At 42.4% G+C, this 72,089-nt stretch overlaps 3 protein-coding genes and 1 non-coding gene across 4 annotated transcripts; 2 read left to right on the forward strand and 2 right to left on the reverse strand.

The window, feature by feature from the left end:
* The first annotated feature begins 28,039 nt into the window (after positions 1 to 28,039).
* On the forward strand, positions 28,040 to 29,705 carry LOC123189349 (aspartyl protease 37). The gene has a single exon (XM_044601743.1). It carries the CDS (start codon positions 28,074 to 28,076, stop codon positions 29,541 to 29,543), a length of 1,470 nt encoding a protein of 489 aa, XP_044457678.1. The 5' UTR covers positions 28,040 to 28,073; the 3' UTR covers positions 29,544 to 29,705.
* A 234-nt stretch (positions 29,706 to 29,939) lies between these two features.
* LOC123189350 (gamma-glutamylcyclotransferase 2-3) lies at positions 29,940 to 32,209 on the reverse strand. Its single transcript, XM_044601744.1, has 8 exons — positions 31,949 to 32,209; positions 31,759 to 31,835; positions 31,206 to 31,259; positions 30,688 to 30,744; positions 30,560 to 30,600; positions 30,409 to 30,480; positions 30,246 to 30,325; positions 29,940 to 30,167 (listed from the first exon to the last, which is right to left on the reverse strand). Exons 1-8 carry the CDS (start codon positions 32,055 to 32,057, stop codon positions 30,103 to 30,105), a joined length of 555 nt encoding a protein of 184 aa, XP_044457679.1. The 5' UTR covers positions 32,058 to 32,209; the 3' UTR covers positions 29,940 to 30,102.
* A 199-nt stretch (positions 32,210 to 32,408) lies between these two features.
* On the forward strand, positions 32,409 to 32,569 carry LOC123038350 (U1 spliceosomal RNA). Its single transcript, XR_006417812.1, has one exon. It is a non-coding gene; the product is annotated as a U1 spliceosomal RNA (small nuclear RNA).
* A 446-nt stretch (positions 32,570 to 33,015) lies between these two features.
* Positions 33,016 to 36,138, reverse strand: LOC123189352 (F-box protein FBW2). Its single transcript, XM_044601745.1, has 2 exons — positions 35,002 to 36,138; positions 33,016 to 33,791 (listed from the first exon to the last, which is right to left on the reverse strand). Exons 1-2 carry the CDS (start codon positions 35,727 to 35,729, stop codon positions 33,287 to 33,289), a joined length of 1,233 nt encoding a protein of 410 aa, XP_044457680.1. The 5' UTR covers positions 35,730 to 36,138; the 3' UTR covers positions 33,016 to 33,286.
* Positions 36,139 to 72,089: the final 35,951 nt, after the last annotated feature.

A 72,089-nucleotide genomic window follows, 5' to 3' on the forward strand; every position in this document is an offset into this window, starting at 1 on the left:
CAACATTATATCCGGTCTAGATGCACAAAGGTAAAGCAAGGAGCCAATCATGGAGCGATATACCTTTTGATCCACCACTTTACCATTGGGATCTATGTCAAGTTGGCATTTGATGGGCATTGGAGTGGAAGCCGGCTTGACGTCACTTAGCTTGAATCTCTTGAGCATGTCTTGAGTGTATTTGGCTTGGTTGATGAAGGTTCCTTCTCTTCTTTGCTTGATTTAAAACGCAAGAAAGAACTTCAACTCTCCCATCATGGACATCTTGAACTTTGAGGTCATGAGAGTGGCAAACTCCTCATTGAACACTTTGTTAGGGGAACCAAAGATAATATCATCAACATATAGTTGGCATACAAACAACTCCCCTTTGACATTCTTGGTAAAAAGAGTGGGGTCGATTTTCCCAATTTCAAACCCACGATCTTGCAACAACTTGGTAAGATGGTCATACCACACACGTGGGGCTTGCTAAGGCCATAGAGTGCCTTATCAAGTTGGTACACATGATCAGGGAAATAGGGATCCTCGAACTCGGGGGGTTGTTTGACATACAACAACTCATTAATGGGGCCATTAAGAAAAGCACTCTTCACATCCATTTGTTGCAACTTAAAGTTATGATGAGAAGCATAAGCAATCAACAAACGAATGGATTCAAGGCGAGCAATGGGAGCGAAGGTTTCACCGTAGTCGATACCCTCGACTTGGGAGTAGCCTTGTGCTACCAACCAAGCCTTGTTGCGAACGACAATCCAATGAGCATCTTACTTGTTCTTGAATATCCACTTGGTTCCAATGACATTATGATTCCCTGTTGGCCTTGGCACCAATCTCCACACCTTGTTGTGCTCGAAGTTGTTGAGTTCTTCATGCATGGCATTAAGCCAATCTGGATCCTTGAGTGCCTCATAGACCTTTTGGGGTTCAACACAAGAAACAAACGCGTGATGTTCACAATAGTTTGCCAATTGTCTATGAGTGCTTACCACCTTTCTTATGCTTCCAAGCACATTTCTCATGAGATGACCCTTGGTAGTGAGCTTGGATGCAATCTTGGCGGCACAACGCTCCAATTCTTCCTCAGAAGTGAGTTGAGGAGCGATAACTTGATCATCTTGAGCATCGTCTTGAGCTTGTTCTTGATCTTGAGCTTGCTCTTGATCTTGAACTTTCTCGGAGGGGAGAACTTGACCTTGGGCATCCCTTGGTGGTTCAACACCATCTTGAGGTTGATCTTGCCCTTGATCTAGTTCATGAGGTTGAGGGCCTTCACTTTGTTCTTCGGAAGCGTATGGGTCTTGGGTTGGTGATGGTTCCCCTTGAGTGGAACATTGTCCTTCTCCTTCGGCCACAAGGGGTTCCTCAATGGGAAGGATAAAACCAACACCCATTCTTCTTATGGCTTGGGGAGGAATTTCATCACCTATATCACAAGTACCACTTTGCTCCACATGGGAGCTGTTATTCTCATCAAACTCCACGTTACACGTCTCCTCAATAAGTCCCGTGGATTTATTGAGGACACGGTAAGCATGAGAGTTTGTAGCATAACCAACAAATATGCCCTCATAAGATCTAGCCTCAAATTTAGACAAACGAATACCTTTCTTGAGAATGAAACACTTACACCCGAATACCCGAAAGTATTTGAGGTTGGGCTTGTTACTAGTGAGTATCTCATATGGAGTTTTGTTCAAGCCTTTGCGGTGATAGAGCTGATTGGGTGCATGACATGCAGTGTTGATGGCTTCAACCCAAAAGTTGTATGGAGACTTGAACTCTGCCATCATGGTCCTTGCCGCATCCATCAACGTCCGGTTCTTCCTCTCTGCCACACCATTTTTTTGAGGGGTGTAAGGTGCGGAATATTGATGCTTGATCCCCTCATCACTAAGAAACTCATCCAAGGTGTAGTTCTTGAACTCAGTGCCATTGTCAGTTCTTATCGTCAAGTTCTTTGCATTGCGTTGGCGTTGAGCTTCATTTGCAAAGTCAATGACAGTCTGTTGCGTCTCACTCTTTCTCTTGAAGAAGTATACCCAAGTGTATCTTGAATAATCATCCACAATCACCAAGCAATACTTTCTACCCCCAAGACAATCAAAGGATGGAGGCCCAGAGAGATCCAAGTGAAAGAACTCCAAAGGCCTCTTCGAGTAAATGATAGTCGTGGGAGGGTGAGCCTTCTCATGTGGCTTTCCTTCGATACAAGCACTGCAAGCACAATCTTTGGCAAAACTAACATTGGTTAGTCCATAGACATGGTCCCCCTTGAGAAGACTTTGCAAAGATCTCATGTTGACATGGGCTAACCGGTGATGCCAAAGCCATCCCACGCCAAATTTAGCCATTAGGCATGTCGTGGTCTTAGTGGGTCGCTCTGAAAAGTTAATCACATAGAGACCGTTCTCGACATGCCCAACAAAGGCTACTTTAAGAGTCTTGCTCCACAAGAGGGCCACGGTGTCAATATCAAATAAAGTAGCAAAGCCCACGAGTGCAAGTTGACGTACGGAAAGTAAATTGTATATAAGGGACTCAACAAGCATGACTTTATCGATCATGAGATCATGAGAAATGACTACCTTGCCAAGACCCAATACCTTATAAGAGAGGCATCACCCCAATCGACATTGGTAGGAATATATGGAATCTTGTGCACGTCCACCACCAAGTCTTTGCTTCCGATCATATGATTTGTGGCTCCACTATCAAGCAACCATGATCCCCCACTAGAAGCAAACACCTACAAGAGATCAATGCTTGGATTTAGGTACCCATTTTGTAATGGGTCCTTTGATGTTAGTAACAAGTGTCTTAGGAACCCAAATAGACCATTCAATGTACTCATAAGGAGAACCAACAAATTTAGCATAGACATGCCCATCACTAGCACGGCACAACACATAAGAAGGGTTAAAGTCACCGACTTTGTTGGAAGGAGTGGCATTGCCCTTCTTGACACCACCACCCTTCACATTGTTCTTCTTCTCCTTGAAAGCACGCTCTCCCTCCTTCACAAAGGTTTGCTTGAGAGGGGGAGGTCGTTTGACTTTGGCATTCTTCTTCTTGTTCTTGGACTTGGGTGCAAACCCAATTCCCTCCTTGGCCACAACTTCCTTTTGATTGCTCAAGAAGTCATTGAGGTTCTTCTCACCTTGTATGCAAGACACAAGGCCTCTCTCAAGTTGCTCCTTCAACTTTGCATTTTCCTCCACAAGATGCACATGCTCACAACTTGGGTTAGTAGCATTTGCATTATCAATTAAAACCATATGAGGAAAAGTGGCTTTCTCCTTGGTTAGCTTTACTTGGAGTTGATCATGAGACTCTTTAAGGCTAGCATGAGTACCCTTCAAAGCCTTGTGATCCTTGTCTAGTATATCAAACTCCTCCTTGAGTCTAGCAAGATCAACCCCAAGTTCGGCCTTCTCGGAATTGAGCACACGAGATACAACAAATGCATGATCAAGATCTTTCTTTAATTTAGCATGATCATCGTTGTGTGACTCCTCAAGAGCCAAACGATGACCATGCTCTTCCTCAAGAGCATTAGAGAGATCCGCTATCTCATTGGCACAGTCACGACTATGTCCCTCCATCTTAGAGATGGTGTCTTCGTGAGCCTCGATCATGTCATTGGCTTTACCAAGTTGTTCCAAGAGAGCAACAAAGTGCTTCTTGGATTTACCCTTGAGCTTACTCATAAAAGACTCAAATTCATTTTCCTCCTCATTAGACCCCTCACTTCATCAATGCAATCCGTCAAGGAAGGATTAGTAATTATGGTTTTTGATGTTAGGGGTTACCTTGTTGGTGGCTTTAGCCATGAGGCACTTGGCGGTGATGTTCTCATTGGGTGAGTCGAAGAGGGACACCCGTGGAGTTGTCGCAATGGCAACGGAGGCCATGGAAACCGACTCACCATCTTCATCATCATCATCATCATCCTCATTGTACTCTTCTTGTGCCACCAACCCCTTGGGAGGAGTCTTCTTGGTGAAGTTGATCTTGTTGGGGAAGGACTTGGCCTTGTCTTTTCGGATGAGCTTGCCACCATTGTCTTCCCTCTTCTCATATGGGCACTCCGCAACAAAGTAGCTCACATTGCCACAATTATAGCAAGTCCTCACACGTTGCTTGCCCTTTGCGCCACTTGAGTTGTTCTTGTAGAAGTTGGGCCGTGTGTTCTTCTTGCTCAAAAATTGCCTTGAAGCGAGAGCCATGTGCTCATGATAAGCATATTTCGTATCTTCGGGGTTGCTCTCCTCTTCTTCCTCTTCGTCCTCTTCTTCCATGCTAGCCTTGGCCTTCAAGGCAAGGTTGGGCTTCTTTGCTCTTTGAGAATGCAACGCCGCATTGTTGGTGGTCTTGTCTAAGATACTCATTACCACAAAGTCATCCAACACTATGGACAAGGTGTGGAAGTCCGGCCTTTGATGGATGACGGAGGACATGGCCTTATGGTAAGGCATCATGGCTTTGAGAAACTTGCGCTTGATCCAATTGTCATTTGTGTCCTTGCTCCCATGGTCTCGGGGTGAGACCGCGAGAGTGGTTAGTCTCCGGTAAAGCTCACGAGGTTCTTCACCTTCATTCATTGCAAATTCATCGGCTTCATCTTGCACCACTTCATAGTTGGAGCGTTGAATACTTGCGCTTCCCTTGTAAAGGGAAACAGCATGGTCCCATGCTTCCTTTGCCAGGGCGAAAGGTCGGAGATGCGCAATATCTTCGGTGGAATTGCATCTTGGATGATGAATAGAGCATTGTCGTTGAATTGATGATCTGCGGCTTCTCGTGGGGTGAAGTTGCTTGGGTCATGCGGATAGAAACCTTGCTCAATTATTCTCCAGAGATTAGTATTGACATGATTTAAATGACGTTTAAAGCGATACACCCAAGAGTCAAAATCCTCATTTTTCACAATCTTAGGGGAGAACCGGCATGATTCAAATGAGTGGAGGGAACCGATCCTCCATAAGTAAGTGGAGGTTCAACATGAGCATAGATGCCATTTACACTTCTACCACTATAAGTAGGAACTCTGTCACTCATAGCTTCCTGCTACCTCTTGAGCATGCGTTAGTTTTCCCTTGAAGAGAAAAGGGTGATGCAGCAAAGTAGCGTAAGTATTTCCCTCAGTTTTTGAGAACCAAGGTATCAATCCAGTAGGAGATAACACGCAAGTCACCTAGTACCTGCACAAACAATCAAGAACCTCGCAACCAACGCGATAAAGGGGTTGTCAATCCCTTCACGGTCACTTGCGAAAGTGAGATCTGATAAAGATAGTAAGGTAAGTATTTTTGGTATTTTTGTTGTATAGATTGCAAAATAGTAAATGAGATGCGATGTAAATAAAAGAGATGCAATAATAAGAAAGAGACCCGGGGGCCATAGGTTTCACTAGTGGCTTCTCTCATGATAGCAAGTATTACGGTGGGTGAACAAATTACTGCCGAGCAATTGATAGAAGAGCTCATAGTTATGAGAATATCTAAGCAATGATTATGAAATATAGTCATCACGTCCGTGTTAAGTAGACCGGAATGATTTTGCATCTACTACTATTACTCCACACATCGACCACTATCCAGCATGCATCTAGAGTATTAAGTTCATAAGAACAGAGTAATGCATTAAGCAAGATGACATGATGTAGAGGGATAAACTCAAGCAATATGATATAAACCCCATATTTTTTATCCTCGATGGCAACAATACAATACGTGCCTTGCTGCCCCTATTGTCACTGGGAAAGGACACCGCAAGATTGAAACCAAAGCTAAACACTTCTCCCATTGCAAGAAAGATCAATCTAGTAGGCCAAACTAAACCGATAATTCGAAGAGACTTGCAAAGATATCAAATCATGCATATAAGAATTCAGAGAAGAACCAAATATTTTTCATAGATAAACTTGATCTTAAATCCACAATTCATCAGATCTCGGCAAACACACCGCAAAAAGTATTACATCGAATAGATCTCCAAGAACATTGAGGAGAACTTTGTATTGAGAACCAAAGAGAGAGAAGAAGCTATCTAGCTAATAACTATGGACCCGAAGGTCTGTGGTAAACTACTCACACATCATCGAAGAGGCTATGGTGTTGATGTAGAAGCCCTCCATGACTGAATCCCCCTCCGGCAGATCATCGGAAAAGGCCCCAGGTGGGATCTTACGGGTGCAGAAGGTTGTGGCGGTGGAAAAGTGGTTTCGTGGTTCCCCCTAAAGTTTTTAGGGTATAAGAGTATATATAGGCAAAAGAAGTACATCGGTGGAGCTCCGTGGGGCCCACGAGGGTGGGGGCGGGCCTACCCCCCTAGGTGCGCCCTCCTGCCCCGTGGAAGCTTCGCAGAGTTCCAGACTTCAACTCCAAGTCTCCTGGTTTGCGTTTGTTCCAAGAAAGATCCTCGCGAAGGTTTCATTCCGTTTGGATTCCGTTTGATATTCCTTTTCTGCGAAACACTAAAATAGGCGAAAAAACAGAAACTGGCACTGGGCCTTCGGATAATAGGTTAGTCCCAAAAATAATATAAAAGTGCATATTAAAGCCCATTAAACATCCAAAACAGTTAATATAATAGCATGGAACAATCAAAAATTATAGATACGTTGTAGACGTATCAAGCATCCCCAAGCTTAATTCCTGCTTGTCCTCGAGTAGGTAAATGATAAAAACAGAATTTTTGATGTGGAATGCTACCTAACATAATTTTCAATGTAATTTCCTTTATTATGGCATGAATGTTCAGATCCAAAAGATTCAATAAAAAAGTTTAGTATTGACATAAAAATAATAATACTTCGAGCATACTGTCTTCTCAAAATAACATAGCCAAAGAAAGCTTATCCCTACAAAATCATATTGTTTGTCCATGCTTCATCTCCATCACACAAAATGCTCCCATCATGCAAAACCCCGATGACAAGCCAAGCAATTGTTTCATACTTAGCCTTTTCAAACTTTTTCAACTTTTACACAATATATGAGCGTGAGCCATGGACATAGCACTATGGGTGGAATAGAATGATGGTAGCGGAGAAGACAAAAAGGAGGAAGATAGTCTCACATCAACTAGGCGTATCAATGGGCTATGGAGATGCCCATCGATAGATATCAATGTGAGTGAGTAGGGATTGCCATGCAACGGATGCACTAGAGCTATAAGTGTATGAAAGTTCAACAAAAGAAACTAAGTGGGTGTGCATCCAACTTGCTTGCTCACGAAGACCTAGGGCAATTTGAGGAAGCCCATCATTGGAATATACAAGCCAAGTTCTATAATATAAAATTCCCACTAGTATATGAAAGTGACAACATAAGAGACTCTCTATCATGAAGATCATGGTGCTACTTTGAAGCACAAGTGTGGAAAAAGGATAGTAACATTGCCCCTTCTCTCTTTTTCTCTCATTTAATTTTTTTATTTGGGCCTTCTCTTTTTTTATGGACTCTTTTATTTATTTATTTTTCGTCCAGAGTCTCATCCCGACTTGTGGGGGAATCATAGTCTCCATCATCCTTTCCTCACATGGGACAATGCTCTAATAATGAAGATCATAACACTTTTGTTTAGTTACAACTCAAGAATTACAACTCGATACTTAGAACAAAATATGAATCTATGTGAATGCCTCAGGCGGTGTACAGGGATGTGCAATGAATCAAGAGTGACATATATAAAAAATTTATGAATGGTGGCCATGCCACAAATACGATGTCAACTACATGATCATGCAAAGCAATATGACTATGATGAAGCATGTCATAATAAATGGAATGGTGGAAAGTTGCATGGCAATATATTTCGGAATGGATATGGAAATTCCATAATAGATAGGTATGGTGGCTGTTTTGAGGAAGGTAAATGATGTGTTTATGGTACCGGCGAAAGTTGCGCGGCACAAGAGAGGCTAACAATGGTGGAAGGGTAATCCATGAACTCAACATTAGTCATAAAGAACTGACATACTTATTGCAAAAATATACAAGTCATCAAAACTAAGCACTACGCGCATGCTCCTAGAGGGATAGATTGGTACGAAAGACCATCGCTCGTCCCCGACCGCCACTCATAAGGAAGGCACTCAAAGAACACCTCATGCTACAAATTTGTCACACAACGGTTACCATACGTGCATGCTACGAGACTTGCAAACCTCAACACAAGTATTTCTCAATTTCACAATTACTCAACTAGCACGACTCTAATATCCACATCTTTATATCTCAAAACAATTATCAAGTATCAAACTTCTCATAGTTTTAATGCACTCTATATGAAAGTGTTTATTATACCCATCTTGGATGCCCATCATATTAGGACTAATTTTATAGCCAAAGCAAATTACCATGCTGTTCTAAAAGACTCTCAAAATAATATAAGTGAAGCATGAGAGATCAATAATTTCTATAAAATAAAATCACCACCGTGCTCTAAAAAGATATAAGCGAAGCACTAGAGCAAAATTTATCTGGCTCAAAAGATATAAGTGAAGCACATAGAGTATTCTAATAAATTCCGATTCATGTGTGTCTCTCCCAAAAGGTGTGTACAGCAAGGATGATTGTGGTAAAGTAAAAAAGCAAAGACTCAAATCATACAAGACGCTCCAAGCAAAACACATATCATGTGGTGAATAAAAATATAGCCTCAAGTAAAGTTACCGATAGACCAAGACGAAAGAGGGGATGCCTTCCGGGGCATCCCCAAGCTTAGGCTTTTGGTTGTCCTTGAATTTTACCTTGGGGTGCCATGGACATCCCCAAGCTTAGGATCTTGCCACTCCTTGTTCCAAAATCCATCAAATCTTTACCCAAAAACTTGAAAACTTCACAACACAAAACTCAACAGAAAATCTCATGAGCTCCGTTAGTATTAGAAAACAAAGCACCACTTTAATGTATTGTAATTAACTCATTCTTTATTTATATTGGTGTTAAACCTACTGTATTCCAACTTCTCTATGGTTCATACCCCCCGATACTAGCCATAGTTTCATCAAAATAAGCAAACAACGCACGAAAAACAGAATCTGTCAAAACAGAACAGTCTGTAGAAATCTGGAGGTTTCGAATACTTCTGTAACTCCAAAAATTATAAACAATTAGTATGACTAGGAAAATTTGTATATTGGTCTACTGAAGTTGGAACTGGTATTTTATCGCTCTCTGGTAAAAAATGAAAATTACTTTCATGAGCGCATACTTTCTGTTTTAATCAGCAAGATCAAACAACAATCACCCAAGAAGATCCTAAAGGCTTTACTTGGCACAAACACTAATTAAAACATAAAAAACAAAATCATAACAGAGGCTAGATAAATTATTTATTACTAAACAGGAACAAAAAGTAAAGAACAAAAATAAAATTGTGTTGCCTCCCAACAAGCGCTATCGTTTAACGCCCCTAGCTAGGCATAAAAGCAAGAATAGATCTAGCTATTGTCATCTTTGGTATGCAATCCATAAGTGGCTCTCATAATTGATTCATAAAGAAATTTAATTTTCTTTCTAGGAAAGTGTTCCATGCCTTTCCTTAATGGAAATTGAAATCTAATGTTTCCTTCTTTCATGTAAATAATTGCACCAATCGTTCTAAGGAAAGGTCTACCAAGAATAATAGGACATGCAGGATTGCAATCTATATCAAGAACAATGAAATCTACGGGCACATAATTCATATTTGCAACAATAAGAACATCATTAATCCTTCCCATAGGTTTCTTAATGGTGGAATCCCCAAGGTGCAAATTTAAAGAACAATCATCAAATTTGCCGAAACCTAACACATCACATAAAGTTTTTGGAATCGTGGAAACACTAGCACCCAAATCACACAAAGCATAGCATTCATAATCTTTAATCTTAATTTTAATAGTAGGTTCCCACTCATCATAAAGTTTTCTAGGGATAGAAAACTTCTAGTTCAAGTTTTTCTTCATAGGATTGCATTAAAGCATCAACAATATGTTTAGTAAAAGTTTATTTTGATTATAAGCATGTGGAGAATTTAACACGGATTGCAACAAGGAAATACAATCTATCAAAGAGCAATTATCATAATTAAATTCCTTGAAATCCAAAATAGTGGGTTCATCGCTATGTATAGTTTTGACCTCTCCAATCCCACTTTTATTATCAAGATCTAAAAACCCCGAATCATTGGGACGCCTTTTAACTAAAGTTGACTCATCTCCAGTCCCATCTTTATCAAGATTCATATTGGAAAGCAAATATTTAATAGGAGACACATCAATCACTTTTAGGTCTTCATCATTATTATCATGAAAACTAGAAGAACACGCTTTCACAAAGCAATCTTTTTAGCACGCATCCTAGCGGTTCTTTCTTTGCATTCATCAATGTAAATTCTTATGGATGTGAGAGAATCATTGATATCATGCTTAGGTGGAATAGATCTAAGTTTCAAAGAATCAACATCAAGAGAAATTCTATCCACGTTCCTAGCCAACTCACCAATCTTAAGCAATTTTTCTTCAACCAAAGCATTGAAATTCTTTTGCGAATTCATAAATTCTTTAACACTAGTCTCAAAATCAGAGGGCATCTTATTAAAATTTCCATAAGAGTTGTTGTAGGAATTACCATAATTATTAGAGGAATTATTAGGAAACGGCCTAGAATTAAAATTTCCTCTACACGCTTTGTTACCAAAATTGTTCCTACCAACAAATTTCACATCCATAGATTCATTATTATTCTCAATCAAAGTGGACAAAGGCATATCATTAGGATAAGAAGAAACACTCTCATTGGCAAACAATTTCATAAGTTCATCCATCTTTCCACTCAAAACATTAATCTCAACCTTTTTACTAGTGGATCTTTCGGTGTGCCATTGAGAATAATTAACCATAATATTATCTAGGAGTTTAGTAGCTTCTCCTAAAGTGATCTCCATAAAAGTACCTCCTGCGGCCGAATCTAAAAGATTTCTAGAAGCAAAATTCAATCCGACATATTTTTTTGTATAATCATCCATAAATTCAAACCATGTGTAGGGAAATTACATATCATTAATTTCATGCTCTCCCAAGCTTGTGCAACATGCTCATGATCAAGTTGCTTAAAATTCATAATATCGTTTCTAAGAGAGATGATCTTAGCGGGGGGGGGGGGGATACTTAGAGATAAAAGCATCTTTGCACTTATTTCATGAATCAATACTATTTTTAGGCAAAGAAGAGAACCAAGTTTTAGCACGATCTCTAAGGGAAAACGAAAATAGCTTCAATTTAACAATATCATTATCCACATCTTTTTTCTTTTGCATATCACACAAATCAACAAAGTTTTTTAGATGGGTAGAGGCATCTTCACTAGGAAGGCTAGAAAATTGATCTTTCATGACAAGATTCAACAAAGCAGCATTAATTTTGCAAGATTTAGCATCGGTAATAGGAGCAATCGGAGTGCTAATAAAATCATTGTTGTTGGTATTGGAGAAGTCACATAATTTAGTATTATCTTGAGCCATCGTGACAAACAATCAATCCAACACACAATCACACAAGAAGCGAGCGAAAAGAGCCGAACGGAAAAGGGGCGAATAAAATGGCAAAGGTTCAGTGGGGGAGAGGAAAACAAGAGGCAAATGGCAAATAATGTAATGCGAGGGAGAAGAGTTTATGATGGGTACTTGGTATGTCTTGACTTGAGCGTAGATCTTCCCGGCAACGGCGCCAGAAATCCTTCTTGCTACCTCTTGAGCATGCGTTGGTTTTCCCTTGAAGAGGAAAGGGTGACGCAGCAAAGTAGCGTAAGTATTTCCCTCCATTTTTGAGAACCAAGGTATCAATCCAGTAGGAGATAACACGCAAGTCACCTAGTACCTGCACAAACAATCAAGAACCTCGCAACCAACACGATAAAGGGGTTGTCAATCCCTTCATGGTCACTTGCGAAAGTGAGATCTGATAAAGATAGTAAGGTAAATATTTTTGGTATTTTTGTTGTATAGATTGCAAAATAGTAAACGAGATGCGATGTAAATAAAAGAGATGCAATATAATAAGAAAGAGACCCGGGGACCATAGGTTTCACTAGTGGTTTCTCTCATGATAACAAATATTACGGTGGGTGAACAAATTACTGCCGAGCAATTGATAGAAGAGCGCGTAGTTATGAGAATATATAAGCAATGATTATGAAATATAGGCATCACGTCTATGTTAAGTAGATCGAAATGATTCTACATCTACTACTATTACCCCACACATCGACCGCTATCTAGCATGCATCTAGAGTATTAAGTTCGTAAGAACAGAGTAATGCATTAAGCAAGATGACATGACGTAGAGGGATAAACTCAAGCAATATGATATAAACCCCATCTTTTTATCCTTGATGGCAACAATACAATACGTGCCTTGCTGCCCCTACTGTCACTAGGAAAGGACACCGCAAGATTGAACCCAAAGCTAAACACTTCTCCCATTGCAAGAAAGATCAATCTAGTAGGCCAAACTAAACCGATAATTCGAAGAGACTTGCAAAGATATCAAATCATGCACATAAGAATTCAGAGAAGAACCAAATATTGTTCATAGATAAACTTGATCATAAATCCACAATTCATTGTATCTCGGCAAACACACCGCAAAAAGGATTACATCGAATAGATCTCCAAGAACATCGAGGAGAACTTTGTATTGAGAACCAAAAAGAGAGAAGAAGCCATCTAGCTAATAACTATGGACCTGAAGGTCTGTGGTAAACTACTCACACATCAATGGAGAGGCTACGGTGTTGATGTAGAAGCCCCCCGTGATCGAATCCCCCTCCGGTAGATCACCGGAAAAGGCCCCAGATGGGATCTCACGGGTATAGAAGGTTGCAGCAGTGGAAAAGTGGTTTTGTGGCTCCCCTGATGTTTTTAGGGTGTAAGAGTATATATAGGCGAAAGAAGTACATCGGTGGAGCTCCGTGGGGCCCATGAGGGTGGGGCCGCGCCTACCCCCCTGGGCGCGCCCTCCTGCCTCGTGGAAGCTTCGCGGAGTTCCAGACTTAAACTCCAAGTCTCCTTGTTTGCGTTTGTTCCAAGAAAGATCCTCGCGAAGGTTTCATTCCATTTGGATTCCATTTGATATTCCTTTTCTACGAAAAACTAAAAATAGGCAAAAATACAGAAACTGGCACTGGGCCTCTGGTTAATAGGTTAGTCCCCAAAATAATATAAAAGTGCACACTAAAGCCCATTAAACATCCAAAACAGATAATATAATAACATAGAACAATAAAAAATTATAGATACGTTGGAGACGTATCACTTCCCCCTTGTAGGAGTTAGCGTCCGTCACTTTGTTAGTGGGATCAACCACTTCCAACGGTGCGGTGGATAATTTAAGACCATCAAGAAAGTTCTTAAGCATGCCTTTGACCTCAGCCGTCATGGAGGTTTTCAATGTGTCCAAGGCCACATTGAACTCCTCACGGGAGATCGAGGTTCCCCCATCGGCCGTAGAAGAGGACGGAATCACACCGGGGTGCTCCTCCTCACCGTCTACGGTGTCAACCATACTCTTCGGACGGCAAAGTCCTTAATAAAGAGACGAGGCTCTGATACCAATTGAAAGGATCGATATAGTTGACTAGAGGGGGGTGGGGGTGAATAGGCAACTAACACTTTTTAGTTTTTCTTTACCAATTTAAACTTTGCATCAAAGTAGGTTGTCTAGATATGCAACTAGGTGAGCAACCTATATGACGCAACAACAACAAGCACACAAGCAAGCAAGGGATACAACACAATAAGCTTGCACAAGTAAAGGTAAGAGATAACCAAGAGTGGAACCGGTGAAGACGAGGATGTGTTACCAAAGTTCCTTCCCTTTGAGAGGAAGTATGTCTCTGTTGGAGCGGTGTTGAGGCACAATGCTCCCCAAGAAGCCACTAGGGCCACCGTATTCTCCTCACGCCCTCACACAATGCAAAATGTCGTGATTCCACTATTGGTGCCCTTGAAGGCGGCAACCGAACCTTTACAAACAAAGTTGGGGTTCTCTCCACAACTGAATTGGAGGCTCCCAAAGAAACCATGGAGCTTCACCACAATGGAATGTGGCTCTGAGGTGACCTCAATCGTCTAGGGTGCTCAAACACCCAAGAGTAACAAAATCCACACAAGAAAGTATGGGGGAAGCAAATATCCTTTGGTGGAAGTGTAGATCTAGGTCTCCTGCTTCAATCCCTAACAAATCAACAAGCTTGAGTGGATAGGGAGAGAGATCGGGCAAGAAGGCTTGAATGGCATTAATGGTGGAGTGAGAGAGGTAAGAGGTAGATGTGGTAGGTGGAAGAACCACCCTTATATACCAAACCCTAAAATCTAACCGTTACTGCGAAAACAGCCCTGCAGCGGTACAACCGCTCCTCGTCCTGGTACAACCGGGACTCACGGGTAAGCTGCAGAAACCCTATCAAGCGGTACAACCGGGCAGACGGGTGATAGTAACGGTTGTGGAGAACAACCGGAACAACCGCCCAGCCACCGCTTTGAAACAGTAGGGTGTCACCCCTGTGTGCGGTGATCGAGCAGTATAGCACCGGAGCAACCGCCTGGCCTTGGTCACTTGGGTGGCAAAGTCCCAAGCGGTAGAACCGCTTGGGGCACTGGTGGTACCGGTGTGCAGGGCACAACCGGAACAACCGGGCCACCACCGCCCAAGTACCGCATCAAAATAGAAACTGGACCGGTTGTTGAGCGGTACTTGGCCGGTACAACCGCCAGAGAGACGCCACGATCAATTTTAAGCACGGTGGCGGTACCACCGCCCGGGAGCAGCGGTACAACTGCTTGGTCATGACTGGTCAGTTCAACCCCAGGGTATCACCCCTGGGGTGGTGGTTGTCTAGAGCCAGTGGCCAACTGTACAACCGCTCGAGTGAGTGGTACAATCGCTGGGAGAACACAGCAAGCAGCTGAAACAGAAGGGGAGCTCTCTCTCTCACACACACAAAGTAAGGAAGGCAAAAGAGGGTGTGGCAGAAGTGTTGTGCAATGATTCCCCAACTCCTTCCAATGTGGATTTCCTCTTAATAGTGCGGGTTCCCTACCACCAAAGAGATAAACACGTAGACAAACTCCGTATTCGATCTTTTCCATAGAGAGAATAGCTAACTGATGTAAGCCTAATCACCGAGAACCTGAAGCACTTAGCATAAGATTAGACCAACAAAGGGTTGTCATCATCATCCAAAACACAAAGTAGGGAAATGCCCTTACATCTGGCAGGAAGATGAAGATAAGAAAAAGTACCACCCGGTCAACTGGAAAACATGTTGTAAACCCAAAGACTTGGGTGGTCCGGGCATTCTAGATATAGAGGTTGTGAACAAAACTTTATTAGCTAAGATTTTGGTAACTTGAAACAGAAGGTGGTCTTTGGCAAGCTGTCCTATTGAAGAAATATGTGTCTAACAGATGTATATCTAGAGTGAAGCACAAAATTGGTGACTCGTAATTTTGTACTAGCATTTTGAAAGTGAAAGATATTTTTTATCAATTGTAGATGGAAATTAGGAGATGGGCATAGTACATTAGATTCTGGGAGGATGTTTGGGTCGATAATAAACCTCTAAAAGATGTTGATCCTGAGTTTTATCTGCTCAACTTTGACCATAATATTACCATGGCTGAAGCATTACAGGAAGGGTGGGGTAGGACCTTGAATTCTTAATCTCTGGAATTATGGAGAAGCCTTAAACTGAGGTGTGAGGAAATTGAAATGAGATCTGGTACAGATCATACTGAATGGGTTCTAACTAGGATAGGAAATTTCCAGTTAAATATTTGTATAGGAAATTGATTGAAGTGGATTGTAACTTCCCACAAAATACTTGTGAAAGGTCAAGGTCCCTGCTAAGATTAAGGTTTTCCTATGGCTAATAGTCAGGAAGAGTATCCTTACGAAATGTTTTTTTGAAGAGAGTCTGGAAAGGGGACAAAAATGTGTCTTCTGTGGGAAATATGAGACAATTGATCATCTCTTCTTCACTTGTTCTGCTGCTATTTTGGTGTGATGTTTATTGAAATGTCCGTTTGGTTTAAATTTTGTTCCCTCTTAAGTTGAAAATTGTTTTGGGATGTGGATTAAGACCTTTCCCAAGAATGAGAAAAGGTTGGTCCTGGTTGCTATTTATGTTGTGTTTTTGGACATTATGGAAGTGCGGAAATAGAACCGTCTTTGATAATAAGTTATACAATGATCCAATGATTCTTATAAAGCTAATTTGCTTTTGGATCCTTGGCTGGTCCATTTTGCATATAAGGGTGGAAAACAAAGAGGTGTTGATGCTGGGAGCAAAGTTAGCAGAGCTAGTAGCAAATGAAGTTTATAGATCTTCTCAAGGTTGGAGACATGGGGTCCTATGCTTAGGTGGCTGAAGATGATGGCAGAAACCTTTGCAAGGGCTTTGAGCTTCTTCTGTTCGACTTCAAACTGTTGTTATCCGACAAATTTGGCTTCTTTAGCTCTGTTACCTCTTCTTTTGATGGCTTTTCTGTCTATGCTCCAGGACTATTAATGTGGGTTAAGTTTTGCCGATGTATGATATTTGGCTGCATGTTGTCAGGTGTGGGCTGTGTTGCTCGCATGTTGAATATTTCACCAATGGCTGCTTTGTTGGTGGCTATTTTTTTTACATTCTTGTACTTACTCACTCGATCAAACAAGCAACCAGACAATCTTTGTAGCTTGATTCCTTGCTAATTTTCGTTGACCAATTCCTTCTGCTCCATTGGGTTTGACGTTCTTACTTATCAGAAAGATCTACAATGGATTCCTACAAGTATGGGTTATTGGTGGGCAACAAATAAACTTTTAAAGTCCATGTCACACGAACAGGGTGAAGATTTCACCTGTTGAAGACTTCACCTATGGTTGCTTGCCATTTTTTCTCCTTGGTATATAAACACGCCTAATTATATATTTTTTGCCATGATCTAGATAAACTTTTTTTCTATTAAAGTACCATTGTATCATTTTGTTTCAATATATCTTCGTAAATTTTTGAATTAGAGGATGACAACTTTTCTAAAGCATAACATCATATTTTTGTATACATAGAGGATGGCATTTTTGTAACATGACAAACTGTAATTTCATGTCTTTGTTCCATTTTCTTAATAAAGAACAAATATTTTCTTGTTCATGGAATTTTCTCCACAAATAACAATTTAACTGGGCCTATGGGCCAACTAGAGCGGTCATGTTGGGCCTTCGAATGCTTCAATAGGATTTTTATTTTTAGTTATTTTTAAGAGTACGCCAAAGACATCATATCTTTATAGAAGGCAGAGACATAATTACAAGGTCATGCCCCAATGCATACATCCTAACAGGGGTGCACGAACGCACACCAGTACCAACACCCTAATACAAGCTTGTCATTCTCTCGCGAAATGATCTAAGCCTCCAACGCCACCCATGCCAGCTTTGCTCCAATCATTGATCTCTTTTAGGATTTGAGAAGCAAGCAAACTAGGAGTTCTTTGTTGATGCAATCTATTAAACACCCTAGCATTCCTTTGCTTCCAAAGAGACCACGAAATCCCGATGATGAGAGAGTCAAAACCTTGCTTAACCAATCCGTGAAAATGGTTTCTTTGTTGTAGCAACCATTGAGTGAATGTCAAGTTCACGGTTGGGCTTTAAATGTTGATTTTTGGTGAATCAAAGTGCAAATGTCAAACCTCCCTCGCGTAGACACACTGGACAAGGATGTGGTCCACATTGTCTCCATATTGTAGGTAGGTGAAGCATGGGGAGGCCTCATCTTGCAGACCATGCCTAGGTCCTCTATCAAAAGTCCATAGCCAATATTGCACCTCCTATTGGAAAAAAAATTGCATTTGTGGAGTCCAACTTCTCCAGATGCATGTGGCAGTAGGATATCGGACTAACCCAATGCAAAGCATCTTGTAGACAGAACTAGCTCTGTAGTTGCCTAATGTATCACAAAGGCCAAGCAAACAAATCTGGATCCTGGGTGTTACGCTGCACCGACACAATGGCCGGACAGAGATGAGCAATCCGAATGTGCGAGAGAAAGGAAATCTCTCCTTGAACGTCCAACACCCATGCATTGTTGATCAGGGCCTCCTAGACAGACCATCTGTTCAGATCGCACGTGCTAACCATGGCGACCGGATGGGCCGGGCGGGCCCGCAATGGGCTTCGGCGGGCCCGCGACGAAGTGCGGCGGCGCGGCGCTGAGGTGGCGGGTGTAGGTTGGTTGCGGCGGCGGCGATGCTGAGGTGGCGCACTCCCATTGGACGGGGAGATGTGGCGGCAGGGTGGACGCGTCCGCCGGCGAGGCGGACATGTCCGGCGGCGCGGAGGGAGTTGGATCTAGGGTTTGCCTGCGCGAGAAATTCGAAGGGAGACACATATTTATAGGTAGAGAGAGCTAGGAGGCTCCAAATGAGGTGCGGTTTTCGGCCACGCGATCATGATCGAACGACTGAGGTGATGGAGGGGGTTTAGGTGGGTTTTGGGCCACTTTGGAGGGGTGTTGGGCTGCAACACACACGACGCCTTTATGGTTCCTCGGTTAACCGTTGGAGTATCAAACGAAGTCCAAATGACACGAAACTTGACAGGCGGTCTACCGGTAGTATACCAAGGACGCTTGGCAAGTCTCGGTCCAATCCGAGAACGTTTAACACCCGCACACGAAAAGAGGCAAAAGGGGACACCCGGTGACATAGGCGCGCCGGATTGCAAAACGGACAACGGGGAAAATGCTCGAATGCATGAGACGAACATGTATGCAAATGCGATGCACATGATGACATGATATGAAATGCATGACACACAAGCAAATGACAAGGCAACAACAGCGAATAACTGGAAGACACATGGCACAACGGACTCGGGGCGTTACAACACTCCACCACTATGAGAGGATCTCGTCCCGAGATCTAGAATGGCACCGGAGGGAAAAACGGAAGAGAAAGAGCAGCGGTAAAACTAAGTTGCTTCTTTGACAAACGAGTGAAACCAAAGAACCTTGCGAGGTTGAGCAAATTGAAAGAAAGAAAGCAATGGCGATGAACGAAGTTGAAAGCACTCCGTTAGAAAAGAGAAAGAAGGAAGAACAAATTCGTATAGCACTCCGGTTAAATGGATAAGAATGAAAAGAACATGATCCTGACAAAACAAGAAGATGGGTTGAATAGAGCAACATCACAATGCCTCCGGAAGAAATAATAGAAGACAGATAATTGAAAGAAAATAATGGAGAAGAAAATGCCAGCTTCTGCCACAAAAGAGCTTGAAAAGGCATCCTTAGGAGAAGGGTCGAACGGAGTAGTTGGAAAACCAACAACGAAAAGAATAAGCTTGATATGGTCTTATGAAATACATCTCAAAATATGAGGTGACAACCTGCCACTCACTGGAAAAAGAATTGGACTGATATGAATAAGGGGACGAGAAACTTATCTCCCCGGAAGGATAAATGAAGAACTTGGGTCATTTATAAGCTCCATAATTAGCAACAATCCTTAGGGAAGACTTTAGGTGAAATATAACCCAAGATAACTCCAAAGAAGAGATTGATGAATTTAAAATACCTCATTCTTGATAACTTGTGAATCATGAAACCCGAAGGAAAATTATCAAGAAATGACATAATACCACCTCCAATTATACGGAAGAAAGAATTGCACTCCGGATTGCAAGATGAAGAATGCTTGAGCTCCTTAAAAGAATCTCGATGAAAACTTGGAGAAGGAAATAAATCCTTTATGAACCATCATGTAGAATCTTCATGAAGAACTCCGGTAACAAAAGGATGATCATACGAAAGGAAAGAGAAGTTGAAAACGCTAGGTGAATCCTTGCAATGATTTAGATGAATCTCCATGGTGATATAATTGCAAGAGCTTGGAACTCCGGAAAAGAAAAAAAGAAACACTGGAAACTGAGAATTGATATCACAAACAACCTCCAGAAAGAAGAAAGATAAACAAATGAAATGAAGAATTTGATGAGCCTCCAGAATAAGGAATTAATCATTTGGGTGAAACACGAATAAGAATTATGTTATGCTTATCCTTCACTAATTAAATTGATGACAAACAATGGATTTGGCACACTACTTATTCTCATAGAAAGGATTAAGATAGATATAGCGCCAACTTGGGCAAGTCTTCAACGAATTCACCGGTAGGATGAAACAACGAATGAATTAATATGATAATCATGGAAGAGAATCTTGAGCAACCACCGTAAGAATTAAAAAAATGAAAGAAGAAAATATATAGAAACACCGGGAAGAATTAGCAAATGAACGAAAATACATGAGAGAGTTTAGATACAAGAGAACAGAGAGATCAAGAACTGATTAGAGGATACCTGAATGATGCACCGGTAAGATTTAGTGAAAGTGAGCTGAAAGCTGAGAATGAATTAGTCTTCTGAAATGACGGACTCCGGAGAATCAAACTGAAAAGACTCCTGAATTGCACCGGATGGTTAAAAAGAATTCTCACAATCAAAACAATTATGAGAGGATGGCAGCAAGCTAGAACCATGAATCTTTGAAAGGACAGATAAGATTTGGAGGAAAACAAACTCTTCTTCGGTCTTCAAAAGCAGAGAATGATGATTAGAAGCACCACCATGAATCGTTGAGATACTCCGGGATGACAATTAGAAAGGTTGAACCAACAGCGAAAAGAATTTGACCGATCTTGGAGAAAGCATTTGACTGATGAAAAATTCATTCTTATGTCAAACTTTGAAAAGAATTTAGGATAGCTCCGGGAAAATAGAAGAGTCAGGTAAGATCCTGGGAAAAGACTTGTGGGTTAGGGCCCACTCAAAAGAAACACCTTTGGAATGATTTTGAAGAGACATCGCACCGGTAGAATTAAACGGCTTGAATGAGATAACATCCTTGAAGGAGCTTGAATGAAAGCGGAGTGGAAACACGAATCTTCGAGATATCTTCAGCACTCCGGAACAAATGAATAGTGAGAACTGAATGATAAAGAGGTGCACCAGCAAGAGAAGACATTTGAAACGAGAAAAGGATATGATCAACAGAGCTTGACTTGAATCCACCGGAGAAGAAAATGAGTGAAGAGTGACGAACTTGAAGCTCCATAGAATCTTCCTGAGAAACACCGGATAAGAACATTGACGGAAAGGAATGGAAAGACTTCACATCAATAAGATGGATTCTTGATTAAGGAATCTGAGTCCTTGAAGAAACAAAAGGGTGGGAGGGCGGGAAAACAAAGGCAGTTTGGGACGGATGAAACAAATAACATGGAGAAGACGAGTTGATCTTGCGGATGTTGAAAAAGAACGGATCCACTCGAAGAGAAAACACACCGGTTGAAAAAAGGATTGACATGACAATCTCGATTATCATGAAGGATTTGTATTCACATAGAAGTATGAGAACACCATTTAGGAAAAGGTATGGAATCAACGTTTGACTTCGAAGCAACTCGAATACCACACTCAAAAACAGAACAAAGGATTGGCTTGCAGAATAAGCCAAAACAAACATATGATAGAGATTTCGTCCGAAGTTTTCGTGGTGGGGCCCACACGGGCTCGATCATACAACACCATCATGTACAAGGCAGTGCACATGACATATGAAGCATCCCCGAGTCAGCATAGCCAAGGACTCTTTAAGACACAACGAGACCACTGTAAAACCAACCCTGGATGGGCGGACCACTAGACGTCGAACCCCAATTTCATATCATACATCTGTCAGAAAGATATAGGAGCTACTTGAATTCCCACTTATAAACTCCCGAAAATTTTCTGGTTATGCAATCAGGTGTTGGGGATACAGGGGAAGCATAATATCTCAACCAAAACTAGCAAATCCTACATCCAGCTGTATCCATCCTTCAACACATAACCAATAAACCTTCGGAAATCATTTACCTCAACCTTCGAAAAGCATCCGTTATACGAGTTATGGCAATACTCCCGAACTCTTGCCCTAGTACTGGGTGGTGTCGAGGTTATCTCACCAACAACTGCATAAAAGAGATTTTCGATGTCGGCGAAACTCAGGTATTCTAGAATTGCAACGATAAAATTGTGACGACAACACCTCAGAGCTCAACTCCCCGGGACACTGCCACAACCCCTAAATGTCAGGAGGCACCAAGAACAATGTTCTTGTCACAAAACCATCGGAACGATTCCAAGATACCCGCGTGATCCTAATTTTTTTAGTGCAATTTGAGAAGAGAAGAGTCAAAACTCTACGTTATGATGCCTCACCAGAGCGACGAAGGGACTGAGGAGTAAAAAGAATCCTACTCTCTGATATATATAATCCTAAATGACTCAAAACATTTTTCTAGACTCAACAACGCCAACGATTCAATCAAGTAGGGGGCTCCTAAGTCGGGGAAGGCTCTGAATACCAACTTGTAACACTCTCGATGCGGCTATATCTCCCACGTGTCGAAGCACGACTTAGAGGCATAACCGCATTGAAGGCAATGTCGCAAGAGAGGTAATCTTCACACAACCCATGTAATGAATAAGGAAAGGGATACATAGTTGGCTTACAATCGCCACTTCACACAATACATGAATAAAGCATTACATCAACCAGATACAATCAAGGTCCGACTACGGAACCAAAATAAAAGAAGACTACCCCTAATGCTACAGATCCCCGATCGTCCCAACTGGGCTCCACTACTGATCAATTGAAAACGGAACATAACGAACACGATCGTCATTGAGCTTCTCCGTGAGCTCAGATGCATCACTTGCACGGTAACATCGGCACCTGCAACTGGTTTGGAAAGTAAACTGTGAGTCACGGGGACTCAGCAATCTCACACCCTCGCGATCAAGACTATTTAAGCTTATAGGTAGGGAAAAGATATGAGGTGGAGCTGCAACAAGTACTAGCATATATGGTGGCTAACATACGCAAGTGAGAGCGAGGAGAGGAGGCAAAGCACGGTTGTGAACTAGAAGTGATCCTAGACTATTTATGTTCAAGCATTACTCCAACACCGTGTTTACTTCCCGGACTCCGCCGAGAAGAGACCATCACGGCTACACACGCGGTTGATGCATTTTTAATTAAGATAACTTTCAGGTTTTCTACAACTGGACATTAACAAATTCCCATCTGCCCATAACCGCGGGCACGGCTTTCGAAAGTTCAAAACCCTGCAGGGGTGTCCCAACTTAGCCCATCACAAGCTCTCATGGTCAACTAAGGATATTTCTTCTCCCAGGAAGACCCGATCAGACTCGAAATCCCAGTTACAAGACATTTCGACAATGGTAAAACAAGACCAGCAAAGCCGCTCGGATGTGCCAACAAATCCCGATAGGAGCTGCACATATCTCGTTCTCAGGGCACACCGGATGAGCGCTCCGTACAACTAAAACCAAACCTCGAGTTTCCCCGAGGGGGCGCTGCAAAGGACTCTAGTTTGGACCAACACTCAGAGGAGCACTGGCCCGGGGAGGTTAAAATAAAGATGACCCTCAGGCTGGCCAACCCAAGGGAAAAAGGCTAGGTGGCAAATGGTAAAACCAATGTTGAGCCTTGCTGGAGGAGTTTTATTCAAGGCGAACTGTCAACGGGTTCCCATTATAACCCAACCGCATAAGGAATGCAAAATCAAGGAACATAACACCGGTATGACGGAAACTAGGGCGGCAAGAGTGGAACAGAACACCAGGCATAAGGCCGAGCCTTCCACCCTTTACCAAGTATATAGATGCATTAATTAAATAAGAGATATTGTGATATCCCAACAAATATCCATGTTCCAACATGGAACAAACTCCAATCTTCACCTGCAACTAACAACGCTATAAGAGGGGCTGAGCAAAGCAGTAACATAGCCAAACAACGGTTTGCTAGGACAAGGTGGGTTAGAGGCTTGGCTTAACAATATGGGAGGCATGATATAGCAAGTGGTAGGTATCGTAGCATAGGCATAGCAAAAGAGTGAGCAACTAGCAATCAAAGATAGAAGTGATTTCGAGGGTATGGTCATCTTGCCTGCAAAGTTCTCTGAGTTGACGAAAGCTTGAACCTCGTAGGCGTACTCAACGGGTACCTCAAACACGAACTCGTCTCCCGGCTCTACCCAAAGCAATAACACAAGCAAAAGGGAGACACAATCAACCACGTGCAATGCACAAACAACATGATGCAAAACATGGCATGATATGCGGGATGCGATATGTGGTGCATATGCATGCTTTGGAAAGGAATGATTGAACCTGGCCTCAACTTGGCAAACCAAGAGTGCCGCTGGAAAGAAGAGTTGATTTCGGTCGAAATCGATATAAAGATCATCGGAATCGAATGCACGGTTTGGAAATGGCAAACAAAACAATAATGGCGCAAAGCTGCGATTAACAGCACGAGGCCATATAAATGCATCAAGAACAACAAGCTACTGCACTCTAACATAACAACAAATCACATGGAAGTGATCCACTCAAGATGCTTGACAAAAGATGAACACTGAGCTACGGCTAATTCACTCAATAGCAGGTTCAAACAAGCATGGCAAAAGTGCAAAAGATATCAGGTTACAGACTTAGTGAAAATAACAACATGTCAGGAATTTAACATCAGGAAGCAATGTTTAGAGTACGATAACAACATGCTACAGGAACATATCATGGCAAAGCAGGCCATGGCGTGAAGCAACTCAAAGCATACAACAAAAGTCCTTTACTGGCCATAAGCCAAAAGGGATCAGAAAATACAATGGCATCCATGTGAACATATCAATTATCATTAACAGATTCAGACTTAGCAGAAAACTGGAACATGGCAAAACAGATATCAAGTAGGCATGTTTACGAGCTCGATGCACTCACCACAAGGCATGGCATGACAAACTAAGCATACACCCAACAAGTAGACATGGCATAGAAGCTAAACATGGCAAGAACAACATCATAGCATGCATGGATCAACTACAACAACCTCGGCAAAATTGCTTAACACGTAAGCAATCTACTAGGAACATTTTATAGCAAAAGTAGAGCTCGATTGAGTCAAGCTAGGGTGCTCCATAATTGCAAACAAAGACATGGATGAGTAGAGCACCATAATATATACAAAACATCCTTACTGATCATGCTCAAAAGAGGCATGGATCACTCTGTAGCAGCAAGAATACATGGCATAAAAATATTGACACGACAAAGACTTAGAATATTTCAAGTCCGTGAAATCAGCAACATTACGAGGGCTACTTTGCATGCTTGTGCTAGTCACCACAGAGATCACAAAAATACATGGCATACACCCATGTAAAGATGGCATGGCATACTTCAAAACTCATGTAGGGCTCAAGTTCATAGGAGGCACACATTAATCATGGCAAAAATGACAAATGACCAATTACTGATATGAATCTGAAACTAACAGAAACTAGCACTCTTCCAACAGCATTTATGGCATCAAGATGAGCTCAAATGAACATGATGCAATGATATGAAACGAAGTACTCGTCGATACAAACAATTTAATATGCTACACGCCCAAAACGAAGCCACGGTTGCAGAGTTATGATGCGATGAAAATTGCCAAAAATTACGGGGAGTTAGTGGAATTTCAACCTCTTCGAGAAAGTCAACGGGACGGAGCGGTGCGGGACGACGAGATCCGGGACGGAGGGAGGTGTTTGGTTCGGCGTGGTGGTGGATCTGGTCCAACTTGGACGGATCCGGCCGAACGTGGAGCTCCGGTGAGGCGCGAGAAGCCCGGCGAGGAAGAAGCGGCGGGGCCGAAGCTCGGGTCGGCGACCCGGAGTCCGGCGGTGTGGCGGCCGAAGGTGGCGGCGCAGGCGAGAGCAGCTTGGGGCGGAGGAGGCGCGGCGTAAGGCGGCGGCGATGCGGTTCGGCGACGGGCGGCGGCATCTCCCAGGCGGCGGCGCGGAGAACTCCGGCGAAGGGCGGCGCAAGTCCGGCGACGGGCGACGAGCTGCGGTGCGGGCACGCGCCGGTGGGCATGCGGCGGCGGCGACCGGATGGGCCGGGCGGGCCCGCGATGGGCTCCGGCGGGCCCGCGGCGAAGTAGGGCGGCGCGACGCTGAGGTGGCGGGTGCTAGTTGGTTGCGGCGGCGGTGATACTGAGGTGGCGCACTCCCATTGGACGGGGCGATGTGGCGGCAGGGTGGACGCGTCCGCCGGCGAGCGGACATGTCCGACGGCGCGGAGGGAGTTGGATCTAGGGTTTGCCTACGCGAGAAATTCGGAGGGAGACACATATTTATATGTAGAGGGAGCTAGGAGGCTCCGAATGAGGTGCGATTTTCGGCCACGCGATCGTGATCGAACGACCGAGATGATGGAGGGGGTTTAGATGGGTTTTGGGCCACTTTAGAGGGGTGTTGGGCTGCAACACACACGAGGCCTTTACGATTCCTCGGTTAACAGTTGGGGTATCAAACGAAGTCCAAATGGCACGAAACTTGACAGGCGGTCTACCGGTAGTATACCAAGGCCGATTGGCAAGTCTCGGTCCAATCCGAGAACATTTAACACCCGCACACGAAAAGAGGCAAAAAGGGACACCGGATGACATAGGCGCGCCGGATTGCAAAACGGACAACGGGGAAAGTGCTCGGATGCATGAGACGAACATGTATGCAAATGCGATGCACATGATGACATGATATGAAATGCATGACACACAAGCAAATGATAAGGCAACAACAGCGAATAACTGGAAGACACCTGGCACAACGGACTCGGGGCGTTACACTATCCTCGTCGCCGCTTGTGATTAGGACATCACATGATTTACTATAATTTATCCACAAACCCGAAGCCTCACCAAATACCCCAAGAGGTTCCCTAACGAAGTGTAGGTCCTGAACTGACGGCCTGCCAAAAAGAGCCACGCTGTCATCATAGTTTGACAGCCTTTGGGTGGCAGCGATACCATGGAATGAGCTGACAACTCCATCCATCATAGCTCGATTGGTAATCGTAGTTAACGTGCCCATGGCAATGACGAATAACAAAGGGGATATCAGGTCCCCTTGCTGAAGTCCACGAGCGTGATGGAAGCACCTGCCTAGAACACCATTCACGATTAGCTTGGTACTTGCCTAGTAAAGAAGAACGACGATCCAACATAGCTAACTTGAGCCAAAGACTTCAGCCATAAGGACCTCGAACAAAAAAGGCCGTGAGAGAGAATTAAATGCCTTTGTAATGTCAAGGTTCAAGAAGAGTCTCGACTCTTTCCTAGCATGGATCTTGTGTGCAACCTGGATAACCAACAAGAAGTTATCATGGATGTTGTGCCCCTTAATGAAGGTGGATTGGTTGATCCGTACTATTTCCGACATGTGACCACGGGCACGGGTGGCAAGGAGCTTTGGGAACAACTTGTAGAAGCTATGAGGGAGGACAATACGTCTAAAGTCGCCCTCCAGGGCCTCAACCTTCTTAAGGATTAGCTCGATGTGGGCACAAGTGAGCTTGTGAATTGCCCTGCCATCACCCACGAACAGCTTAAACAGCGCCGCCATGATGCCATTTTTAATAATCACCCAAGCTTTATGATAGAAAGCACCAATGAATCAGCTCTGTCTGGGGGATCTCTTTCATGATGTTTTTGTAGGGTGGTTTAGGTGTTCCTTCCGGAACAAATTCATTTGCTGGGTTCCTTCCGGATCGACCTTGTTCAATGGGTTCCCTAGTTTGATATTGTGGTCCTTGATCTATGTGTTCTTTGTCTCCTGCATAATTTTTGTACTAAATCAGCAACACTTATTTTGAGACGAAGACAGTAGAACATAATTACCATCTTCTCTAAAAAAATTACCATCTAGTGGTAATTAGCAAACTCCGAAACTGATGAGAGCATACGTGCAAAGAACACAAGGATGTCATGCAACGAAGCGATGCTACCCTCGACCAGTTCACCTTTCCTCCACCGCCTTTCTGTGCTCTCGAACAAATCGGGAACAAAGAATTGGCGCTGCTTGATCTACTTAACCCATTTATCTACTGACCAACACGCAAATTGCCGCCGTGCTGCATGTCAGTCCACCATAGTACTACAACGTACAGCGCCATGGAGGCCATGCCGCTGCTACTCTTCCTCGCCCTCCTCGCCGTCCCGGCGTACTGCCTGCAGTCGCCGCGGCAGTCCTACCACCTCGAACTCGCCCGCGTGGACTCCGTGGACACCGGAAGCCTCAACATCACCGACCACGAGCTCCTCCGGCGCGCCATCCAGCGCAGCCGGGAGCGGCTGGCCAGCATCACGCCCCGCCTGTACCCGACCCGCAACCGCAAGGTGGTGGCGGGCGAGGCCCCGGTGCTGTCGGCCGGGGGCGAGTACCTGGTGAAGCTCGGGCTGGGCACGCCGCAGCGCTGCTTCACGGCGGCCATCGACACGGCCAGCGACCTCATCTGGACGCAGTGCCAGCCGTGCGTCAAGTGCTACCGTCAGAAGGACCCCGTGTTCAACCCCATGGCCTCGACCACCTACGCGGTGGTGCCGTGCAACAGCGACACGTGCGACGAGCTGGACACCCACCGGTGCGGGCGCAGCGGCAGCGAGGACGACGACGACGACGACGTGTGCCAGTACACCTACACGTACGGCGGGAACTCGACGACGAGGGGCACGCTGGCCGTGGACACGCTGACCATCGGCGACGACTCGTTCCACGGCGTCGTCTTCGGCTGCAGCAGCTCCAGCGTCGGGGGCCCGCCCGCGGAGGTGTCGGGGGTGGTGGGCCTCGGCCGCGGGCCGCTCTCGCTGGTGTCCCAGCTGTCGGTGCGGAGGTTCATGTACTGCCTGCCCCCGCCGGCCTCCAGGAGCGCGGGGAGGTTGGTCCTCGGCGCCGACGCCACGGCCATGCGCAACGCGTCGGACCGGATCGTGGTGCCCATGTCCATCAACCCGCGGTACCCGTCCTACTACTACCTCAACCTCAACGGGATGTCCATCGGCGACAAGGCCATGTCCTCCTCCTTGAGGAGCAGCATGAACGCGACGGCTCCAGGTACCCCCGACCCCGACCCCAACCCCAACGTGGCGGCGTCTCCCGTGCCCGTGTCCGGCGACGGCGACGGCGGCGGCGGCACGGGGCCGGACGCGTACGGGATGATCATCGACATCGCGTCCACGATCACGTTCCTGGAGGAGTCGCTGTACGAGGAGCTGGTGGACGACCTGGAGGAGGAGATCAGGCTGCCGCGGGGCTCCGGGTCGACCCTGGGGCTGGACCTCTGCTTCATCCTGCCGGAGGGGGTGCCGATGAGCCGCGTGTACGCGCCGTCCATGTCGCTGGCGTTCGACGGGGAGTGGCTCAAGCTGGAGAAGGAGGAGCTGTTCGTGGAGGACCGGGAGAGCGGGATGATGTGCCTCATGATCGGCAAGACGGACGGGGTGTCCATCCTCGGCAACTACCAGCAGCAGAACATTCAGGTCATGTACAACCTGCGCCGGGAGAGGATCACCTTCGTCAAGACCAACTGCGAAGCCATGACTCACTAGGATTTCTCTATATTATTTACCCATAACAAATGTAGACATCAAATAGGATAGGTACGGCATGGCATTGAGCTCTGCTTCTCTGAACATTCAGAAATCTGAACTGGACAGTGAGGGCAGAAAAGGAGCAACACTCGATGAATTTGTGAGTGCATTTTTACATCATATCTATATCATCCGAAAATGTATCAAGCGAATTGATACAATGGTCTAAGGGCATGCTTTTTCCTTTTCCTTTTTGCATACTGTATAAATGAACGAAATTTGTGAATCCACAAGGAATGTGAATTTTATATTCGCACAAGGGAATTCTTTTTTTTTTCTTTTGGGTCCCATTCTACTATTTCTAGGCTCCTTGCATTGGTCCTCAGTGTGAGTAAAATGGAAGGAGAACCAATAGAGTGCGGAAACATCATTACCATCTCACTTTATGTAATTTTTATATTGTCATCTATAGAGGGGCATGATATATTCACAACTCACAAGCTATTCAGATCTTACAAGAATAAAGATGCTTCCGCAACAATCAATTCCACCTTCATGTGATCCTATAACGACATTATTACACGGTGTCTGCATAAGTGCGCACAGCATTCGCCAAATCCTGAACATGCTGATCCACAACACCTGCCATGAACACATAACTGATGCACACACTTGCAGATTTTCTATAAGAAAAAAAGAAAACATATGTGACAACCTTACCTATTTTGTTTAATGCGTCCTCAAGTTTGAACAGATACTCTGTATTAGGTCCAGTTGGGCCTTTGGCTAGGTAGATTTGCCTGAACATAACATAGATTATCATCAAAATTAACCACGGTTTCAGTTCAAACAAAATAATGCTGAAGTTAAGGAGGTGCTATACTTGGCCATTTCTTCCAGCGGAGCAGGACCAAGATAGTTTTGGTTGGCCTCCTTATTTGTGGTGGCTAAATATCTGTTGGTAGAATTCAGTTCCATCAGCTTCTTTAACCAATTATACCAAGAGCTCATTTTAAGACCACAAGACCACTTACACCATCATATCTTGGACTGCTGGTATTTTGAGGGAAGAGTCCTGAAACATTTCAAAATTAATGAGTAATTACATATCAAACAATCTGGAACATAAAAAAAATTCAAGCAATTGGTAGTCATTTCTTACTGTATACAAGTCAAGGTAAACCTTCTCATCATATTGCTTCTCTCTTACTTCCAGGTACTGCAATTCAAGGTTGAAGGTAAATTGACAATAGACGCAGGCAAGCAACTCAAAGTCAGTTTATGAAGACACCGATCAAGGGCAGTATTACTTTGATGAACAAACGGGCTGCTAGAAGTAGCATCTAGACAAAGTATCTGAGTTCAAACGAAGAGTTCTTACTTTTCTTAAAGAAAATTTGCTTTTCTTAGCTCAAGGCTGAATCATCAATATCTCAACAAGCTATATAATAAAGCATACTCATACCATTAACCAATCTATTTATCTCCATTATGACAGACAGACAACAGCATTCTTGTCCGAACCATGGAATAATTGTGCATAATCATTTACAAAGTACTACAGCATTGGTGAATTGCACGTGTCTGACTTAGTCTATACTCCCTGTGTAAACTAAGATAAGAGCGTTTAGATCACTAAAGTAGTGATCTACGGAGGGAGTACATCTTTCTTCTTTTTACCTCCAGGGCTGTCTGCTTATCTTGCTCCCTTGAAATTTTGTAAGCAACTCCCCACTGCAGTTGTACAACAGAAATTCAATTGCAAAATATGTTCACACTCCGTTAACAGAGTAGCCACGAGAAATAAACAAATACCAGTAGAGAATAACATAGCAATATTGGGGAGCATTAGCATAATGAAAAGACGCGTAGAACTAACGAACTTACTAACCCATTTCGCATGTACTACTATCTAGGCTCTCATAAGTTTTCTGAGATAACTCGGAGCAGGTACGATTCGCCATCCTAATGCACTCACTGATCTTGCTTGACGACTTTTAGTCGTCGATCATGAATTGGTTTCTGCGTTAGCATAAACTAGCTAGCTTCCATTTTCAAGTTCAAGACCACTGGCACAGACAATCCTATCTGATCAAGCGATGCTATGCAATCAGTATGTGGTCAATGACACGAAAAGTAATTCACTGACAGTGAGGAACAGAAAAGGAACTGATATCTGAACATCAAAGGAGGGGTTTATCCTAATCTGAGAGCAGAGAGTTGGGCGGCGTACGCATGTGGACCCGGGCTGGTGTTCCAGCGTGACGGTCCTCCCGGGGAACTCCGGCGTGCCCCTGTGGTCCGTGCTCCCTGTCGATCCGGCGACGAAAACCCCAAGAAGAAAAACCAGAGGGTCAGCGAGATAGATCTGGGAAGCGCGGGCGAGTGGCCGCCGGAGTAATCAGTTAGCTAATGGTACCCACCCTGGTAGAAGACGCGGCGGTAGTCCCTGACGAAGCCGACGAGGCGGGCGTCGTAGGCGAACCCGGGGTTCCACACCAGGGAGCCGTAGCCGAACACCCACATCACCATGCCTCCTCCTCCTTCGTCTACCTCCCCTCACTTGCTCCGCTCCGGTGGAATCCTATGTGTATCGGCGGCGCGTGTTGGTGTTGGTGCCTCTGCCACTTCTCTGATTGGATTTTTTTTTTTTTGAGAATCACTTCTCTGATTGGATACCTCCCTCCCGAGGACGGCTGGACAGTTGGACGACAACTGGCTGGGTCTGCTGGAGGCCCATGTTAAGGCCCGAACATGGCAGCCCACGTTACAAATCAGGTCAGGTCGTTAGGTCGCTAAACTTGTTTAGTACCACATCGCTTGCCTGAGGAGGCTGGAGCGGGGACTGTGCTATATAGCCAAGGCATGGTGCGACCTTTAAACATACTTACCTGGACGGGGTCGATGGCCGATCAAGAAGAGTCATGGTCTAGGCTAGTGGTCCGCATTGCACTTGGTGGATGCGCTGGCTTACCATCTCCCCAAGTGGGAGAATGGACGTCATAATTTGTGGTAGAGGGGGTACGCGTTCGCGCGGCCCCTGCCAATTCTTGAATTGAAAGTTTGATGAATTTGTATACATTTGCTGCTTTTTGTTCATCATGAATTCATATGAATTTGTATATATTCGCTCCTTTTTGTTTATTTTGAATTATGAATATTTCTAGAATTTGAAAACGGAACTGAGCTTCCATTTGCTAGTCTTCTATTAACACTTGCTCTTAAACATTTGGTCTCCAGAAACGTCATATCCCATTATGTGTTAGCCGCTGCTTTGACTAGTACTCCCTCCGAAATACTTGTCGGAGAAATGAATGTATGTAGATGTATTTTAGTTCTATATACATCTACTTTTATTCATTTTTATGACAAGTATTTACGGACGGAGGGAGTATTCAAAGCAGCACCTACCAAACCATAAGGTAAGGCCAACATTTTTACTCTACTCCTACAAAAACTAAGCAAAAGTAGCATTCAGGAACAATCAAGATTGCACATGCCAAATCCCCAGTCAATAACTCCAGAACACAAAGACACGATCATTTCCCAAAGTAACATTGCAGGATCAATCCACACAATCAACAACGCACATACAGAGCAATGTTTAACTCAGTTCCAGTGCTTAAAAACAATGCTTAACTCACTCAGACAACAGTAAGCATTTCAAACTGATGTTTCATTTAACCAAAAGGAAGCCTGCAGTTTCTGATATATCCCGAAAAACCAGCCGTTTAGCCCCCTGGATTTTGCACCACATAGAGTCAATCATCGCTTTCGGTGTCATCGTAGTCGTAATCGCCACCGCTGCTGGAGTTCTCGTGGTAATCAGGCTCCCATGGCTCCCGGAACGACTCGAGAGCGCAGCATCTCTCCTCGATGTCCCCGTCAAGCCTGACATTCAAGCTGCCAAGTATGTCCAGTGTACGCAGCAGAGGGCATTTGGTCAGGATGGCATCAAGGCCAACATCACTGAACAGACCATATGCAAGCTCAAGTTGCTTGAGCATTGGCATGGTATTCGCAACCGCCAGGGCCTCGTCTTCAACCACTTTAGGTGCTGCATTGTTGTCTTCGGGAGGCATGTTCCTCTTCAGCTGAGCAAGCGACTTGCATTGTCGGCCTATTGCTTCCATGCCTCTTGATGTGACTTTCTCGCAGTAACTGATGTCCAACACTCTTAGGGCAGGAAAGCATTTCACGTACTTCTCCACGGCTTGGTCAGATATCTCGCTCATCGGGATCTGGAGGACATTAAGCAACTTCCCACTGTCCAGTGGAAATTAACCATCACAATCATAACTTCAATTTTTTTGATAAAGAATCAGAACTTCAATAGTTGCAGCAATGGTAAATTAGGTGCCAAATTTGCAGCATATGACAGGAAAGAAAAGATGTAGCACCGTTAAGCCGACTGGCACAAGAGCAATGCCATTACACACAATTTCATAGAGAAGTATCGTTATAGTCCTAATCTTATATGCTCCTCCGTTCGGAAAAGCTTGTCCCTCAAATAGATGTATCTAACACCAAGTTAATGCTAGATACATCCATTTGAAGGACAAGCTTTTGTGGACAGAGGGAGTACATAGAAGTTCTGAACTGAAGCAGTACAAATTAAGCAATATGTGATATGTATCAAGAAATAGATTAGCTAGTTGGTTGTGATTTTCTTCACATGACAAGAAGCCTCAGAAAAACTAGGACCGGCATCCTCTGAAACTAGTGGTTCTCATTTTGTTTTGAGAGAAGACAAAGTTGGCCCTAATGTCATCTAACAATATCCACACATCATGGAATCAAAATAGCAGATTATCATTCTGTCAAAACAAAATAGCAGATCATGATGTTCACATTTGCACACAAGCAGATGCCCTTCAGTAGCAAATTAGCAGAGGTTTATCCCCAATGCACTTGTGTGGGTGTGTGCTTGCGTGTGACGGTGTAATCCCTGAAAAGAAGTATGGCTCTGAACTCTGATTCATTCTGTGAGACTAAAAACGTAGGAGGTGTGTTAGCAAAACTTCTTTTTTTTACAGAAGTTTGCTGCCACCTACAAATGGTTATCATATAAACATGGATTTTACAGTGCCATCACTGGTGCCTGATCACTAAACTGAAAAATCTCTACCAGCAGCTCTAATGCACAATACGCAAAAACTCTACAGCTTGAAAGCAATTAATCAATTTCTACCCCAAATATATAGGAGTAGTTCTCACAGGTCCAAACTATGAGTCTCCCGAACTATTGATGCAAAATTGGCAATTTTACTAGCAGTCATCGCACCACAGTTCTAAATGTGGTGCAAAACTAGATAAATCAGATAGGGAATTTCAATAGTTCAAGCAGTGGTTTTTCTTGTCACCACAATTCACAAGGCATCGACACGACATGTCACGGCAGCTTCCTTCTCCTACTAGCATTATGAAACCAAGAACCAAACCTTTTGGGCCAGGCAATGGGGGCAGCGCGACTTACGAGGCGGCGACGTAGGCAAGCGCGGCGTCGCCGACGCGGTAGGCGGAGAGCCCACGGATCGTGCCCTGGGAGCGGGCGACAAGGCGGCGCACAGCTGCGTCGGCCTTGACACGGCATTTGACGCGGCGGCACCAGGCCTCGATGTCCACGTCCCCCCACATGTCCGGCGACGCAGCGGCCTCCCTCCACGCCCTGCACACCGCCGCGGGCCCGCGCGCAATCTCGTCGGCGGCGAACCTGCCCCGCAGTATCAGCGCCATTATCTCCGGGCTCGCGGCCTCCGTCCACCTCCAATCGTACAGTTCCTCCTTGACCTCGTCGCCCCTCACGTCTCCTCCACCGCCCCCTTCCACGGCCTCGCAAGGAGTCGCCTTTTCCGTCTGGGGCAAACACCACTCGTTCTCTCCTCCGCCGGTGGCCGCATCCGCGCTGTTCTCCGCCGCCTCCGACCAGCTCGTTCCAAGAAACCCTCCCCTGCCGCAGCTTCGTCCATCAAGCCCGGCCATTTCCGCCTCAGTCTCCATCCGCCACCCTCCGCCATCTGCGACCAAGGCTGCTCCGCCACCAACTTTGGGCTTCTTCTTCATGGCCTCGGCGTGCGACCACTTCACCACGGGCGCCGTCAGTCTCCCTCTCCAACCCCCATTAGGCCGCTCCCTCTTCGCCTCCCACCCCGGGCCCTCTCCTCGGGGGAATCCGGCGCCGGACGTAGGGTTCCGACGCTTCATCGCCGGCGATTTGCCTCGACCAACTCGCCGCGTTTGTTTTGGGGTTTTCCGTTCCCTTTTTGGTTGGAATTGGGGAGGAGCGGAGAAGCGCACATCCGGCTCACTAGAGCTGAGCTAACCTCTTGTAGCAATGGAGATGCCCCACCCACGCCGCGTATGGGAGGAGCTGATGTGCGACGCGTGTCCCCTCCGACGGATCTACGCCCCTGCTGCCCCTTGGAGTTCGTGGGTTCGGGGATTCGGGGGAACTGGACTGTGGGTGCACGGTGGCGTTTCGCATTCAAAGGAGGAGAGCAGTAAACTGAGTGGATAGCTAGGATAGGTAACTCGTAGGCGGTCCACCAAATATCTGGAACATGGTTGGATATGTTTAAAGTAGAAAGTAAAGAACGAGAGAATTTGAATGAAAGATGATCCATCTGTCTTTATTGATAACAGAAGTGGGGTATTTATACCCAGGCGGAAGTACACATGGTGCTTGGCGGTCAAGTAAACACATAGTTACTTGAGAGCCAAGAAATTACATAGTTGCCTTGAGAGCCAAGGAAGTACATGGTTGCTTGAGAACCAAGCAACCTATCTAACAATTAACTTAGGACGTTGATAACTGCCACACGTGTGGCATATACGACATGCACCCACATACCGTGTGTGGTGTGAGTAGGAGGCAGCCCACACGGGCTGTGTGTGGGCGGACATTAGAATTGCTCATACGTGTGGGTGCGGCTACTTCGTGCCACACGTCCAACAAATACTACTCATCTCCACCCCGTACGTGTGGCACGAAACAAAAATGCCCACACGTCCTGACACAGCTACGTTTGGTACCCCGCGGGATGACGATTTAGTTGCCATCATGGTTGGCAGATGTAATTATTTGGGATGGCAAGTGTAGTTGTAAAAGCATAGCAACTCTATCTGTTTTGGTTAACTATAGTTGACATGTCTAATTTATGGTAGTTGTCGCGTGTAATCAAATCGTAGTTGCCGTGTGTGATTAACTACTTGCCACATATGGTCAAAACAGTAGTTACCATGTGTGTTTACCTAGTTGTCACGTGTGGTCCAACCATAGTTGTCATGTATTGTTAATCACAGTGTCCATGTATGTTTATCGGGTTGCCACGTACGTGCAACTGCAGTTGCCGTGTAGCAAAGAATCACAGTTGTCATGTGTGTGTACCGAGTTGCCACGTTCACGTAACTGCAGTTGCCGTGTAGCAAAGAATCACAGTTGCTATGTGTGTGTACCGAGTTGCCACGTTCGCATAACTGCAATTGCCGTGTAGTAAAGAATCACAGTTGCCATGTGTGTGTGCCGAGTTGCCACGTTCGCGTAAGTGCAGTTGCCATCCACAAGATAGGAGTGTCGTGTGGGCGAAAAGCAGTTCGCCCACACGCGCATGACCTAGGTGGTGGCTGTGTGAGCGAAAAGTAGTTCGCCCACACAACGCAGCTGGCAAACAGCGTGGTGCGGGCGTGTGGGCAAAATCTCCAACGCCCACACACCAGCCCCGTCCTACGTGGCACACCAAATCCACCTTTTCGTGTCAAGATTCGTGCAAAAGACAGTGAACGGCGATCCGGACGTGTGGGCGAGTTGGGTAACGCCCACACGTGTGGGCGTTAGTGTTTTCGTTAACTTAATCCTAATTAGCTTAATTAATAAGCAATTATTCTAGGGTCCCGATAACTGCCACACGTGTGGTGTATCGGGTAGTTGTGCCACACGCCTCGTGTGGCATGGACAGCAACCACCCCACACATCTACGTGTGGGCAAAACAACTAATGCCCACACACCTCTTTTTTCCCTTCCGAACCCTCTCACATGCGTGTGTGTGGGCGAAGTTGATAACGCCCACACGCTCGTATGTCAGGCCTCGTACCCTCCTGGTCCCGCACGCCACGCGTGACGCCCACCGTGCGCCCGCAGTTGCCATGGTCCAGACCCTCGTCCATGTTCGTTTAACTGCAGTTGCCATGGTTGCTCAATCGCAGTTGCCATGTATGGTCTGATCTAATGTAGTTGCCATGATTTCATAATTTTAGGAGTTGCCACATACTAACACTAGGCAGTTGAGAGAGTTGTCATGTGCTCACAAGCATGCTAGGGCAGTTGCCATGTAAAAAGGAAGAGTTGCCATCTGCTTACGTGCACGTTAGGGCAGTTGCCATGTACGTGCACGTTGGGGCAGTTGCCATGTACCATGCAAAAACACATGGCAACTCGGTAAAAGAGAGTTGCCATCTGCTTACGTGCACACTAGGCAGTTGCCGTGTATCCTACAAAAACACATGGCAACTCGGGTAAAAAAAGAGAGTTGCCACCTGCTTATAAAGCACACTAGGGGCAGTTGCCATGTGCGCTGCGAAAACACATGGCAACTAGCAGCTTGGGTGTGGGAGAGGAGACGGGCGTGTGGGCGAGATGGCAAATGCCCACACACTAGCCCTTGTGTGCGCGTGCAAAGTGGCGTGTGGCGCGAACTGCTGAACGCCCACACACCGGCCACTCCGTATGGTAAAACGGATGTGTGGGCGACTTCTCTCACACACCACACACACGAGTTGTCCTACGTGGCATACAAAATCAGCTAATTCGTGCCAAGATTCGTGCAGAAGTTACTGGACGGTGATGGAGACGTGTGGGTGAGTTGGCTAATGCCCACACGTGTGGGCGTTAACATTTCCGTTATTCTATTCTTAACACTCCCCCTTGTACAACGCCTCTTCTTTGGTACATCCATCATCTTAACAAAATCTTTGAATAATCTTGAATGTCTCCTCCAAAAACCATGTGGGAAAAATATGAGGAGAATATAGCAGATATGTTGCTAAAACTCCTTCAAACCCAATGGGAAAAATAATAAGGAGAAAATGATGCAACATATAATGATTATTGTCTCTTGATAACTCATATAAGAAAAACCTTTGAAGAAGGAGAAAAATCATCGATGAGTTTAGAGAACAATTAATATGTCTTGAGTACTTTCTTTAAAAACCTTGATAGGGAAAATAGAAAGTATGGCTTATGATCTTTGATAAGATATTGCCTCATTAAAAACCATTATGAGAAACTTTGATAGAAAACTCATAAGGGAAAAGAGTGCGATATGATATGCCATTGAAAACTTCTTTAAAACCCAGTGGAAAAAATATAAGGAGAAAGTGTATGGCATATATGGGCACTTGTGTTTATATTGTCTCGTTAAAAACCTTTATAAGAAATCATTAGGGAAAACTCATGAAGGGAAAAAGAGTACAATATATACAATCTTAGGATTGTTGATAGGTTATAGGTTTGGGAAATTACTCCCCCTGAACTTTGCAAACCTGGAGAATGTGTAATATAAATTCCATTGATATGATCATGACATTATGGATAATCTGTAGGATTTTCAAAGTATGTTGTTTGCATATTGTTTCCTCACTTTCTATAATTCGTGAGGATAAGTAATTTTCGAGCAATGTACTTTATGATATTGCTCTTCATATAACCTGTAGTTTTTGAGTAACACAAGTGGTAGCATCTTGATAAATCAAGTTATGTAATTCTGATGAATCTCAACCACATGATTTTTAGTGTGGTTAATCATTCTGCTAAGCCATACATATTTTGCAATGATTTTAGATAAAGCAATTACGTCAGAATGATAACTGGAAATAGCCATTAAAGCCCATTTAGATGACTTCCATACGAAGGCTATTCCAGCAAATTCAGTCATTGATATGGCATTGTTGGGATCAAACAAAGAGCCAATATAATTATATCATATCATGGCCATATCTTGTATTTCCTGATGGAAATATCCAAGATTTATTGTGAGCTTGAGATATAAGTTGATATTTCTTATATCGACCATATACCTTTTGTTGGGGGTTGCACTCCGAACATAGATAGCAAATATAGTGTCAGGCCTGACATAGTTTGCAATTATATGAGTGCTTTGACATCAGTGAGATATAGAACTTCAGGTCCTGATATCACTTCATTAACACGCGTAGGTATGAATGGATTTGTACCCAATCAGGGGTAGTATGACCATATTACATGTCTTTTATTGAAATGATATATCCACATTGAACTTCTCGTATATGTTTTGGATATATGTAGACTAATATAAGTATTCTTGAGAGAATGCTCAAGTTGTAAGCTTAAGCTAAATTTGGTTGAATCCAAATTTTCTGTCTTGAGATGATTTTATGTATTTTTAGGTCCTTTCGAGACATTGATGATGAAATCATCGATATACACTGAGGTGATGTAAGGAATAAAACATCTGATTTCTTTATTAAAACACATAAACAATCATGACTATTCAAGCAATCCTTTTGAAGAAGGAACTCATTTAGTCGGTAGTACCATATGATTTTCAACTATTTCAAGTCATAGAGTGACTTATGAAGTTTTACACAAAACTTGTTGCGATTTGCTTTTGGATTTGGAAGTATAAGCCCTTCAGGGACTTCAATAGAGACTTCCGAAGTGAGTGACTCATATGAGTATGTAGCCACTCCATCCATCAACTGCATGGATAATATTATTATTTTTATTGCCAATGATATTTAGTATCAAAACATTATTCCACTCATACCAAGCGGGTATGTTACATCGTAATCGATGTCGAGTCTCTGCGTGAACCCTTTTGCTACAAGCCTCGTTTTTTCACCACCTCATTGACTTTGTCTATAAATGAGAAGTTTTTAGTATTCCGTAGGGATGATACTTATGAGGAGTAGGTATTATTGCGGTAAATACTACTCGTTTACAGAGCGAGTGCTATTCTTCGTTACTTGCTTCCTTTTATGTGAACCAATATGAGTGCAAGAGGCACTCTACCATGGATTTTGGTTCAGGGCCCAAAAGATTTTAGCAATTTAAGAAGAAATACATGTCGACAAATGTAGTCTTTAGTTTATATGATTCTGATGGAATCATTGAAGTTTGTGGATAAAATATTTATACCTTTTTAACTCCTTGTGATTTCCTATAACAAATGGAGTCAAGGCGTTTCGATGTCCCGACACCAAAACATTTGTGCACATTTATGTCGGGATTTGGATGATAAGCATCCAGTGAGGTGTCTTTCAACTTGATGTTGAACTACATTTACTGGTTGAGGATTTGATTTCCTTTGTTTCCGCGGAAGCATATGAGAGATTGTATCTCGTCTTGTCAGATTTTCTCCCCCTCTTGCTCTCATTTGGGGAGAAGAGTGGTTTATCAGGTACCTCCACTCTTTCTAACACTTTACTGCAGGAATATAGAATTTAGTAACACCTTGTTATCAGTAAATGTATGTGGCAAATTTGCAATGTGTTGCAAATATATGATTCTCTAAACTTCTAGTTTAGATTCTTTGAGTACGTGGATATAAGGATTGCATGTCAATAACATTTCTAATTTATTTTTTGACATTCTTTGTGGTACTTATCTCCCCCTAATGCTGAAAAATATCCTTATTGCTGATGCAATCAGCATACGGGCTATGAATAATTTTGATTGATGGATAAATTGTTATTCCTCACATAGATCCCTAATTTCCTGTGAGGGCCCATTGATGTATGCCGGAGTGGTGATATCGATATGTAACCGAATTATCGCAGATGGGAAATACTTTGTAGATTTCCACGTGATTACTACAAGGGGAAAGTAGTATGATATGCAGTTGGTATGATTTAGATCATACTTACGGTGTGTAAGGCCGTATGTGTCCAGCAAGAGGCTGGTAAATTTACAATTCTTTAAAAATGATCATGTAATTCATTTAACTCTCTTTGATAAGAAATTTAGCTAAACCATTTTGGGTATGTACATAAAGTACTTAATGCAAAAAAATGCTCATTGAATGAGTTCAACACCATTGTTCATTTGAATGGGTTTATAGACCATGTTTTCAGGAGAATTTGCTCTTACTTTGATAAATTGAGCAAATTTTTTTAGTAAGATCATGCATGGTTGTGTGTGATAAGAGACACACTTAAAACATTTTATGAATGTGTATATGAGTACCATGAAGTATCTAAATTACCCCAGATAATGGTTAAGCAATCCAGACATATCTTTTGAATGTGTTCAAGGAAGAATAAGTGTCCTGATTAGAATTTTAAGGTGAGAGTGCCTTCAAAACTTATTTCCCCTATAGCACATGCGGTGCACATAAAATCTGATGATTTGGGAAAATTTGTGACTTGATAAGTTGTGACCAACAGGATTGTCAATAATTTTCTAATCATCCCCAAACCAGGATGGTTAAGGCTATCAAGCCAAATATTTAATTTATTAAGATCTAGAAAATTATTGTGTACGCAACAATATTGAGTATGACTTGATTCATACATTCTAAATTTATCGAATATCATGTCCGAGAAATAAGATATTGGACATCGCAATACTTGTAGTACAACAAGTATAGGCTAATAATATTTTGGGATAATTACGAGATTACATGAGGTCTCCAATATTATTGAAAAATTTATTATGCAAACATATTGTCGTTGCAATGGGATTCACCATCCTTTTATTGACCTAGATTTTTGGTTCTCACCTTCTGATGAAGAATTGAGAACAATCATTTACCAGAATATTTTCTGGTTCTAAGTTTGCAAATTTTAAAATTTTATCCCAAATATGTGGTGTGGTTTGACTATGTATTTGAGGGTTTGGTAATCATAGGTATAATCTTTGTCTAACCACACATTTGACAAACTTGAGAGTTGTCTTTGTGATCATTTGAAAACGATATATTCCCTAATTAAGAGGTAATTTTGTCTTTGGTTGTCTATTAGCCTCCATGTTACTTTGTATTCCTCATGGTTCTATTTTGTGACCACTGTATTGCATAGTATTCTCAGTACCCGCAAACATTTCAAATAATGGGATATCATCTGTTGGGTGAATCTGATGATTTTAAGAAATTCTATGTTTCTTCGTCATGGAAAATTTTAGTACCATCATAAGAGGATGTAAAGTGTGTTAAGGGCATATGAAAAATATTTGATCACGAGATCTCAACTTGAAGTTGATTAAGTGACATAATTGTGAGCTACGATAGACTTGAGGTATTGAAAAATGAATGGGTAATCATTCGTGATGTGCTCAAGGCATCGTGTTTATATTAAGGGAAATATTCAGGGTGAATCTAAATTCATCCATTATGTATTTTAGTTTGAGAACTACGTGAAGTAGGGACACATAAAATGCATATTAGCATTGCAACTTTTGAGTCATCGCCAAAAACATAGATGTTGCATGTTTGACCTTGGTTAGTCACTGTGAAAGCATAACCACAATGTGATGGACATTGCAAAAGTGTTGAGACACTCAATCGTTGCCATAATTATGGGATCCATCTTGATAGATGGACAACACTATAATTATAGATAGTGACATAGGCTTCACTGCCATGCATTTTACCAATGTAATAGAAGTCAATCACAATTATATGCAAATGTTTATGTAGTTTCCTATGACATATTCAAGCAAAATGAGGCTTAAATAGTTGATATTAGCACACAATATCATTTCGGCGTATAGCGAGTGTGCAAGAATAATATTTACTATGAGAGTAAAATATTTTAGTGAACAACAAATGCTTCAGAGGAGCAATTTTTTTAGAAAACTGGTGCTTTTGTAACCATATGTGTAGACCTCAATTTATATAGGATAACACTTTGAAGATAATCACCAATATGATGTAGATCTCACAGTAATAGAAAACATAATCTGACTTTTGTCAGTAGATGTTCATAATTCTATTACATTATGTTATGCTAAATTTATGAAATCACTTTACAGGTAATCATCTGTCAAAGTGACACGATTTAGACCTTGCAATAATAGTGGATAGTCTGCAAAATTTTGCAGTAGATGCCGGTATTACCTTATGATATCTTGAGGTAGTCACATCAAATATTAATATTTAGAAGAGCACTTCGAAGGTAGTCATCTTGTTCAAATGGCAAAATGTAGACCTTACAGTAGTGATGGATAATCTGCAAATGATACAGTAGATGCCACCAATACCTTGTGATTCACAAATAAAATTTGGGCTAGTCATATTAAGTATGACACAATAATTCTTAAGATTTGCAAGGAAAAATATTTCTGTGCAAACAGTTGTTGTCCTAAGATCGCATGTCATAGGGAATGTTTGCGGTGAAAACATAGATGATACCTTAAATATACGCAAAACATTCTTTTGCATTATTATTACTGTGGTAAGACATATACATGCAAGACTTAATAATTTACATATTTATGTAATATATGAAGACATGAGGCTTCAAATGATATTTACTTGATGTAAATGATGCATAATTATATTTTTATGCCATTTGGAAAGAACTTATGGTATAGTCCAAACGTGTGTAGAAAACCGAGACTTAAAAAGTGAATAATAGTAACCTGAAGGTTAAAATCCTGAAAATAGCAAGCCTGATGGTTGTACAATAATTTATAGGGATTTATAAGTCGTTGGGAGAAAGTACTAAATTGAAAACAGAGCCAAAGGGATAAGATTCCCCAATTTCTTCTCCCGTGCGTTTAGGGATTTGCCGTCACCATCGCTGTAGCGTCGCTTTGAGAAGGATGTCATGGCGTGCTGGATGCCGGGAGGTGCGAACCGCCGCCGGGCCGAAGGCCATGGACATCACGCCACTGGAGGGCATCGTGGCCGTGTCGTTTCCGCACCGTGCCGAGGCCGAAGGCCATTGCTGCATCGTGGGCTGCTTCGCCGGATGGCGCCGCCGCTGTCAGAGTCTAAGACCGCGCCTCCACGTACGCCCATTGGCAGCAGTTAGCCGGAGGCTATAGCCGCGTGAGGAGGAGTGCCGCCGGCTGCGAGCCGCGCTGTGGTGATTCTCCTGTGTACGGCGAGGACAAAGCTGCCATGCTCCAAGCCAACTACTCCCAGTAGAATCGATTGTGTGCAGGAATCAGTGAAAAGAAAATTACATAATAGCACCTGATTGCGTGGCAATTAGATCAAGATTTCCAATCTGCTTCAGTGTCTTTCCATGTGCTAATAAAATTCTTCGATGCTCTATTTTCTGCTTCTGCCGAATCTGTTTCTTCGGCTGATTGCTTTTTCTTCCCCTTCATGTGTTCCTCGTGAGTGTTATTAGTTTTCCTGATCAAGGCATTTAATCCTTGGATCGTTGAGGATCGACAAGATCTATTCTTCATCCTCTCTGTAACGCTGTTCTACACTTCTCATGTCTGGCCAAATCGCTCGATAGGAGAGCAAAGTGCATGATAATGTGTTTAAAGTACAAAGTAACGAATGAGAGAATTTGAATGAAAGATGATCCATCTGTCTTTGTTGATAATAGAAGTGGGGTATTTATACCCAGGCGGAAATACACATGGTGCTTGACGGTCAAGTAAACACATAGTTACTTGAGAGCCAAGAAATTACACAGTTGCCTTGAGAGCCAAGGAAGTACATGGTTGCTTGAGAACCAAGCAACCTATCTAACAATTAACTTAATCCTAATTAGCTTAATTAATAAGCAACTATTCTATTCTTAACAGGATATACTCATGGACAGATGGAATTATGAGTTGTCATCAGCCAAGCCAACCATATTTACCAAATGTTCACCTTTTTGTCTAATAAGAGCATCTCCAATAAAATGCATATTTTGAGGTCTAAAACAGGAGATGCAAAAATTTACATCTTAAAAAAAGGCAACTCCAACAGATGATATATCTTGGAGATGTAAAAGAGCAGCTCCAACAGATGATGCAAAATGAAGATGTAAAAACTAGTGGACGGCAGCAGCGCGGCACGATTCAGGGCGACAGCATCGATGCAACGTCGGGGCGGCGGTGGCTGTGTGTGGGGACGTCGAAGGAGCGTCGGAGGGTCGGCGGGGATGGTGAATCGGGACGGCGGCGGCGCGAATCGGGGCGACAGAGTAGCGCCGGTGCACGGCGATTCGAGGAGGAACGACATAGGGGCGGCAGAGCGTTAGAGGGGCAGCAGGAGCTTAGTGTTGCGGGCGGCCGTCGGGTGGGTCGAGACTAGGAACAAGACCAAGCCGTCCACGGCCACGCCGTGAAAGCCATTACGGCAGCCGAACCTCCGCCGAAGCTTTGATTCGAAGCAGCGGAAGGAAACGAACCGACGGCTACACAGGACAGTCGGTGCAACTGCGGCGAGGCAGGCGGCGGGGGACAGGCAGGCGGAGTGGCGGCGGGGCGGGCGGCGGCGGAGTTGAACGGGGGACGGCGTCGCGCGGAAGCGGGCGGAAGGCAGTTAGGCGGTTGGCGCGCGGTTGGCGTTTTTACATCTTCTGTAGGTGGATATGTATATTTGCATCGCGAGGTGTTGTATTTTACATCTCTGAAAGGCGGGAATGTATTTTTCTTCTCATCTAAATTATCTATTAGAGATGGGTTTTGGGGCCTCGAAGATGCTCTAATAATGAAGAGAGGAAAGAGAAGGGAAAGAGAGGGGGGAAATGGGCTTATGGTGAGATTTAAGGCTAAGTTGGTATGTATGTAATGTTTGGACTCTTCCAAACCACTAATATGTTAGGTATCGGTTTATGGGATTTCACACATTTTGTCTGTGTCTGCAAATATTCATGACTGCCGTTGGATGGCAAATATTGTTCGGACCGACCATCCAAACATTTAAAAGTGATTTGGTGGGCCACGCTAGAGTTGCTCTTAGATGTCAAAATGGACTGAGATTGATGTTATTTAAAATAACATACAATGAGATTTTTCGTTGGAAAATGTAGTAGAAAAAAACGCCTTACAATCAAGATCTCATATCACTATGAAGACGTGTACAAGGTTAGATTGGATTGTTATAGAGTGACACAGAACTAACTCCAATTCATCAATATAATGTAGGCATGTATTCCGTATATAGTCATACGTGCTTATGGAAAAGAACTTGCATGACATCTTTTGTCCTACCCTCCCGTGACAGCGGGGTCCTATTGGAAACTAAGGGATATTAAGGCCTCATTTTAATAGAGAACCGAAACAAAGCATTAGCACATAGTGAATACATGAACTCCTCAAACTATGGTCATCACCGGGTGTGGTCCCGATTATTGTCACTTCGGGGTTGCCGAATCATAACACATAGTAGGTGACTATAGACTTGCAAGATAGGATCAAGAATTCACATATATTCATGAAAACATAATAGGTTCAGATCTGAAATCATGGCACTCGGGCCCAAGTGACAAGCATTAAGCATAGCAAAGTCATAGCAACATCAATCTCAGAACATAATGGATACTAGGGATCAAACCCTAACAAAACTAACTCGATTACATGATAAATCTCATCCAACCCATCACCGCCTAGAAAGCCTACGATGGAATTACTCACGCACGGCGGTGAGCATCATGAAATTGGTGATGGAGGATGGTTGATGATGACGACGACGATGAATCCCCTCCCCGGAGCCCCGAACAGACTCCAGATCAGCCCTCCCGAGAGATTTTAGGGCTTGGCGGCGGCTCCGTATTGTAAAACGTGATGATTTCTTCTCTCTTATTTTTTTCTCTCCGAAAGCAAATATATAGAGTTGGAGTTGGCGTCGGAGGGCATCCAGGGGGGCCACGAGGTAGGGGGCGCGCCCTAGGGGGGGTGCCTCCCACCCTCGTGAGAAGGGTGTGGGCCCCCTGGTCTTCTTCTTTGACGAGGATTTTTTATTATTTTTTCTAAGATGTTCCATGGAGTTTCAGGTCATTCCGAGAATATTTGTTTTCTGCACATAAAACAACACCATGGCAATTTTGCTGAAAACAGCGTCAGTCCGGGTTAGTTCCATTCAAATCATACAAGTTAGAGTCTAAAACAAGGGCAAAAGTGTTTGGAAAAGTAGATACGATGGAGACGTATCACCGTTGCCAGGGAGGTCTACGCAAAAGTCAACATACCAAGTACCCATCACATACCCTTATCTCCCTCATTACATTATTTGCCATTTTCATCTCGTTTTACTCTCCCCCACTTCACCCTTGCCGTTTTATTCGCCCTCTCTCTATATATATCCTCCCTCTGTTTCTCTATTTGCCTCTTTTTGCCCGCTTGCTTTTTGTTTGCTTGTGTGTTAGTTTGCTTGCTTGTCACGATGGCTCAAGATAATACTAAATTGTGTGACTTCACCAATACCAACAACAATGATTTTATTAGCACTCCGATTGTTCCTCTTACCGATGCTGAATCTTGTGAAATTAATACCGCTTTGCTGAATCTTGTCATGAAAGATCCATTTTCCGGCCTTCCTAGTGAAGATGCCGCTACCCATCTAAATAGCTTCATTGATTTGTGTGATATGCAAAAGAAGAAAGATGTGGATAATGATATTGTTAAATTGAAGCTATTTCCTTTTTCGCTTAGAGATCATGCTAAAGCTTGGTTTTCGTCTTTGCTAAAAATAGTATTAATTCATGGAACAAGTGCAAAGATGCTTTTATCTCTAAGTATTTTCCTCCCGCTAAGATCATCTCTCTTAGAAACGATATTATGAATTTTAAGCAACTTGATCATGAACATGTTGCACAAGCTTGGGAGAGAATGAAACTAATGATACGTAATTGCCCTACTCATGGTTTAAATTTGTGGATGATTATACAAAATTTTATGCCGGATTGAATTTTGCTTCTAGAAATCTTTTAGATTCGGCCGCGGGAGGCACTTTTATGGAAATCACTTTAGGAGAAGCTACTAAACTCCTAGATAATATTATGGTTAATTATTCTCAATGGCATACTGAAAGATCTACTAATAAAAAGGTGCATGCAATAGAAGAAATTAATGTGTTGAGTGGAAAGATGGATGAACTTATGAAATTATTTGCTAATAAGAGTGTTTCTTCTGATCCTAATGATATTCCCTTGTCTACTTTGATTGAGAATAATAATGAATCTATGGATGTGAATTTTGTTGGTAGGAACAATTTTGGTAACAATGCGTATAGAGGAAATTTCAACCCTAGGCCTTATCCTAGTAATCCCTCTAATAATTATGGTAATTCCTACAACAATTCTTATGGAAATTATAATAAGATGCCCTCTGATTTTGAATCTAATATTAAAGAATTTATTACTTCACAAAAGAATTTTAATGCTTTGATTGAAGAAAAATTGCTTAAGATTGATGATTTGGCTAGGAACGTTGATAGAATTGCTCTTGATGTTGATTCTTTGAAACTTAGATCTATTCCACCTAAGCATGATGTCAATGAGTCTCTCAAAGCCATGAGAATTACCATTGATGAGTGCAAAGAAAGAACCGCTAGGATGCGTGTTAAGAAAGATGCCTTTATAAGAGCGTGTTCTTCTAGTTCCTATGAAAATAAAGATGAAGATCTAAAAGTTATTGATGTATCCCCTATTAAATCTTTGTTTTGCAATATGAATCTTGATAATGATGGGACTGAATATGATCCACCTTTACCTAGAAGGCGTTCCAAGAATTCAGAATTTGTTAATCTTGATGCTAAAATTGATAAAAGTGGGATTGAAGAAATTAAAACCCTAGATGTTGCTAAACCCAATATTATGGAATTCAAGGAATTTAACTATTAAAATTGCTCTTTGATTGATTGTATTTCCTTGTTGCAATCCGTGCTAAATTCTCCTCATGCTTATAGTCAAAATAAAGCGTTTACTGAACATATCGTTGATGTCTTGATGCAATCTTATGAAGAAAAACTTGAATTTGAAGTTTCTATCCCTAGAAAACTTTATGATGAGTGGGAACCAACTATTAAAATTAAAATTAAAGATTATGAATTATATGCTTTATGTGATTTGGGTGCTAGTGTTTTCACGATTCCAAAGACTTTGTGTGATTTGTTAGGTTTTCGTGATTTTGATGATTGCTCTCTAAACTTGCACCTTGCGGATTCCACTATTAAGAAACCTATGGGAAGAATTAATGATGTTCTTATTATTGCAAATAGGAATTATGTGCCCGTAGATTTTATTGTTCTTGACATAGATTGCAATCCTTCATGTCCTATTATTCTTGGTAGACCTTTCCTTAGAATGATTGGTGCAATTATTGATAAGAAGGAAAGAAATATTAGATTCCAATTTCCATTAAGGAAAGGCATGGAACACTTTCCTAGAAATAAAATTAAATTACCTTATGAATCTATTATGATAGCCACTTATGGATTGCCCACCAAAGATGGCAATACCTAGATTTATTCTTGCTTGTTATGCCTAGTTAGGGGCGTTAAACGATAGCGCTTGTTGGGAGGCAACCCAATTTTATTTTTTTATTTCTTGCTTTTTGCTCCTGTTTAGTAATAAATAATTTATCTAGACTCTATTTTGGTTGTGTTTTTTGTGTTTAATTAGTGTTTGTGGCAAGTAGAACCGTTGGGAGGACTTGGGGAAAGTCTTGTTACACTTGCTGTAAAAAACAGAAACTTTAGCGCTCAAGAGAACTGATGCCATTTTTATTTGGAGAGTGATATTTAGTTAATTCTTTTTGAAGATGTTTAATAGATAAATTCCTCACGTTAAGCAGTTTATTTTAGAATTTTTGGGGTTCCAGATCTTGCGCTAGCTACAGATTACTACAGACTATTCTGTTTTTGACAGATTCTGTTTTTCGTGTGTTGTTTGCTTATTTTGATGAATCTATGGCTAGTAAAATAGTTTATAAACCATAAGAAGTTGGAATACAGTAGGTATAATACCAATATAAATAAATAATGAGTTCATTACAGTACCTTGAAGTGGTCTTTTATTTTCTTTCGCTAACGGAGCTCACGAGATTTTCTACTTTAAGTTTTGTGTTGTGAAGTTTTCAAGTTTTGGGTAAAGATTTGATGGATTATGGAACAAGGACTGGCAAGATCCTAAGCTTGGGGATGCCCATGGAACCCCCAAGATAATCTAAGGACACCTAAAAGCCAAAGCTTTGGGATGCCCCGGAAGGCATCCCCTCTTTCGTCTACTTCTATCGGTAACTTTACTTGGAGCTATATTTTTATTCACCACATGATATGTGTTTTGCTTGGAGCGTCTTGTATGATTTGAGTCTCTAATTTTTAGTTTACCACAATCATCCTTGTTGTACACACCTTTTGATAGAGCCATACATGATTTGGAATTTGCTAGAATACTCTATGTGCTTTGCTTATATCTTTTGAGTTATGTAGTTTTGCTCTAGTACTTCACTTATATATTTTAGAGCACGGTGGTGGATTTGTTTTATAGAAACTATTGATCTCTCATGCTTCACTTAGATTATTTTGAGGTTCTTAAATAGCATGGTAATTTGCTTAAAATCCTAATATGCTTGGTATACAAGATTAATAATAAACTTTCTTATGAGTGTGTTGAATACTATGAGAAGTTTGATACTTGATAAATGTTTTTAGATATAAAGATGGTGATATTAAAGTTGTGCTGGTTGAGTAGTTGTGAATTTGAGAAATACTTGTGTTAAAGTTTGTGATTCCCGTAGCATGCACGTATGGTGAACCGTTATGTGATGAAGTCGGAGCATGATTTATATATTGATTGTCTTCCTTATGAGTTGCGGTCGGGGACGAGCGATGGTCTTTTCCTACCAATCTATCCCCCTAGGAGCATGCGTGTAATACTTTGCTTTGATAACTTGTAGATTTTTGCAATAAGTATATGAGTTCTTTATGACTAATGTTGAGTCCATGGATTATACGCACTCTCACCCTTCCACCTTTTCTAGCCTCTCTAATACCGCGCACCTTTCGCCGGTATCATACACACACCATATACCTTCCTCAAAACAGCCACCATACCTACCTATTGTGGCATTTCCATAGCCATTCCAAGATATATTGCCATGCAACTTTCCACCGTTCCGTTTATTATGACACACTCCATCATTGTCATATTGCTTATCATGATCATGCAGTTGACATCGTATTTGTGGTAAAGCCACCATTCATAATTCTTTCATACATGTCACTCTTGATTCATTGCATATTCCGGTACACCGCCGGAGGCATTCATATAGAGTCATATTTTGTTCTAAGTATCGAGTTGTAATTGTTGATTTGTAAGAAAAATAAAAGTGTGATGATCATCATTATTAGAGAAGTGTCCCAGTGAGGAAAGGATGATGGAGACTATGATTCCCCCACAAGTCGAGATGAGACTCCGGACGAAAAAAAAAGAGGCCATAAAAAAGGAAAGGCCCAAATATTTGAAAAAAATGAGAGAAAAAGAGAGAAGGGATAATGTTACTATCCTTTTACCACACTTGTGCTTCAAAGTAGCACCATGATATTCATAGTAGAGAGTCTCTCATGTTATCACTTTCATATACTAGTGGGAATTTTTCATTATAGAACTTGGCTTGTATATTCCAATGATGGGCTTCCTCAAAATGCCCTAGGTCTTCATGAGCATGCAAGTTCGATGCACACCCACTTAGTTTCTTTTTGAGCTTTCATACACTTATAGCTCTAGTGCATCCATTGCATGGCAATCCCTACTCACTCACATTGATAACTAATGATGGGCATCTCCATAGCCCGTTGATACGCCTAGTTGATGTGAGACTATCTTCTCCCTTTTTGTCTTCTCCACAACCACCATTCTATTGAAGGAAATATGCCCAAGAGGCAATAATAAAGTTATTATTTATTTCCTTATATCATGATAAATGTTTATTATTCATGCTAGAATTGTATTAACCGGAAACATAATACATGTGTGAATACATAGACAAACAGAGTGTCACTAGTATGCCTCTACTTGACTAGCTCGTTAATCGAAGATGGTTATGTTTCCTAGCCATAGACATGAGTTGTCATTTGATTAACGAGATCACATCATTAGGAGAATGATGTGATTGACTTGACCCATTCCATTATCTTAGCACTTGATCGTTTAGTTTGTTGCTATTGCTTTCTTCATAACTTATACATGTTCCTATAACTATGAGATTATGCAACTCCCGTTTACTGGAGGAACACTTTGTGTGCTACCAAAGGTCACAACATAATTGGGTGATTATAAAGGTGCTCTCCAGGTGTCTCTGAAGGTACTTGTTGGGTTGGCGTATTTCGAGATTAGGATTTGTCACTCCGATTGTCGGAGAGGTATCTCAGGGCCCTCTCGGTAATGCACATCACTTAAGCCTTGCAAGCATTGCAACTAATGAGTTAGTTGCGGGATGATGTATTACAGAACGAATAAAGAGACTTGCCAGTAACGAGATTGAACTAGGTATTGAGATACCGACGAGCGAATCTCGGGCAAGTAACATACCGATGACAAAGGGAACAACGTATGTTGTTATGCGATTTGACCGATAAAGATCTTCGTAAAATATGTGGGAGCCAATATGAGCATCAAGGTTCCGCTATTGGTTATTGACCGGAGACATGTCTCGGTCATGTCTACATAGTTCTCGAACCTGTAGGGTCCGCGCGCTTAAAGTTTCAGTGACGATTTAAAGTTTCAGTGAGCATGTGTTCAGATTGTCTGGGTACTACAATCGTTTGAATCAAGTGGGAGTTAATCTTCCAGATAAAATAGTGATTGACAGAATTCTCTAGTCACCATCACCAAGTTAGTAGAACTTTGTGATGAACTATAGTATGCAAGGGATGATGAAAATGATTCCCGAGCTTTTCATGATGATGAAATCGATGAAGGTAGAAATCAAGAAAGAGCATCAAGTGTTGATGATTAACAAGACCACTAGTTTCAAGAAAAGGGCAAAGGGAAAGAAAGGGAACTTCAAGAAGAACGGCAAGCAAGTTGCTGCTCAAGTGAAGAAGCCCAAGTCTGGTCCTAAGCCTGAGACAAAGTGCTTCTACTGCAAAGGGACTGGTCACTGGAAGCGGAACTACCCCAAGTATTTGGCGGATAAGAAGGATGGCAAAGTGAACAAAGGTATATTTGATATACAGATTATTGATGTGTATTTTACTAGTGTTCGTAGCAACCCCTTGTTATTTGATACTGGTTCAGTTGCTAAGAGTAGTAACTCGAAACGGGAGTTGCAGAATGAACAGAGACTAGTTAAGGGTGAAGTGACGATGTGTGTTGGAAGTGGTTCCAAGATTGATATGATCATCATCACACACTCCCTATACTTTCGGGATTAGTGTTGAACCTAAATAAGTGTTATTTGGTGTTTGCATTGAGCATGAATATGATTTGATCATGTTTATTGCAATACGGTTATTCATTTAAGTAAGAGAATAAATTGTTGTTCTGTTTACATGAATAAAACCTTCTATGGTCATACACCCAATGAAAATGATTTGTTGGATCTCGATTGTGGTGCTACACATTCTCATAATATTGAAGCCAAAATATGCAAAGTTAATAATGATAGTGCAACTTATTTGTGGCACTGTCGTTTAGGTCATATTGTTGTAAAGCGCATGAAGAAAATCCATGCTGATGGGCTTTTGGAATCACTTGATTATGAATCAGTTGATGCTTGCGAACCGTGCCTCATGGGCAAGATGACTAAGACTCCGTTCTCCGGAACAATGGAGCAAGCAACTGACTTATTGGAAATAATACATACTGATGTATGCAGTCCGATGAATGTTGAGGCTCGCGGCGGGTATCGTTATTTTCTGACCTTCACAGATGATTTGAGCAGATATGGGTATATCTACTTGATGAAACATAAGTCTGAAACATTTGAAAAGTTCAAAAACTTCAGAGTGAAGTGGAAAATCATCGTGACAAGAAAATAAAGTTTCTACGATCTGATCGCAGAGACAAATATTTGAGTTACGAGTTTGGTCTTCAATTAGAACAATGTGGAATAGTTTCACAAAATCGTGCCACCTGGCACACCACAGCATAATGGTGTGTCCGAACGTCATAACTGTACTATTATTGGATATAGTGCAATCTATGATGTTTCTTACCGATTAACCACTATAGTTTTGAGGTTATGCATTAGAGACAGCTACATTCACGTTAAATAGGGCACCATCTAAATCCGTTGAGACGACACCGTATGAACTATGGTTTGGCAAGAAACCTAAGCTGTCGTTTCTTAAAGTTTGAGGTTGCAATGCTTATGTGAAAAAGTTTCAACCTAATAAGCTCAAACCCAAATAGGAGAAGTGCGTCTTCATAGGATACCCAAAAAGAAAATGTTGGATACACCTTCTATCACAGATCCGAAGGCAAGATATTCATTGCTGAGAATGGATCCTTTCTAGAGAAGGAGTTTCTCTCGAAAGAAGTGAGTGGGAGAAAAGTAGAACTTGATGAGGTAACTATACCTGCTCCCTTATTGGAAAGTAGTTTATCACAGAAATCTGTTCCTATGACTACTACACCAATTAGTGAGGAAGCTAATGATGAGAAATCTGTTCCTGTTCCTGTGACTACTTTAGATCAAGTTACTACCGAACCTCGTAGGTAAACCGGAGTGAGATCCACACCAAAGTGGTACGGTAATCCTGTTCTGGAGGTTATGTTACTTGACCATGACGAACCTACGAACTATGAGGAAGCGATGATGAGCCCAGATTCCGCGAAATGGCTTGAGGCCATGAAATCTGAGATGAGATCCATGTATAAGAACAAAGTATGGACTTTGATTGACTTGCCCAAAGATCGGTGAGCCATTGAGATTAAATGGATCTTCAAGAGGAAGACGGATGCTGATAGTAGTGTTACTATCTACAAATCTAGAATTGTCGCAAAAAGGTTTTTGACAAGTTCAAGGTGTTGACCACGATGAGAATTTCTCACTCGTATCTATGCTTAAGTCTGTCCGAATCATGTTAGCTATTGCCGCATTTATGAAATCTGGCAAATGGATAAACAAAACTGCATTCCTTAATAGGATTTATTAAAGAAGAGTTGTATATAATGCAACCAGAAGGTTTTGTCGATCCTAAAGGTACTAACAAAATATGCAAGCTCCAGCGATCCATCTATGGACTGGTGCAAGCATCTCGGAGTTGGAATATATGCTTTGATAAGTTGATCAAAGCATATAGTTTTATACAGACTTGCGGTGAAGCCTGTATTTACAAGAAAGTGAGTGGGAGCACTACAGCATTTCTGATAAGTATATGTATGACATATTGTTGATCGGAGATGATGTAGAATTATTCTGCAAAGCATAAAGGAGTGTTTGAAAGGAGTTTTTTCAAAGAAAGACCTCGGTGAAGCTGCTTACATATTGAGCATCAAGATCTATAGAGATAGATCAAGACGCTTGATAAGTTTTTTCAATGAGTACATACCTTGAAAAGATTTTGAAGTAGTTCAAAATGGAACAGTCAAAGAAAGAGTTCTTACCTATGTTACAAGGTGTGAAACCGAGTAAGACTCAAAGCCTGACCACGGCAGAAGATAAAAAGAGAATGAAAGTCATTCCCTATGCCTTGGCCATAGGTTCTATAAAATATGCCATGCTGTGTACCATATCTATTGTATACCCTACACTGTTTTTGGCAATGGAGTACAATAGTGTTCTAGGAGTAGATCACTAGACAGCGGTCAAAATTATCCTTAGTGGAATAAGGATATGTTTCTCGATTATGGAGGTGACAAAAAGGGTTCGTCGTAAAGGGTTACGTCGATGCAAATTTTGACACTGATCTAGATGACTCTAAATCTGAATCTGGATACATATTGAAAGTGGGAGCAATTAGCTAGAGTAGCTTTGTGAAGAGCATTGTTGACATAGAAATTTGCAAAATACTTATGGATCTGAATGTGGCAGACCCGTTGACTAAACTTCTCTCACAAGCAAAACATGATCACACCTCAGTACTCTTTGGGTGTTAATGACATAGCGATGTGAACTAGATTATTGACTCTAGTAAACCCTTCGGGTGTTGGTCACATGTCGATGTGAACTATGGGTGTTAATCACATGGTGATGTGAACTATTGGTATTAAATCACATGGCGATGTGAACTAGATTACTGACTCTAGTGCAAGTGGGAGACTGAAGGAAATATGCCCTAGAGGCAATAATAAAGTTATTATTTATTTCCTTATATCATGATAAATGTTTATTATTCATGCTAGAATTGTATTAACCGGAAACATAATACATGTGTGAATATATAGACAAACAGAGTGTCACTAGTATGCCTCTACTTGACTAGCTTGTTAATCGAAGATGGTTATGTTTCCTAGCCATAGACATGAGTTGTCATTTGATTAACGGGATCACATCATTAGGAGAATGATGTGATTGACTTGACCCATTCCATTATCTTAGCACTTGATCGTTTAATTTGTTGCTATTGCTTTCTTCATAACTTATACATGTTCCTATGACTATGAGATTATGCAACTCCCGTTTACCGGAGGAACACTTTGTGTGCTACCAAAGGTCACAACATAACTGGGTGATTATAAAGGTGCTCTCCAGGTGTCTCCGAAGGTACTTGTTGGGTTGGCGTATTTCGAGATTAGGATTTGTCACTCCGATTGTCGGAGAGGTATCTCAGGGCCCTCTCGGTAATGCACATCACTTAAGCCTTGCAAGCATTGCAACTAATGAGTTAGTTGCGGGATGATGTATTGCAGAACGAGTAAAGAGACTTGCCAGTAACGAGATTGAACTAGGTATTGAGATACCGACGATCGAATCTCGGGCAAGTAACATACCGATGACAAAGGGAACAACGTATGTTGTTATGCGGTCTGACCGATAAAGATCTTCGTAAAATATGTGGGAGCCAATATGAGCATCCAGGTTCCGCTATTGGTTATTGACCGGAGACATGTCTCGGTCATGTCTACATAGTTCTCGAACCCGTAGGGTCCGCCCGCTTAAAGTTTCAGTGACGATTGTATTATGAGTTTATGTGATTTGATGTACCGAAGGTAGTTTGGAGTCCCGGATGAGAACGGGGACATGACGAGGAGTCTCGAAATGGTCGAGACGTAAAGATCGATATATTGGACCACTATATTCGGACATCGGAAAGGTTCCGAGTGATTCGGGTATTTTCGGGGGTACCGGGGAGTTATGGGAATACGAGGAAGAAGTAATGGGCCTCATGGGCCAAGTGGTGGAAGAGAGGAGGCAGGGCGCGCGGTCCCCCTAGCCCAAACCGAATTGGACTAGGGGGCCGGGCCCCCTTTCCTCTTTTTCCTTCTTCTCCTTCCTTCTCCTTCTCCTCCTTCCTTTCCTCCTCCTAGTAGGAGTAGGAAAGGGGAGTCCTACTCCTACTAGGAGGAGGACTCCTCCTCCTGGCGCGCCCATAGAGGGCCGACCGGCCTCCCCCCTTGCTCCTTTATATATAGGGGCAGGGGGGCACCTCTATACACACAAGTTGATCAGTTGATCTCTCCCAGCCGTGTGCGGTGCCCCCCTCCACCGTATTCCACCTCGGTCATATCGTAGCGGTGCTTAGGCGAAGCCCTGCGTCGGTAGCATCATCATCATCGTCACCACGCTGTCGTGCTGACGGAACTCTCCCGTGAAGCTCTGCTAGATCGGAGTTCGCGGGACGTCATCGAGCTAAACGTGTGCTGAACTCGGAGGTGCCGTGCGTTCGGTACTTGGATCGGTCGGATCATGAAGACGTACGACTACATCAACCGCGTTGTGCTAACGCTTCCGCTTTCGGTCTACGAGGGTACGTGGACAACACTCTCCCCTCTCGTTGCTATGCATCACCATGATCTTGAATGTGCGTAGGAAATTTTTGAAATTACTATGTTACCCAACATCTATTCCATCTATACTGCTATATCCATGGCTCACGCTCATGTATTGCGTGAAGATTGAAAAAGTTAGAGAATGTCAAAAGTATGATACAATTGCTTGGCTTGTCATCGGGGTTGTGCATGATTTAAATATTTTGTGTGGTGAAGATGGAGCGTAGCCAGACTATATGATTTTGTAGGGATAACTTTCTTTGGCCATGTTATTTTGAGAAGACATAATTGCTTTGTTAGTATGCTTGAAGTATTATTATTTTTATGTCAATATTAAACTTTTGTCTTGAATCTTTCAGATCTGAATATTCATACCACAATTAAGAATAATTACATTAAAATTATGCCAAGTAGCACTCCGCATCAAAAATTATGTTTTTATCATTTACCTACTCGAGGACGAGCAGGAATTAAGCTTGGGGATGTTTGATACGTCTCCAACGTATCTATAATTTTTGATTGCTCCATGCTATATTATCTACTGTTTTGGACATTATTGGGCTTTATTTTCCACTTTTATATTATTTTTGGGACTAACCTATTAACCGGAGGCCCAACCCAGAATTGCTGTGATTTGCCTGTTTTAGGCTTCGAAGAAAAGGAATATCAAACGGAGTCCAAATGGAATGAAACCTTCGGGAACGTGATTTTCTCAACAAACAAGACCTGGGAGACTTGGACCCTACATCAAGACACAAAAGAGGAGGCCACGAGGTAGGGGGCGCGCCCTCCACCCTCGTGGGCCCCCTGTTGCTCCACTGACGTACTCCTTCCTCCTATATATACCTACGTACCCCCAAACGATCAGATACAAAGCCAAAAACCTAATTCCACCGCCGCAACTTTCTGTATCCACGAGATCCCATCTTGGGGCCTGTTCCAGAGCTCCGCCGGAGGGGGCATCGATCATGGAGGGCTTCTACATCAACACCATAGCTTCTCCGATGAAGTGTGAGTAGTTTACCTCAGACCTTCGGGTCCATAGTTAGTAGCTAGATGGCTTCTTCTCTCTTTTCGGATATCAATACAAAGTTCTCTGCCTCTCTTGTGGAGATCTATTTGATGTAATCTTCTTTTGCGGTGTGTTTGTTGAGAACGATGAATTGTGGGTTCATGATCAAGTTTATCTATGAACAATATTTGAATCTTCTCTGAATTCTTCTATGTATGATTGGTTATCTTTGCAAGTCTCTTTGAATTATCAGTTTGGTTTGGCCTACTAGATTGATCTTTCTTGCAATGAGAGAAGTGCTTAGCTTTGGGTTCAATCTTGCGGTGTCCTTTCCCAGTGACAGTAGGGGCAGCGAGGCATGTATTGTATTGTTGCCATCGAGGATAACAAGATGGGGTTTTCATCATATTGCATGAGTCTATCCCTCTACATCATGTCATCTTGCTTAAGGCGTTACTCTATTTTTAACTTAATACTCTAGATGCATGATGGATAGTGGTCGATGAGTGGAGTAATAGTAGTAGATGCAGGCAGGAGTCGGTCTACTTGTCTCAGACGTGATGCCTATATACATGATCGTACCTAGATATTCTCATAACTATGCTCAATTCTGTCGATTGCTCAATAGTAATTTGTTCACCCACCGTAGAATACTTATGCTCTCGAGAGAACCCACTAGTGAAACCTATGGCCCCCGGGTCTATCTTCATCATATTAATCTCCTACTACTTAGTTATTTCCTTTGCTTTTTACTTTGCCTTTATTTTACTTTGCATCTTTATCACAAAAATACAAAAAAATATTATCTTATCATATCTACCAGATCCCACTCTCGTAAGTGGCCGTGTAGGGATTGACAACCCCTATTCGCGTTGGTTGCGAGGATTTATTTGTTTTGTGCAGGTACGAGGGACTCGCGCGTAGCCTCCTACTGGATTGATACCTTGGTTCTCAAAAACTGAGGGAAATACTTACGCTACTTTGCTACATCATCCCTTCCTCTTCGGGGAAAACCAACGCAGTACTCAAGAGGTAGCATATATTATTTCCCAATGATGTATGGCTATCCTATGATGTTTGAGTAGATCCGTTTTTTCCTATGGGTTAATTGATGATCATGATTGGTTTGAGTTGCATGTTTTATTATTGGTGCTGTCCTATGGTGCTCTCCGTGTCGCGCAAGCGTGAGGAATCCCCACTGTAGGGTGTTGTAATACGTTCATTATTTGCTTATGGTGGGTGGCGTGAGTGACAGAAGCACATACCCGAGTAAGTAGGTTGTTTGCATATGGGAGTAAAGAGGACTTGATACTTTAATGCTATGGTTGGGTTTTACCTTAATGATCTTTAGTAGTTGCGGACGCTTTCTAGAGTTCCAATCATAAGTGCATATGATCCTAGAAGAGAAAGTATGTTAGCTTATGCCTCTCCCTCATATAGAATTGCAATAATGATTACCGGTCTAGTTATCGATTGCCTAGGGACAAATAACTTTCTTGTGTGACAACAAGCTCTCTACTAAAACTAACTTAGTTGTGTCTTTATCTAAACAGCCCCTACTTTTTATTTATGCACTCTTTGTTATCTTGCAAACCTATCCAACAACACCTACAAAGTACTTCTAGTTTCATACTTGTTCTAGGTAAAGCGAACGTTAAGCGTGCGTAGAGTTGTATCGGTGGTCGATAGAACTTGAGGGAATATTTGTTATGACTTTAGCTCCTTGTTGGGTTTGACACTCTTACTTATCGAAAGAGGTTACAATTCATCCCATATACTTGTGGGTTATCAAGACCTTTTTCTAGCGCCGTTGTCGAGGAGCAATAGCGTGGGGTGAATATTCTCGTGTGTGCTTGTCTGCTTTATCACTAAGTAATTTTTATTTGTTGTTCTAAGTTGTTCTCTATCTTTAGTTATGGATATGGAACACGAAATACCAAAAAAATAGGTTTACTTGCTACTCATGGAGATGGGGAACCTCCTAAAACCCTTGATGCTGGTTATGTGAAAAATATTATGTACTACTTTGATAATCCTGAGAAAACCCCATTCAATTATGTAATGGGAGACATGTTGGATCAACGTGAATACTTTAGGGATTGTTGCTTGACTCAAAAAGGGAAACTATTATGGGATCAAATTCATATGTTGCATTGGTATGCTCGGGAACTATGCTTGAGATATGATTATACTTGTTGCTCTAGGATGAAGGCTCCACACCTTCCCTTTTCATGCAAATTTAATGATGATAAAACCTTGGCTTCTTATGCTAATGGTATATATGATTACTATGATGTGGAACAAATAGAAGAATTCGTTGCTTTTATGGGTGCTTATGAAATTGAATCTTTGTTTAAAGAGTGTGAAAATCTTGATGATGTTGTTTACAGACCTGAAAATTTTGCTATACTTAAATATTGCTATGAGAATGATGAATTCAATTCCGATATTGATGATTTTATTGAGAGAGTCTTCGCTGTCCAAGACAAGACTAATATTTTGCAGGAGTCTATGGAAGAAGAAATTGATGAAACTATGAGCTCATTGGATGAAAAAGATGATGAGGAGAGTGAAGAACAAAAGGAGGAAGAACGGATTAGCTACCCATGCTTACCTTCTAATGAGAGTAACCCTCGAACTCATACATTGTTTAACGTCCCTTTGTGATTACCGAAGGATGATTGCTATGATAACTATTACGATCCCATTGATTCTTTTGAAATATCCCTTTTTGATGATCCTTGCTATGCTTGTGGCCGAGATGCCAATATGAATTATGCTTATGGAGATGAACTTTCTATAGTTCCTTATGTTAAACATGAAATTGTTGCTATTGCACCTACGCATGATAGTCCTATTATCGTTTTGAATTCTCCCGACTACACTATATCGGAGAAGTTTGCCCTTATTAAGGATTATATTGATGGGTTGCGTTTTACTACTACACATGATGATTTCGATAGATATAATATGCATGTGCTTGCTGATCCTACTTGCAATTATTATGAGAGAGGAACTACATCTCCGCCTCTCTATGTTTCCCACACGATAAAATTGCAAGAAACTGTTTATACTATGCATTGGCCTTTACTATGTGTGCATGAATTGTTCTTTTATGACATGCCGATGCATAGGAAGAGAGTTAGACTTCCTTGTTGCATGATATATGTTACTTTGTGCTCACTACTAAATCACAAATCATTGTTAATTAAAATTGGCTTTGATATACCTTGGGATCCGGGTGGATCCATTACTTGAGCACTATATGCCTAGCTTAATGGCTTTAAAGAAAGCGCTACCAGGGAGACAACCCGGAAGTTTTAGAGAGTCATTTATTTCTGTTGAGTGCTTTTATATAGTTTAGAAACAAAAAATAAAGAGGGGAACCCAAAACTTTTTCAAAAAAGGAAAGTGAAAGTGAGAAAGACGAGCATTGTTAAAGTGGGAGCTAGCCTTGAACTTTGTTCATGCTCACGGAAACTTTGTGAATCTTGATTACAACAACTTTTAAACAAAAATAATTATCCCCTTGTACAATTCCATTGTATTATAAAAATAATGTGCCAAGATTTGCCTTTAGGATGTTTACATTACTTGTTGGATTGTGTGGTGCAGAACAGAAACTTTGGTTGTAGTGCATGATTTTACATTTTTTTACTGGAACATCAAATAGATTTGAAACTTTTTGCACTATTTTTCCTAATTTTGTTTATTTTTCTTAATGTTGGCAGAATTTTTTGAGTACCATAGGTATGGTGAATGTTCAGATTACTACAGACTGTCCTGTTTAAGACAGATTCTATTTTTGATGCATTGTTTGCTTGTTTTGATGAAACTATCGATTTCTATCAGTGGATTAAGCCGTGCAAAAGTTATATTACAGTAGCTAAAGTGCAAAAATAAAATATGAATTGGTTTGCAACAGTATTAGAGTAGTGATTTGATTTATTATACTAACGGATCTTACCGAGTTTTCTGTTGAGTTTTGTGTGGATGAAGTGTTCGAAGATCGAGGAGGTCTCGATGTGAGGAGAAGGAGGAGAGGCAAGAGCTCAATCTTGGGGATGCCCAAGGCACCCCAAGTAAATATTCAAGGAGACTCAAGCGTCTAAGCTTGGGGATGCCCTGGAAGGCACCCCATCTTTCTTCAACAAGTACCGGTATGTTTTCGGATTCGTTTCGTTCATGCGATATGTGCAAATCTTGGAGCGTCTTTTGCATTTAGTTTTCGCTTTTCTTTCATGCACCATGCTGGTATGAGATAGTCCTTGGTTGATTTATAGAATGTTCTTTGCACTTCACATATATCCTTTGAGTATGGCTTTATAGAATGCTTCATGTGCTTCACTTATATCTTTTGAAGTTTGGATTGCCTGTTTCTCTTCACATAGAAAACCGCCATTTATAGAATGCTCTTTTGCTTCACTTATATTTGTTAGAGCGTGGGCATATCTTTTGTAGAAATAATTAAACTCTCTTGCTTCACTTATATCTATTTAGAGATATGACAGGAATTGGTCATTCACATGGTTAGTCATAAAATCCTACATAAAACTTGTAGATCACTAAATATGATATGTTTGATTCCTTGCAATAGTTTTGCGATATAAAGGTTGTGATATTAGAGTCGTGCTAGTTGAGTAATTGTGAAATTGAGAAATACTTGTGTTGAGGTTTGCAAGTCCCGTAGCATGCACGCATGGTAAACGTTGTGTGACAAATTTGAAGCATGGGGTGTTCTTTGATTTCTTTCCTTATGAGTGGCGGTCGGGGACGAGCGATGGTTTTTTCCTACCAATCTATCCCCCTAGGGGCATGCGTAGTAGTACTTTGCTTCGAGGGCTAATAAACTTTTGCAATAAGTATATGAGTTCTTTATGACTAATGTGAGTCCACGGATTATACGCACTCTCACCCTTCCATCATAGCTAGCCTCTTCGGTATCGTGCATTGCCCTTTCTCACCTCGAGAGTTGGTGCAAACTTCGCCGGTGCATACAAACCCCGTGATACGATACGCTCTATCACACATAAGCCTCCTTATATCTTCCTCAAAACAGCCACCATACCTACCTATCATGGCATTTCCATAGCCATTCTGAGATATATTGCCATGCAACTTCCATCATCATCATATATATGACTTGAGCATTTATTGTCATATTGCTTTGCACGATCGTAAGATAGCTAGCATGATGTTTTCATGGCTTGTCCGTTTTTTTGATGTCATTGCTACGCTATATCATTGCACATCATGGTACACCACCGGAGGCATTCATATAGACTCATACTTTGTTCTAGACATCGAGTTGTAATATTGAGTTGTAAGTAAATAAAAGTGTGATGATCATCATTATTAGAGCATTGCCCTAGTGAGGAAAGGATGATGGATACTATGATTCCCCCACAAGTCGGGATGAGACTCCGGACTTTAACAAAAATAAAAGAGGCCAAAGAAGCCCAAATAAAAAAAGAGGCCAAAGAAGCCCACCAAAAAACAAAAAAATGAGAGAAAAAGAGAGAAGGGGCAATGTTACTATCCTTTTACAACACTTGTGCTTCAGAGTAGCACCATGTTCTTCATATAGAGAGTCTCTTGAGTTATCACTTTCATATACTAGTGGGAATTTTCATTATAGAACTTGGCTTGTATATTCTGATGATGGGCTTCCTCAAATGCCCGAGGTCTTCATGAGCAAGCAAGTTGGATGCACACCCACTTAGTTTCCAGTTTGAGCTTTCATACACTTATAGCTCTTAGTGCATCTGTTGCATGGCAACCCCTATTCCTCACATTGACATCAATTGATGGGCATCTCCATAGCCCGTTGATTAGCCGCGTCGATGTGAGACTTTCTCCTTTTTGTCTTCTCCACACAACCTCCACCATCATATTCTATTCCACCTATAGTGCTATGTCCATGGCTTGCGCTCATGTATTACGTGAGGGTTGAAAAGGCTGAAGCGCGTTAAAAAGTATGAACCAATTGCTCGGCTTGTCATCGGGGTTGTGCATGATGGGAGCATTTTGTGTGACAGAAATGAAGCATGGCCAAACTATATGATTTTGTAGGGATGAGCTTTCTTTGGCTTTGTTATTTTGAGAGGACATAATTGCTTGGTTAGTATGCCTGAAGTATTATTGTCTTAATGTCAAATGATATACTATTGCTTTGAATCACTCGTGTCTTAATATTCATGCCATGATTAGATACATGATCAGGATTATGCTAGGTAGCATTTCACATCAAAAATTATTTTTTATCATTTACCTACTCGAGGACGAGCAGGAATTAAGCTTGGGGATGCTGATACGTCTCCGTCGTATCTATAATTTTTGATTGTTCCATGCCAATATTCTACAACTTTCATATACTTTTGGCAACTTTTTATACTATTTTTGGGACTAACATATTGATCCAGTGCCCAGTGCCAGTTCCTGTTTGTTGCATGTTTTTTGTTTCACGGAAAATCCATATCAAACTGAGTCCAAACGGGGTAAAAACTAACGGAGATTTTTTTTGGAATATATGTGATTTCTGGGAAGAAGAATCAACGCGACACGATGCCCGAGGGGGCCACGAGGCAGGGGGCACGCCCCAGGGGGTTAGGAGTGCCCTGGGCCCTCGTGGCCACCCCGTAAGGCGGTTGATGCCCTTCTTTCGCTGCAAGAAAGCTAATATCCGGATAAAGATTGTGTCCAAAATTTATCCCAACCGGAGTTACAGATCTCCGGGAATTTAAGAAACGGTGAAGGGGCAGAATCTGCAACGCAGAAACGGAGAGAGACGGAAAGACATGTCCAATCTCGAAGGGGCTCTCGCCCCTCCCATGCCATGGAGACCATGGACTAGAGGGGAAACCCTTATCCCATCTAGGGAGAAGGTCAAGGAAGAAGAAGAAGGAGGGGGGCTCTCTCCCCCTTGCTTCCGATGGCACCGGAGTGCCACCGGGGCCATCATCATCACCGCAATCTTCACCAACAACTTCACCGTTGTCATCACCAACTCTTCCCCCCTCTATGCAGCGATGTAACCCCTCTTTTACCCATTGTAATCTCTACTTAAACATGGTGCTCAACGCTATATATTATTTCCCAATGATGTTTGAGTAGATCGGTTTTGTCCTATGGATTAATTGATGATCGTGATTGGTTTGAGTTGCATGTTTTATTATTGGTGTTTTCTTATGGTGCTCTCCATGTCGCGCAAGAGTGAGGGATCCCCGCTATAGGGTGTTGCAATACGTTCATGATTTGCTTATGGTGGGTGGCGAGAGTGACAGAGGCACATACCCGAGTAAGTAGGTTGTTTGCATATGGGAGTAAAGAGGACTTGATACTTTAATGCTATGGTTGGGTTTTACCTTAATGATCTTTAGTAGTTGCGGATGCTTGCTAGAGTTCCAATCATAAGTGCATATGATCCAAGAAGAGAAAGTATGTTAGCTTATGCCCCTCCCTCATATAAAATTGCAATAATGATTACTGGTCTAGTTATCGATTGCCTAGGGACAAATAACTTTCTTGTGTGACAACAAGCTCTCTACTAAAACTAACTTAGTTGTGTCTTTATCTAAACAACCCCTACTTTTTATTTACGCGCTCTTTGTTATCTTGCAAACCTATCCAACAACACCTACAAAGTACTTCTAGTTTCATACTTGTTCTAGGTAAAGCGAACGTTAAGCGTGCATAGAGTTGTATCTGTGGTCGATAGAACTTGAGGGAATATTTGTTCTGCCTTTAGCTCCTCGTTGGGTTCGACACTCTTACTTATCGAAAGAGGCTACAATTGATCCCCTATACTTGTGGGTTATCACCGATATTTTCCATAACCGGATGCGTCGCCGCGCTCCCTTGAATAGCTCTACAAGCTCCTCCATACTTCCTGGAGGGGAGGCGGATGGGCATAAGGCCTTAGCAACACTCCACATTGCCTGCCGAGCTTGCTCGTGCATTTGCGACAGCCCTTGCAGCAAATCGTCCGACAATCCGGACATCTCCTCTTCCGAACGGCCTGTCAGCATACCTGCAAACACAACTCTGTCAGTTCATGATATCTCCGAACTATTATAAGGTAAATTCGGTCACATACTAAATATGCCGCCACGCAGACTTTTATTCTCCTTCACGGAGTCGGCCAGTTGGGCCCGCACATCTTTCAGATCCTCGCCCAATCGGATATTCGAATCCTGGAGCTTGTTCTTCTCCAGCACGACTTTTGTAAGCACACACTCGCTGCTATGTCTCCAACGTATCTATAATTTTTGATTGCTCCATGCTATATTATCTACTGTTTTGAATGTTTATGGGCTTTCTTATACATTTTAATATCATTTTTGGGACTAACCTATTAACCCAGAGCCCAGTGCCAGTTTATGTTTTTACCTTGTTTTAGAATATCGCAGAAAAGGAAAACCAAACGGAGTCCAATTGACCTGAAACTTCACGGAACTTATTTTTGGATCAGAAGCAACCAGGGAGACTTGGAGTCTACGTCAAGGAAGCTTCGAGGAGGCCACGAGGTAGGGGGGGCGCCCACCCCCCTAGGGCGCGCCCTCCACCCTCGTGGGCCCCTCATGGCCCCCCTGACATACTTCTTCCGCCTATATATCTCCATATACCCTAAAAACATCCGAGAGCACAATAGATCGGGAGTTCCGCCGCCAGAAGCCTCCGTAGCCACCGAAAGCCAATCTAGACCCGTTCCGGCACCCTACCGGAGGGGGCAATCCCTCTCCGATGGCCATTGTCATCATCCCGGTGCTCTCCATGACGAGAAGAGAGTAGTTCTCCCTCGGGGCTGAGGGTATGTACCAGTAGCTATGTGTTTGATCTCTCTCTCTTTCCCTCGTGTTCTTGAGGTGATACGATCTTGATGTATCGCGAGCTTTGCTATTATATTTGGGTCCTATGATGTTTCTTCCCCCCTCTACTCTCTTGTAATGTATTGAGTTTTCCCTTTGAAGTTATATTTTTGGATTGAGTCTTTAAAGATTTGAGAACACTTGATGAGATGTCTTGTTGGGGAACGTAGTAATTTCAAAATTTTCCTACGCACACGCAAGATCATGGTGATGCACAACAACGAGAGGGGAGAGTGTTGTCTACGTACCAACGCAGACCGACTGCGGAAGCGATCACACAACGTAGAGGAAGTAGTCGTACGTTTTCCCGATCCGACCGATCCAAGCACCGTTACTCCGGCACCTTCGAGTTCTTAGCACATGTACAGCTCGATGACGATCCCCGGGCTCCGATCCAGCAAAGCGTCGGGGAAGAGTTCCGTCAGCACAACGGCGTGGTGACGATCTTGATGTTCTACCGACGCAGGGCTTCGCCTAAGCACTACAACGATATGATCGAGGTGGAATATGGTGGCAGGGGGCACCGCACACGGCTAAGGAACGATCACGGGGATCAATTGTGTCTAGAGGTGCCCCCTGCCCCTGTATATAAAGGAGCAAGGGGGGAGAGGTGCGGCCAGCCTTGGGGCGCGCCAGGAGGAGTCCTACTCCCTCTAGGAGTAGGATTCCCCCCCCCCAATCCTAGTTGGAATAGGAATCCTCAAGGGGGGGAAAGAGAGAGAGGGGGGCCGGCCACCTCTCCTAGTCCTAATAGGACTAGGGGAGGGGGGAGGCGCGCGGCCACCTTGGGCTTCCCCTTTCTCCTTTCCACTAAAGCCCACTAAGGCCCATTTAGCTCCCGGGGGGTTCCGGTAACCTCCCGGTACTCCGGTAAAATCCCGATTTCACCCGGAACACTTCCGATATCCAAATATAGGCTTCCAATATATCAATCTTTATGTCTTGACCATTTCGAGACTCCTCGTCATGTCCGTGCTCACATCCGGGACTCCGAACAACCTTCGGTACATCAAAATGCATAAACTCATAATAACTGTCATCGTAACGTTAAGCGTGCAGACCCTACGGTTCGAGAACAATGTAGACATGACCGAGACACGTCTCCGGTCAATAACCAATAGTGGGACCTGGATGCCCATATTGGCTCCTACATATTCTACGAAGATCTTTATCGCTCAGACCGCATAACAACATACGTTGTTCCCTTTGTCATCGGTATGTTACTTGCCCGAGATTCAATCGTCGATATCCAATACCTAGTTCAATCTCATTACCGGCAAGTCTCTTTACTCGTTCTGTAATACATCATCCCGCAACTAACTCATTAGTTGCAATGCTTGCCAGGCTTTAAGTGGTGTGCATTATCGAGTGGGCCCAGAGATACCTCTCCGACAATCGGAGTGACAAATCCTAATCTCGAAATACGCCAACCCAACATCTACCTTTGGAGACACCTGTAATGCTCCTTTATAATCACCCAGTTACGTTGTGACGTTTGGTAGCACCCAAAGTGTTCCTCCGGCAAACGGGAGTTGCATAATCTCATAGTCATAGGAACATGTATAAGTCATGAAGAAAGAAATAGCAACATACTAAACGATCGGGTGCTAAGCTAATGGAATGGGTCATGTCAATCAGATCATTCAACTAATGATGTGATCCCGTTAATAAAATAACAACTCCTTTGTCTATGGTTAGGAAACATAACCATCTTTGATTAATGAGCTAGGCAAGTAGAGGCATACTAGTGACACTCTGTTTGTCTATGTATTCACACATGTATTATGTTTCCGGTTAATACAATTCTAGCATGAATAATAAACATTTATCATGATATAAGGAAATAACTAATAACTTTATTATTGCCTCTAGGGCATATTTCCTTCATGTCTTGCCGTGCGTATCTGTGGTGACAATGGGATACCACGTGATTCACTTGATGTATGTTTTGGTGATCAACTTGCGGGTTCCGCCCATGAACCTATGCATAGGGGTTGGCACATGTTTTCGTCATGATTCTCCGGTAGAAACTTTGGGGCACTCTTTGAGGTTCTGTGTGTTGGTTGAATAGATGAATCTAAGATTGTGTGATGCATATCATATAATCATACCCACGGATACTTGAGGTGACATTGGAGTATCTAGGTGACATTAGGGTTTTGGTTGATTTGTGTCTTAAGGTGTTATTCTAGTACAAACTCTAGGGTTGTTTGTGACACTTATAGGAATAGCCCAACGGATTGATTGGAAAGAATAACTTTAAGGTGGTTTCGTACCCTACCATAATCTCTTCGTTTGTTCTCCGCTAATAGTGACTTTGGAGTGACTCTTTGTTGCATGTTGAGGGATAGTTATGTGATCCAATTATGTTATTATTGTTGAGAGGACTTGCACTAGTGAAAGTATGAACCCTAGGCCTTGTTTCAACACATTGCAATACCGTTTACGCTCACTTTTATCATTAGTTACCTTGCTGTTTTTATATTTTCAGATTACAAAAACTATTATCTACCATCCACATACCACTTGTATCACCATCTCTTCACCGAACTAGTGCACCTACACAATTTACCATTGTATTGGGTGTGTTGGGGACACAAGAGACTCTTTGTTATTTGCTTGCAGGGTTGCTTGAGAGAGACCATCTTCATCCTATGCCTTCTACGGATTGATAAACCTTAGGTCATCCAGTTGAGAGGAATTTGCTAGTGTCCTACAAACCTCTGCACTTGGAGGCCCAACAACGTCTACAAGAAGAAGGTTGTGTAGTAGACATCAAGCTCTTTTTTGGCGCCGTTGCCGGGGAGGTTAGTGCTTGAAGGTATATCTTTAGATCTTGCAATCGAGTCTTTTAGTTTCTTGTTTTATCACTAGTCTAGTTTATAAAATAAAATTGCAAAAAAATGGAATTAAGTTTGTCTCATACGCTTCACCTTTTTAATATCTTTCGTGAGTATGATGGAAAGGATAATTGTGCTCAAGTGCTAGAAGAAGAAATCTATAAAATGTTTGGCACTAAATATTTGAATGATGAGCATAATTGCAATGTTGTTAGTATGAATTCCTTGAATATCCATGATGCTAATGATATGCAAATCCACAAGCTTGGGGAAGCTATGTTTGATGAAAATGATATTTTTTGTTCCCCAAGTTTTGATGAGCAAATTTATTATGATGAAAGCATGCCTCCTATCTATGATGATTATTGTGATGACTTGTATGCTATAAAGAATAATGATATCCATGAAACTTGTCATCATGATTTTAGTTTTCAATTGGATTATGCCTCACATGATAATTATTTTGTTGAGTTTGTTCCCACTACTATTCATGAGAAGAATTTTGCTTATGTGGAGAGTAATAAAATTTCTATGCTTATAGATCATGAAAAGAATGCTTCAGGTGATGTTTATATTGTTGAATTCATTCATGATGCTACTAAAAATTATCATGAGGGAGGAATATATGCTTGTAGGAATTGCAATAATACCAAGTTTCCTCTCCATGTGCTTAAAGTTTTGAAGTTATGCTTGTTTTACCTTCATATGCTAGTTGATTATTGTTCCCACAAGTTGTTTGCTCACAAAATCCCTATGAATAGGAAGTGGGTTAGGCTTAAATGTGTTAGTTATATTCTTCATGATGCTCTCTTTATGTTTCAATTCTTATCTTTTATGTGAGCATCGTTGAAATCATCATGCCTAGCTAGAGGCGTTAAATGATAGCGCTTGTTGGGAGGCAACCCAACTTTATTTTTGTTCCTTACCTTTTGCTCCTGTTCAGTAATAAATTATTCATCTAGCCTCTGTTTAGATGTGGTTTTATGCTTTTAATTAGTCTTAGTGCCAAGTAGAACCGTTGGGAAGACTTGGGAAAGTCTT

This window comes from Triticum aestivum, chromosome 2A (genome assembly GCF_018294505.1).
Source record: "Triticum aestivum cultivar Chinese Spring chromosome 2A, IWGSC CS RefSeq v2.1, whole genome shotgun sequence".
In the NCBI taxonomy this organism is placed as follows: Eukaryota; Viridiplantae; Streptophyta; class Magnoliopsida; order Poales; family Poaceae; genus Triticum; species Triticum aestivum.

What these genes read in the sequence shown, in the direction of transcription:
- LOC123189349 (XM_044601743.1), top strand. Translation starts at nt 28,074, where the DNA reads ATGTCAGTCCACCATAGTACTACAACGTACAGCGCCATGGAGGCCATG.
- LOC123189352 (XM_044601745.1), bottom strand. Translation starts at nt 35,729, where the DNA reads ATGAAGCGTCGGAACCCTACGTCCGGCGCCGGATTCCCCCGAGGAGAG. An exon ending in CTTGCCTACGTCGCCGCCTC is followed by an intron (nt 33,792 to 35,001) that starts GTAAGTCGCGCT and finishes TCCACTGGACAG; the next exon opens with TGGGAAGTTGCTTAATGTCC.
- LOC123189350 (XM_044601744.1), bottom strand. Translation starts at nt 32,057, where the DNA reads ATGGTGATGTGGGTGTTCGGCTACGGCTCCCTGGTGTGGAACCCCGGG. An exon ending in CCGCCGCGTCTTCTACCAGG is followed by an intron (nt 31,836 to 31,948) that starts GTGGGTACCATT and finishes CCGGATCGACAG; the next exon opens with GGAGCACGGACCACAGGGGC. An exon ending in GGACGCATTAAACAAAATAG is followed by an intron (nt 30,168 to 30,245) that starts GTAAGGTTGTCA and finishes TGTTCATGGCAG; the next exon opens with GTGTTGTGGATCAGCATGTT.